The following is a 69,689-nucleotide window of genomic DNA, read 5'->3' on the forward strand; positions in this document are numbered from 1 at the left end:
CAGAGACAGGGAGGGTTGTAGGGGATGGAAGGGGTTACAGAGACAGGGAGGGGTGTAGGGGGTGGAGGGAGTTAGAGAGACAGGGAGGGGTGTAGGGGATGGAAGGGGTTACAGAGACAGGGAGGGGTGTAGGGGATGGAGGGGTTACAGAGACAGGGAGGGGTGTAGGGGATGGAGGGGGTTACAGAGACAGGGAGGGGTGTAGGGGCTGGCGGGAGTTACAGAGACAGTGAGGGGTGTAGGGCATGGAGGAGGTTACAGAAACAGGGAGGGGTGTAGGGAGTGGAGGGGGTTACAAAGACAGGGAGGGGTGTAGGGGATGGAGGGGGTTACAGAGACAGGGAGGGATAGAGGGGGTTACAGAGACAGGGAGGGATGGAGGGGTTACAGAGACAGGGAGGGATGGAGGGGTTACAGAGACAGGGAGGGGTGGAGCGACCGGAGGGGATTACAGAGACAAGGAGGGGTGTAGCGGCTGGAGGGGTTAAAGAGACGGGAGGGGAGTAGGGGACGGAGGGGGTTACAGAGACAGGGAGGGGTGTAGAGGCTGGAGGGGATTACAGAGACGAGGAGGAGTGTAGGGGATGGAGGGGGTTACAGAGACGGGGAGGGGTGTAGGGGATGGATGGGATTACAGAGATGGGTTTGGGTGTAGGGGATGGAGGGGGTTACAGAGACAGGGAGGGGTGTAGGGGCCAGCGTGAGTTACAGAGACAGGGAGGGGTGTAGTGGGTGGAGGGAGTTACAGAGACAGGGAGGGGTGTAGGGGATGGAAAAGGTTACAGAGACGGGGAGGGGTGTAGGGGATGGAGGGGTTACAGAGACAGGGAGGGGTGTAGGGGATGGAGGGGGTTACAGAGACGGGGAGGGGTGTAGGGCATGGAGGAGGTTACAGAGACAGGGAGGGGTGTAGGGAGTGGAGGGGGTTACAGAGACAGGGAGGGGTGTAGGGGATGGAGGGGGTTACAGAGACAAGGAGGGGTGTAGGGGATGGAGGGGTTACAGAGACAGGGAGGGGTGTAGGGGCCGGTGGGAGTTACAGAGACAGGGAGGGGTGTAGGGGATGGAGGGGTTACAGAGACAGGGAGGGGTGTAGGGGCCGGTGGGAGTTACAGAGACAGGGAGGGGTGTAGGGGATGGAGGGGTTTACAGAGACAGGGAGGGGTGTAGGGGATGGAGGGGGTTACAGAGACAGGGAGGGGTGTAGGGGATGGAGGGGTTACAGAGACAGGGAGGGGTGTAGGGGATGGAGGGGGTTACAGAGACAGGGAGGGGTGTAGGGCATGGAGGAGGTTACAGAGACAGGGAGGGGTGTAGGGAGTGGAGGGGGTTACAGAGACAGGGAGGGGTGTAGGGGATGGAGGGGGTTACAGAGACAAGGAGGGGTGTAGGGGATGGAGGGGTTACAGAGACAGGGAGGGGTGTAGGGGCCGGTGGGAGTTACAGAGACAGGGAGGGGTGTAGGGGATGGAGGGGTTACAGAGACAGGGAGGGGTGTAGGGGCCGGTGGGAGTTACAGAGACAGGGAGGGGTGTAGGGGATGGAGGGGTTTACAGAGACAGGGAGGGGTGTAGGGGATGGAGGGGGTTACAGAGACAGGGAGGGGTGTAGGGGATGGAGGGGGTTACAGAGACAGGGAGGGGTGTAGGGGTGGAGGGGGTTACAGAGACGGAGGGATGGAGGGGGTTACAGAGACAGGAAGGGATGGAGGGGGTTACAGAGACGGGGAGGGGTGTCGGTAAGGGAGGGATGTCAGATGGAGTGGGATGTAGAGGCCGGAGGGTTTTACAGAGACGGAGTTGTGCAGGGGTCATAGGAGGTGACAGAGACAGGAGGGGTCACAGAGAAGGGGATGGTGTCACACAGAGGGTGTGGAGTCTGTTCGTGAGGGAGGAGTGCTCAGTCACCTTCTGGGCCTGGCCGCCGGCGCTTCCTGCGTGACAGCTTGTCACTGGACATGGGAAACGGGAGGCGGAACTCCAGCAGCGACTGCGGATACGGAACGGCCCTTTCCCAAAATAAAACAGAGCAACAATGCATCAGTATAATCCCGGATAACGGCCCGACCCGATTGGATCAGAGTCGAAATTCCGGTTAACTCCATCACTGCCAGATGCGGTGAATGTGGCTGACGGATTTAGCCCGCACCAAGCCGTCTTTTTAGATCACACACTCCCGGGGTCAGACACGGAGAGAAACTCCCTCTGCACCGTCCCATCACAAACTCCCGGCGTCAGTATAGGAACTAGTTCTGTCGGCCAGCTGTTGGAGGACGTGAGCGCGTGGAGCGGCCGTGAACAGGGATTGGAATTCCTGGTGGAATGGTGTTTTTGTCCTCCGAGAGTTCCCTCAGCCTGAGACCAGCCCGGTCTGTGACCGGAAGCGCTGTCTATGCAGTGGGGTTTGTGTGGGGTCCTATTGTTCCACTGCACACAGCCCAACACACACTGAGCATAGCCGCAGGGCAGTGGGACGGGGTCTGATCTCTTACTCCCAGCCTCACTGCCCCACAAACTCCAAGCAGTCTCACCCGGGGGGAGAGTGGGTGGAAGAGAGCTCAACCCCTTCCACGAGCCCCCTCTTCCCTCAATCCCTCCCATTCCAAACCCTCCCTTTCTATCCCATCCCAAAAGCCTCCTCTCTCAAATCCTTCCTATCCCAAATCCCTCCAATCCCAAACCCCTCCCCTCTCAAACCTCCCTATCCCAAATCCCAAAAACCTCGCATCCAAATCCTTCCTATTCTAAACGCCTCCCATCCCAAACACCTCCATTCCAAATCCCTCCCATCCTAAACACTTCCCACCTCAAACTTCCCCATCTCAAACGTTGCCATCCCTAATCCCTCCCCTCCTAAACAATTTCCATCCCAAATCCCTCCTATCTCAAACACTTCCCACCCCAAACACCCCATTCCAAATCCATCCCATCCTAACTACTTCCCATCCCAAATCTCCCCATTCCAAACACCTCCCACTCCAACCCACCCTCCAATACCAATCCCTTCCCTTTCGAATCCCATACCTCAACATTACATCTCTCCCATTCCATCCCACCCTGATACCTAGCCCCAAACTTCAAACTTTCCATGACTCCATTTTTTCTGCCTCCTCTCCGGCCCTTCCCACATCCAATCTCCCCTCCCACACCCTCACTCTTCCTCTCACCTCATTCTAGCCCACCTTCACCATCCACCGCTGCCACAGCCTCAGTCCCTCTTTCCCCAACCGACTTCACCGCCCCCCCTACCCCCAGCAATGGGCTCAGAGCGGGGTGGGATGGCGAACAGGGAGCGGTCAGGCTGAGGGAGCAGGGAGATGGTGGAAGGGTATTGGGACAGTTGGCATGTGATAGAGTCTAAAAATGATGGGCGACCATCGACGTGGATGGGAGGACGGTCTTCCGATGTCACGGAATGGCGGAACGCACGGACCCAATCAATGCGGACATTTCTCGTTCTGCTCGTCGTTTCTATGACTGGAAAACACTTCTGTTCATAAAGCGCATGACTATTTACTCTATGTACACCCATTTTGAATGATATTTAATTTACCTATACGTATATGGCAATGTTTTTATGTGCTGTGTGCGATGTACGTTGTGTGGGTGCACCGTGGTATGGAGGAACGTTTCACTTGGTCGTAAATAAACTTCAACTTGAACCTCTGATTGAGGAGGTCGTCCAGAGTTTGGGGCGGGACATTACACTGTGATGTTCCACTACAAACTGTGGTCAGAGGTGGCATCCATCGGTAAGGGATCTTTCCACCCGTGACAAGCCCCCTTCCCCTGTCCATGAACCCTAATCTGACACCTAACCGCCCTCTCTGTCCCCGTCCCTACGAACTTAAACAACAAGGCCTGAGCCACGAACCCGATGTGGTTGAGACCTCTGTGTTTGTGCAAACATTCAGGTATGTGTGAGTATATGAGCATGTAGGCTTGTGTGTGTGAGTGCACACGCACAGCGTGTGAGTGTGAATAATTATATTTAAGTGTGTATGTAGTAGAAAGTGGGAGTGTTGCTGTGTGTACGTAGGTGTAAGTCCTCTGTTCCCAACGTCAACTTGAGTCGTGCAGATGTGTGTTTGTCAGTGAGCGTGGTTAGGTGAGCCCCGTGTGTGTGAGAGTCCCGTGGGTAAGTGTGAGGGTGTGTGTGTAGTTCGTGTGCCTAAGTGTGAAACCTGTGTGTTTGCCATTGTGAGTTTTCGAAGTCAGTGTGCATGCCCCGTGCGTCAAAGTCCTGTGTCCGTGTGTCAGTGCGAGTGCACTGCTAAGTGTGTGTGTGAGTGTGAGCGGCGCACTCAGCAGGAGCCGGTGAAGGGTTAATCCCGGGGCGGGACCACCCCGCTCCGAGCCACCGCGCCTGACACAGTGCGAGCGGAGCGGGCGGAGGCACCGGGTTACGGAGCGGAGCGGGCGGAGGCACCGGGTTACGGAGCGGATCGAGAAGAGGGCCGTAAAACATCGCGCGCTCTGCCGCCCACCTCCGCAAGCGACGAACACCGGGGGAACAGCGCTGGACGGGGCGATCGCTGGGTGAGTCCGTCCTAATCCCCCGCGGCAGCATCTCCACCCCGCACCCACCGACCTCCGTCACCCGGAATACGACTGCCCGTTGGATCTTACCGTGTCCAGGGAATGCGCTCTGAGGGGCATCCCCTCTTTCTGCGAGGGATCCACTCCCCACCTACCCCCTGTTCTCACCGACCATATACACCCCACACCTCCCCCTTCCCTGTACATCGCCATACACCCCCTCCCTCCCTATTCACCTCCAGCCTTGCGACATGCCTCTCCCTACCCCTTCTCACTCCTGCCTCCCCCCGACCCTACACCCTCATCTGTTCCCCCCTTTTCCCTGTATCCCGTGTTCTTCCCCCCCCCCCCCCCCATTTAGGCTACATCCTGACAACACCATCTGACAACATAGGCGCTGCTACAGCCCCAGATCTCTACCTTCGGTATCTTTCCGTCGGACGTCTGGCCTCGGGACTAAACTTTGGTACCCCACACTTCTTCTCCATCTTTCCCTCTCTCCCACCCGGCACCATTTCTATGTGTTCTACGTTTTCAATGTTAAGACGAGGTTGATAGGTCTCAAGTGCGTCAAATGTTACGGGGAGATGTCAGAAGAATCGGGTTTAGAGGGGCAATAAATCAGCCGTGATGGAATGGCAGAGCAGATTCGACGGGCCGAATGGCCCAATTTTGCTCCTAGGTCTTATGGTCATTAAAAACCCGGGCGCTGTAATCCCTGCGCTGTTCCTCCATTGGGTTTGGCGTTGCCTGAGGTGTTGGTCGCAGTGAGGGTGCGGATGGCATTTCCAGGACAGAGCGGAGACTCCAGGGTTAACGTGGGCAGAACACCCACTCACCGGGGCTGTGTTCCCTGGGGTTTAGGGGCCGTGAGGTGGATCTGAGGGGGAGAGACCGCCACAGCTGGTTGAGACTCCGACTTCCAGGTAAACTTGTTTTAGATTTAATTTAGTTTGAGTGAGTCGCTGTTATTGCCTCTGCTGTTCAGTCAGTCTATGCCTCTCATAATTTTGTACACTTCTAACACCTTCTAGTTTGTCATAAAAATTAGGAAGTCTGCAGATCCTGGAAATCCAGAGTAACGCATGGAACATGCAGGTGGAACCCGGCCGGGCCGGCAGCATCCATTGAATGGCCCGAAACGTCGACTCTCTATTCATTTCCACAGAGACTGCCTGACCGGCAGAGTTCCTCCAGCATGCTGTGTGCGTTGTAGCAATGATCCCCGCCGCGAAGTTTGTACGCGGATCTCCCAGCCACCTGTTACTTCTGCGGCCTGGAAGAGACCGTGCACCACATGTACAGTACGTGGAGTGAGCGAGGCTGCATCTCCTGTTCGCCAGTCTGCGGGGGCCCCTCCTCGCCTTCTGGTTGCATTTTAGCCCCAACGTCTTGGGGGAGGGGGCGCAAGGGGAGAGGAGGATGTCCTAGTAGACATGCTTCTGGAGCTATTGAAACTGGAAGTGGGCAGCGGAGGGTTCTGCCCAGGCCGGCTGCCTGCCGATGATCCAGGGATGTGGAGGTACCTCGAGGTGTTCCAGGGCTATTGGGTACCACAGGAGAAGAAAGAGACGGGAATATTTTAATTTAGATTGTGTTCGTCACTGTCATTGTTTCTGTATTTGGCGTAGTATTGTAGAATTGTAATTTGCAATAAGTGTGTTTTTGTAAAACAAAGGGAAATTATTTGGACTCGCCTCCACACTGAGGGAGATGAGGAGGCCCTCCCTCAGATTCTGAAGACAGGGGGTGGTGGTCAGTGGATCTTATTCTGTCTGGAGTCTGTGACTAGTGGAGTTCCACTACCAGGGCGTCTGCTGTTTCTGATGTGGGTAGCCAATCATGAGAGGTACAGATCAGGTGGATGATCACAGACTTTTCCCCAGGGTAGGGGAGTCAAAAGTTGAAAGGGGGGGATTTTTGGAGCAGGTGGGACACGGCTGGTGGCGTAGTGGCATCAGCATCGGACTTCGGGACGTAAGGTCGCGGGTTCGAATCCAGCCGGCTCCCCTGCACGCTTTCCATCCGTGCTGGGTTACGAGCTGGTGATCTCTTTGGAAACTCACCCGGCAGAAGGCAATGGCAAACCGCTGCTGTAAACTTGCCTCGTACGCCGTTGCCCACTAAGTGGAGGGAAAATCGTCCGTTAACCGGAGAGATTCCGGATGCGACGTACCTTTCCTTTTTTTCACATTGAGGGTGGCGAGTGTATGGAACGAGCTGCCGGGGCAAGTGGGAGGGGTGGGTAAGTGAAGTGGTAGAAATCGGCGTGTGCGGAGTTGAAGTGCATTGAGTGAGAGAAAACTGTAGGAAGGCAGAGTGAGTGCAGAGGGCGTCCCAGCTCGAGCAGGCAGCGACCATGGTGGTGTGACGGTCTGCGTAACACTGGTATAGTGGCTGTGACCCGGGTTCAGTTCCCGCCTGTAGTGGTAAGGAGTAGGTACGTCCCCCGCCCCTCTGTGAACACGCGGGTTTCCTCCGGGAGCTTCAGTTTCCTCCCACATACGGGTTAGGGTTAATAATTTGTGGGCATGCCGTGTTGACGCAGGGACCGTGGAAACACTTGGGTGCCGCCCCCCAGAACATCTTCGGGCTATGTTGCTTGTTTATCGGGATCATGATGCTGCCTTTAGCTCGGGGAAGCAAGCACTGCGCTTACAGGAAGGCGAAATTCTCAGAGAATATACAACCACTTCTGCGATACCAGAGACACGAGGCGCATGTGGCAGGGAATTCAGAGGATTACTGACTCCAAGTCTACCCTTTGCGTCAGTGACCAGGATGCCTGACTCCGCGACAGGTTGGATGTCTTTTACTCCCGGCTGAATGCGCGGAACGAAGTACCGGCAGGGAAAGCGCCCCTCCCCCAGGAGAGGAGACACTCTGTCAGGCTGAAACTGAGGTGAGGAAGACCCTGGCCAGAGTCAACCCACGCAAAGCTGCAGTGCCCGATAATATACCAGATTGGGTTCCGAAAGACCGCGCAGCCCAGCTGACAGATATATTCAACAACTCTGTGGAACTATCCATTATTCCCTTGGTTTTCAAAGCTGCAAACATCATTACAGTACCAAAGAATGCGACAGTATCCGGCCTAAATGACTATCGTCCTGTGAAATACGTTGAACGGCTGGTCATGGAGCTCTTTACTCCCGGATACATTGGACCCTTTGGAATTCGTTTATCGCTCGAATCGATCCACTGATGATGCAACAGCCTCGTCCCTTCCACTCCGTCCTGTCCCACCTGGAAAATGGGGTCTCATATGGCAGACTGCTGTTTATAGACTTCAGTTCAGCTTTCAACACTTGTCCCAGAGGGGGGTGAATCTCTGGAATTCTCTGCCCAGTGAAGCAGTGGCTTCACCTTTAAGACAAGGTTGGATAGAATTTTGCATCGTGGGGAAATTAAGGATTATGGGGAAAAGGCAAACATAGAAACATAGAAAATAGGTGCAGGAGTAGGCCATTCGGCCCTTCGAGCCTGCACCGCCATTTATTATGATCATGGCTGATCATCCAACTCAGAACCCCGCCCCAGCCTTCCCTCCATACCCCCTGACCCCCGAGGCCACAAGGGCCATATCTAACTCCCTCTTAAATATAGCCAATGAACTGGCCTCAACTGTTTCCTGTGGCAGAGAATTCCACAGATTCACCACTCTCTGTGTGAAGAAGTTTTTCCTAATCTCGGTCCTAAAAGGCTTCCCCTTTATCCTCAAACTGTGACCCCTTGTTCTTGACTTCCCCAACATCGGGAACAATCTTCCTGCATCTAGCCTGTCCAATCCCTTTAGGATTTTATACGTTTCAATCAGATCCCCCCTCAATCTTCTAAATTCCAATGAGTACAAGCCCAGTTCATCCAGTCTTTCTTCATATGAAAGTCCTGCCATCCTGGGAATCAATCTGATGAACCTTCTTTGTACTCCCTCTATGGCAAGGATGTCTTTCCTCAGATTAGGGGACCAAAACTGCACACAATACTCCAGGTGTTGTCTCACCAAGGCCTTGTACAACTGCAGTAGTACCTCCCTGCTCCTGTACTCGAATCCTCTCGCTATAAATGCCAGCATACCATTTGCCTTTTTCACCGCCTGCTGTACCTGCATGCCCACTTTCAATGACTGGTGTATAATGACACCCAGGTCTCGTTGCACCTCCCCTTTTCCTAATCGGCCACCATTCAGATAATAATCTGTTTTCCTATTTTTGCCACCAAAGTGGATAACTTCACATTTATCCACATTAAATTGCATCTGCCATGAATTTGCCCACTCACCCAACCTATCCAAGTCACCCTGCATCCTCTTAGCATCCTCCTCACAGCTAACACTGCCACCCAGCTTTGTGTCATCCGCAAACTTGGAGATGCTGCATTTAATTCCCTCATCCAAGTCATTAATATATATTGTAAACAACTGGGGTCCCAGCACTGAGCCTTGCGGTACCCCACTAGTCACCGCCTGCCATTCTGAAAACGTCCCATTTATTCCCACTCTTTGCTTCCTGTCTGCTAACCAATTCTCTATCCACATCAATACCTTACCCCCAATACCGTGTGCTTTAAGTTTGCACACTAATCTCCTGTGTGGGACCTTGTCAAAAGCCTTTTGAAAATCCAAATATACCACATCCACTGGTTCTCCCCTATCCACTCTACTAGTTACATCCTCAAAAAATTCTATGAGATTCATCAGACATGATTTTCCTTTCACAAATCCATACTGACTTTGTCCGATGATTTCACTGCTTTCCAAATGTGCTGTTATCACATCTTTGATAACTGACTCCAGCAGTTTCCCCACCACTGGCGTTAGGCTAACCGGTCTATAATTCCCCGGTTTCTCTCTCCCTCCTTTTTTTAAAAGCGGGGTTACATTAGCCACCCTCCAATCCTCAGGAACTAGTCCAGAATCTAACGAGTTTTGAAAAATTATCACTAATGCATCCACTATTTCTTGGGCTACTTCCTTAAGCACTCTAGGATGCAGACCATCTGGCCCTGGGGATTTATCTGCCTTCAATCCCTTCAATTTACCTAACACCACTTCCCTACTAACATGTATTTTGCTCAGTTCCTCCATCTCACTGGACCCTCTGTCCCCTACTATTTCTGGAAGATTATTTATGTCCTCCTTAGTGAAGACAGAACCAAAGTAATTATTCAATTGGTCTGCCATGTCCTTGCTCCCCATAATCAATTCACCTGTTTCTGTCTGCAGGGGACCTACATTTGTCTTTACCAGTCTTTTCCTTTTTACATATCTATAAAAGCTTTTACAGTCAGTTTTTATGTTCCCTGCCAGTTTTCTCTCATAATCTTTTTTCCCCTTCCTAATTAAGCCCTTTGTCCTCCTCTGCTGAACTCTGAATTTCTCCCAGTCCTCAGGTGAGCCACTTTCTCTGGCTAATTTATATGCTTCTTCTTTGGAATTGATACTATCCCTAATTTCTCTTGTCAGCCACGGGTGCACTACCTTCCTTGATTTACTCTTTTGCCAAACTGGGATGAACAATTGTTGTAGTTCATCCATGCAGCCTTTAAATGCTTGCCATTGCATATCCACCGTCAATCCTTTAAGTGTCATTTGCCAGTCTATCTTAGCTAATTCACGTCTCATACCTTCAAAGTTACCCCTCTTTAAGTTCAGAACCTTTGTTTCTGAATTAACTATGTCACTCTCCATCTTAATGAAGAATTCCACCATATTATGGTCACTCTTACCCAAGGGGCCTCTCACGACAAGATTGCTAATTAACCCTTCCTCATTGCTCAAAACCCAGTCCAGAATAGCCTGCTCTCTAGTCGGTTCCTCGACATGTTGGTTCAAAAAACCATCCCGCATACATTCCAAGAAATCCTCTTCCTCAGCACCTTTACCAATTTGGTTCACCCAATCTACATGTAGATTGAAGTCACCCATTATAACTGCTGTTCCTTTATTGCACACATTTCTAATTTCCTGTTTAATACCATCTCCGACCTCACTACTACTGTTAGGTGGCCTGTACACAACTCCCACCAGCGTCTTCTGCCCCTTAGTGTTACGCAGCTCTACCCATATCGATTCCACATCTTCCCGGCTTATGTCCTTCCTTTCTATTGCGTTAATCTCTTCTTTAACCAGCAACGCCACCCCACCTCCCCTTCCTTCATGTCTATCCCTCCTGAATATTGAATATCCCTGAACGTTGAGCTCCCATCCTTGGTCACCCTGGAGCCATGTCTCTGTGATCCCAACCATATCATAATCATTAATAACAATCTGCACTTTCAATTCATCCACTTTATTACGAATGCTCCTTGCATTAACACACAAAGCCTTCAGGCGCTCTTTTACAACTCTCTTAGCCCTTATACAATTATGTTGAAAAGTGGCCCTTTTTAATGCTTGCCCTGGATTTGTCGGCCTGCCACTTTTACTTTTCTCCTTAGTACTTTTTGCTTCTACCCTCACTTTACACCCCTCTGTCTCTCTGCACTGGTTCCCATCCCCCTGTTGTGAACTAACCTCCTCACGCCTAGCCTCCTTAATTTGATTCCCACCCCCCAACCATTCTAGTTTAAAGTCACCTCAGTAGCCCTCGCTAATCTCCCTGCCAGGATATTGGTCCCCCTAGGATTCAAGTGTAACCCGTCCTTTTTGTACAGGTCACGCCTGCGCCAAAAGAGGTCCCAATGATCCAAAAACTTGAATCCCTGCCCCCTGCTCCAATCCCTCAGCCACGCATTTATCCTCCATCTCATCGCATTCCTACTCTCACTGTCGCATGGCACAGGCAGTAATCCCGAGATTACTACCTTTGCGGTCCTTTTTCTCAACTCCCAAGTAGGTAGGGATGAATCCATGGTCAGATCAGCCATGATCTTATTAAATGGTGGAGCAGGTTCGACAGATCAGATGGTTGACTCCTGCTCTTATTTCTTGGTTCTTAAACCAAACTAATCATTCATCTTTATCCATGTGTGTCTGAGAGACAACGTCTGTGTGTGTGTGTGTGTGTGTGTGTGTGTGCGAGCGAGCGTGCGCGCGCGTGTGTGTGTGTGTGTGTATATGTGTGTGTATATCTGTGTGTGCATGTGTGTGTATATGTGTGTGTCTGTGTGTGTGTGTGCGCGCGCACACGCGCGTCTGTGTGTGTGAGAGAGAGACAGAAAGAACCTGTCTGTGTGAGGGAGAGAGATTGTGATTCATTCTCTCTGTCCACCTATCCCCGCCCCTACCACTTTCCCTACAAGTAACAGTGCCTATGTGATATAAACTCAGTGGCCTCTTTATTAGGTACACCTGTACACCTGCACATTTAATCAGCCAATCATGTGGCAATATAAAAGCATGCAGACATGGTCAAGAGGTTCAGTTGTCTGGACCAAACATCAGAATGGAGAAGAATGTAATCTAGGTGACTGGCCGTCGAATGTTTGTTGGTACTACACGGGGTTGTCTGAGTTTCTCAGATGCTGGCGATCTGCGATTTCCATGAAGAACAATCTCAAGAGTTTACAGAGAACAGTATAAAAAAATCCAGAGGGACAGTTCTGTGGGCAAAATCACCTTGTTAATGAGAGAAGTCAGAGGAGAATGGCCAGACTGGTTCAAGCTGACAGCAACTCAGATAACTTTACAAAAGCAGTGTGCAGAAGAGAATTTCTGAAAGCACTACACATCGAACTTTGAAATGGATGGGCTACAGCAGCAGAAAACTACGCCACATTCTGATCTAGTACCTAATAAAATGGCCACTGAGTATATTTCCTCACCAACAGTGCAGCCTACCCTCAGTACCGCCATCTCGGCTTGCCTTCGCTATGCAGAGCCCAGGAAAGTGACCTCAGGCTCGGTGTGTCCACCCAGGACATGGGGCTGGGCAGGGCAGTGTGGTGGGGGCTCCCGGCCAGCTCCCAGAATGACCAGTCCTCTGCTGTTTTCCAGGGATCGCCCAGGAGGAGTGCCGGAAGCTTATAACATGAACTCAACCATCGACACCCCCATCGCGAAGTGGGCTCCAGGTAAGACTGTCCCTTCCCACCCCAGCAGACCCTACCCCCTACCCCACCCCTTTCCCTCATCTCCAGACATGTAGCCTAGCCTTGATGGAGAACACTGAATGCTAATCTAGGGAGAGTATTTGATGTAGTATACCGGGGGTTGGACTACTCAATAAGCATTACAGCAGAGATTCCCCTCCAGTCCATGCCAGCCAGCTAGTCCCACTTTCCTGTGTTCAACCCGTGTCCTTCAAAGCCTCACCACTTCATGGACTTGTCCAACTGCTTCTTCAATTACACTATTGTTCTGGCCTCAACGACTTCCTCTGGCAGCTTATTCACCTACCCACCACCCTGTCTCTGTGAAAACGTTGTCCCTCAGGTCTCCTTTCAATCTTCCCCCTCTCATTTTAAACTTGTACTGTCTAGATTTATGCTCTCTAGCTTCTCCCCCTACTTTTGGGATAAGACTGCAACCGTCCCCTTTATCTCTGCCCGTCATGATTTTATAAACCCCTATCCGGTTACCCCTCAGCCTTCTTCACCCCAGGGAAAACAGTCCCAGACTGTCCAGCTTCTCCTTAGCACTCAAACCCTCCGGTCTCAGTAAAATCCTGGTGAATCTTTTCTGCCCCTTCTCCAGTTTAATGACAGCCTTCCTGTAGCCGGTGATCAGAACTACACACAGTACGCCAGGGACTCAGCAATGTCTTTTACTGTGTAATATTATGTCCCAGCTTCTGTACTCAGTGCCCTGATTTTTAGGTTTACAAAATTATGAGGGGTACAGACAGAGTAAATGCGAGTAGGCTCTTTCCACTTAGATTAGGAGAGATAAATATGAGAGGACATGGCTTTAGGGTGAAAGGGGAAAGGTTAGGGGGAACTTCTACACTCACAGAGTGGTGGAAGTGTGGAACGAGCTGCCATCTGACGTGGTAAATGCGGGCTCACTCTTAAGTTTTAAGTATAAATTGGATAGATTCATGAATGGGAGAGGTCTGGAGGGTTATGGACTGGGTGCAGGTCAATGGGACTAGCGGAATAAAGTTTCGGCACAGACTAGAAGGGCTGAATGGCCTGTTTTCTGTGCTGTAGTGTTCTATGGTTCTATGATGAAGACCAGCATGCAGCATAGCATCAGTCATGCACTTGGCCCCGACACAATGAGAAAACAAGAACACTTACGTCAGGCTGCTGTTTCTGGATATCACTTCGGCATTCAATGCTATTGTCCCACAGACCTTGATGGACAAACTCCTACTCCTCGGTCTAAACACACCCCTGTGCTGCAACAGGGTGTTGCACTTCCTAACCAACAGGCCTCAAATAGTCAGGATGCATGACCGCTCCTCCCTCCGCACCATTCTCAACACGAGTGACCCCAGGACTGTGTACCGAGCCCGTTGCTGTACACTCTGCTCACACGTGTCTGCATGGCCAAATCACATCATCAAGTTCGCCGATGACACAATAGCGATGAGACAGCCTACAGAGAGGAAGTGGAGTTTCAAACTTTGAGCAGTTTCAAACTCCTGGGAGTGCACATCTTGCAGTACCTGTCACGGTCCCAGAACACACCCTACACAACGTACACATAATGACATACTGGTGGGGATGAGAGCAGAGCAGAGATGGCTGAAATTTCTGGGAATAGTTCACAAGTCGCAGGATAGATATGTCCCACAGAGGAAGAAGTTCTCAAATGGTAGGGTTAGGGCAACCGTGGCTGACAAAGGGAGTTAAGGACTGCATAAAAGCCAAGGAAAAGGTAAATAAGGTAGCAAAAGTGAGTGGGAAGTTGGGTGATTGGGAAGCTTTTAAAATCCAACAAAAAGCAACTAAAAAAAGCTGTAAGAAGGGAAAAGATGAAATATGAGGGCAATCTAGCCAATAATATAAAGCAAGATACCAAAAGTGTTTTTTTCCAGTTATATAAAGAATAAAAGGGAGGTAACAGTTGATATTGGACCAGTGGAAAATGATGCTGGTGAGGTAGTAATGGGGGACAAAGAAATGGCAGATGAACTTAATGGGTACATAGAAACATAGAAACATAGAAAATAGGTGCAGGAGTAGGCCATTCGGCCCTTCGAACCTGCACCGCCATTTATTATGATCATGGCTGATCATCCAACTCAGAACCCCGACCCAGCCTTCCCTCCATACCCCCTGAACCCCATTGCCACAAGGGCCATATCTAACTCCCTCTTAAATATAGCCAATGAACTGGGCTCAACTGCTTCCCATGGCAGAGAATTCCACAGATTCACCACTCTCTGAGTGAAGAAGTTTTTCCTAATCTCGGTCCTAAAAGGCTTCCCCTTTATCCTCAAACTGTGACCCCTTGATCTGGACTTCCCCAACATCGGGAACAATCTTCCTGCATCTAGCCTGTCCAATCCCTTTAGAATTTTATACGTTTCAATCAGATCCCCCCTCAATCTTCTAAATTCCGAGTACAAGCCCAGTTCATCCATTCTTTCTTCATATGAAAGTCCTGCCATCCCAGGAATCAATCTGGTGAACCTTCTTTGTACTCCCTCTATGGCAAGGATGTCTTTCCTCAGATTAGGGGACCAAAACTGCACACAATACTCCAGGTGTGGTCTCACCAAGGCCTTGTACAACTGCAGTAGTACCTCCCTGCTCCTGTACTCGAATCCTCTCGCTATAAATGCCAGCATACCATTCGCCCTTTTCACCGCCTGCTGTACCTGCATGCCCACTTTCAATGACTGGTGTATAATGACACCCAGGTCTCGTTGCACCTCCCCTTTTCCTAATCGGCCACCATTCAGATAATAATCTGTTTTCCTATTTTTGCCACCAAAGTGGATAACTTCACATTTATCCACATGAAATTGCATCTGCCATGAATTTGCCCACTCACTCAACCTATCCAAGTCACTCTGCATCCTCTTAGCATCCTCCTCACAGTTAACACTGCCACCCAGCTTCGTGTCATCCGCAAACTTGGAGGTGCTGCATTTAATTCCCTCATCCAAGTCATTAATATATATTGTAAACAACTGGGGTCCCAGCACTGAGCCTTGCGGTACCCCACTAGTCACCGCCTGCCATTCTGAAAACGTCCCGTTTATTCCCACTCTTTGCTTCCTGTCTGCTAACCAATTCTCCATCCACATCAATACCTTACCCCCAATACCGTGTGCTTTCAGCTGGCACACTAATCTCCTGTGTGGGACCTTGTCAAAAGCCTTTTGAAAATCCAAATATACCACATCCACTGGTTCTCCCCTATCCACTCTACTAGTTACATCCTCAAAAAATTCTATGAGATTCGTCAGACATGATTTTCCTTTCACAAATCCATGCTGACTTTGTCCGATGATTTCACCGCTTTCCAAATGTGCTGTTATCACATCTTTGATAACTGACTCCAGCAGTTTCCCCACCACCGACGTTAGGCTAACCGGTCTATAATTCCCCGGTTTCTCTCTCCCTCCTTTTTTAAAAAGTGGGGTTACATTAGCCACCCTCCAATCCTCAGGAACTAGTCCAGAATCTAACAAGTTTTGAAAAATTATCACTAATGCATCCACTATTTCTTGGGCTACTTCCTTAAGCTCTCTAGGATGCAGACCATCTGGCCCTGGGGATTTATCTGCCTTCAATCCCTTCAATTTACCTAACACCACTTCCCTACTAACATGTATTTCGCTCAGTTCCTCCATCTCACTGGACCCTCTGTCCCCTACTATTTCTGGAAGATTATTTATGTCCTCCTTAGTGAAGACAGAACCAAAGTAATTATTCAATTGGTCTGCCATGTCCTTGCTCCCCATAATCAATTCACCTGTTTCTGTCTGTAGGGGACCTACATTTGTCTTTACCAGTCTTTTCCTTTTTACATATCTATAAAAGCTTTTACAGTCAGTTTTTATGTTCCCTGCCAGTTTCCTCTCATAATCTTTTTTCCCCTTCCTAATTAAGCCCTTTGTCCTCCTCTGCTGAACTCTGAATTTCTCCCAGTCCTCAGGTGAGCCACTTTCTCTGGCTAATTTATATGCTTCTTCTTTGGAATTGATACTATCCCTAATTTCTCTTGTCAGCCACGGGTGCACTACCTTCCTTGATTTACTCTTTTGCCAAACTGGGATGAACAATTGTTGTAGTTCATCCATGCAACCTTTAAATGCTTGCCATTGCATATCCACCGTCAATCCTTTAAGTGTCATTTGCCAGTCTATCTCAGCTAATTCACGTCTCATACCTTCAAAGTTACCCCTCTTTAAGTTCAGAACCTTTGTTTCTGAATTAACTATGTCACTCTCCATCTTAATGAAGAATTCCACCATATTATGGTCACTCTTACCCAAGGGGCCTCTCACGACAAGATTGCTAATTAACCCTTCCTCATTGCTCAAAACCCAGTCCAGAATAGCCTGCTCTCTAGTTGGTTCCTCGACATGTTGGTTCAAAAAACCATCCCGCATACATTCCAAGAAATCCTCTTCCTCAGCACCTTTACCAATTTGGTTCACCCAATCTACATGTAGATTGAAGTCACCCATTATAACTGCTGTTCCTTTATTGCACACATTTCTAATTTCCTGCTTAATACCATCTCCGACCTCACTACTACTGTTAGGTGGCCTGTACACGACTCCCACCAGCGTCTTCTGCCCCTTAGTGTTACGCAGTTCTACCCATATCGATTCCACATCTTCCCGGCTTATGTCCTTCCTTTCTATTGCGTTAATCTCTTCTTTAACCAGCAACGCCACCCCACCTCCCCTTCCTTCATGTCTATCCCTCCTGAATATTGAATATCCCTGAACATTGAGCTCCCATCCTTGGTCACCCTGGAGCCATGTCTCTGTGATCCCATCTATATCATAATCATTAATAACAATCTGCACTTTCAATTCATCCACCTTATTACGAATGCTCCTTGCATTGACACACAAAGCCTTCAGGCGCTCTTTTACAACTCTCTTAGCCCTTATACAATTATGTTGAAAAGTGGCCCTTTTTAATGCTTGCCCTGGATTTGTCGGCCTGCCACTTTTACTTTTCTCCTTAGTACTTTTTGCTTCTACCCTCACTTTACACCCCTCTGTCTCTCTGCACTGGTTCCCATCCCCCTGTTGTGAACTAACCTCCTCACGCCTTGTCTCTTTAATTTGATTCCCACCCCTCCCCCCATCCATTCTAGTTTAAAGTCACCTCAGTAGCCCCCGCTAATCTCCCTGCCAGGATATTGGTCCCCGTTGCATCAGTCTTCACTGTGGAAAACACTAGCAGTGTGCCAAAGGTCCATGAGTGTCAGGGAGCAGGAGTGAGTGCCATTGCTATTACAAAGGAAAAAGTGCTAGGTAAACTCAAAGGTCTTAAAGTGAATAATTCACCTGGACCTGATGGACTACATCCCAGAGTCCTGAGAGAGGTTGCTGAAGTGGTAACAGATGCATTGGTCATGAGCTTTCAAGAATCACTTGATTCTGGCATGGTTTCGGAGGACTGGAAGATTGCAAATGTCACTCTACTCCTTAAAGAGGAAGGCAAAAGAAAGGAAATTATAGGCCATTTAGCCTAACTTCATGGTTGGGAAAGTGTTGGAGTCTATTATTAATGATGAGGTATCGGGGTACTTGGAGACTAATGATAAAATAAGTCAAAGTCAGCATGGTTTCTGTAAAGGGAGAGGCAAATCTGTTAGAGTTCTATGAGGAAGTTAATACATAGGATGTACAAAGGAAAGGCAGTGGGTGTCATTTACTTGGATTTTCAGAGGGCTTTTGATAAGGTGCCACACATGAGGCTGTTAACAGGAAAGTCCTATGGCATTACAGAAAAGATACTGGCATGGATAGAGGAATGGTTGACAGATAGGAGGCAGTGAGTGGGAATAAAAGGGGTCTTTTCTGGTTGGCTGACAGAGACTAGTGGTGTTCCTGAGGGGTCAGTATTTTCACATCATTTGTCAATAATTTGGATAATGGAATTGATGGCTTTGTGGCAAATATTGCAGATGATACAAAGATAGGTGGAGGGTTAGGTAGTGCTGAGGAAGCAATGCGATTGCAGCAGGACTGGGACAGATTGGAAGAAGGAGCAAAAAGGTGTCAGATGGAATACAGTGTTGGGAAATATATGATAATACATTTTGGTAAAAGAAACAATAGTGCAGACTATTATCTAAATGGGGAGAATGCAAGACTCCCAGAAGATTAATTTACAGGTTGAATCTGTGGTAAAGAAGGCAAATGCAATGTTAGCATTTATTTCAAAGGGAAATAAAACATAAAAACAATGAGATAATGCTGAGCCTTTATAAGACACTAGTCAGGCCGCACTTGGAGTATTGCCAACAGTTTTGGGCCCCGTATCTCCGAAAGGATGCATCGTCATTGGAGAGAGTCCAGAGGAGGTTAATGAGGATGATTCCAGGAATTCCATGTGAGGAATGTTTGGCAGTTTTGAGCCTGTACTCACTGGAATTTAGAAGAATGTGGGGGACCTCATTGAAACCTACTGAATGTTGAAAGGACTCGATAGTGTGGATGTGGAGAGGATGTTTCCTATGGTGGGAGTATCCAAAACTGGAGGGTACAGCCTCAAAATTGAAGGGCAACCTGTTAGAACAGAAGTAAGGAGGAATTTTTATTTGGCCAGAGAATAGTAAATCTATGGAATGCTCTGCCACAGACTGCAGTGGAGGCCAAGCCCATGGGTATATTTAAGACGGAAGTTGATCATTTCCTGATCGGCCAGGGCATCAAAGGACATGGTGAGAAGACAGGAGTATGGGGTTGAGTGGGATCCAGGATCAGTCATGTTGGAATGGTGGAGCAGACTCGATGGGCTGAATGGCCTAATTCTGCTCCTATGTCTTATGGTCTTATGGTCTAATAGACATTAAACACTTCTGTAAATCTGTCAGGGTTGTCTATTGTATCTAGTGGTCCCAGTGCAGCCTCTATATTAGTGAGACCTGACATTAAGTTGTAAGACCCTTTGTTGAACACCTCTGCTCCATCCACCAAAAGCGGAAACTCCCAGTGGCCAAACATGTTAATTCCTATCCCCATTCCTGTTCCAACATGTCCATGGCCTCCTCTTTTGCCATCATGAGGCCACTGTCAGAGTGGAGGAGCAACACCTCATACTCCATCTGGGTGGTCTCCAACCTGATGACATAATCATCAATTTCTCCTTCTGGTAATTTTTCCCCTCTTCTTCTATTCCTCACTCTGGTCTCTTACCTCTTCTCCTCACCTGCCAATCACATCCCATTGAGAACCCACCTCCTTCCCTTTGTCCCATGGTCCACTCTCCTCTCCTATCAGATTCCTTCTTCTCCATCCTACCCCACTGGTTTCACCTCTCTATCCTCCTTCCTCTCCCCTACCCGACCTTTTTATTCTGGCATCTTCCCTCTTCATTTCCAGTCCTGATGAAGGGTCTCGGCCCGAAACGTCAGCTGTCTATTCATTTCCAGTGTTTTGCGTGTGTGTGTTACTTTAAACAATTTTGAATCTTAAAAAGCCTTTTTCACTGCCCTGTCTATTTGTGTTGCCAGTTTCAGGGAACCATTTATCTGTGCATCTAGGTGTCTCTGGTCTGCAACACTCCCCAGGGTCCTCTCGTTTACTGTGTGTCTTCTGCCACGTTTAACAACTCAACACTGAATGGGTCAGCACAGTAGTGTAGTGGGTAGCACAGCGATTTACAGTACCAGCGATCCAGGTTCAATTCCTGTTGCTGACTGTAAGCAGTTTGTACTTTCTCCCCGTGATCGTGTGGGTTTCCTCCGGGTGCTCCAGTTTCCTCCCACAGTCCAAAGACCTACCAGTTGATCATTGTAAATTGTCCCGTGGTTAGGCTAGCGTTAAATTGGGAGATTACTGGGCGATGCGGCTTGAAGGGCTGATTCCATGCTGTATCCCAATAAATAATAATAAAAATACTACCATCAGAGAGGAGGCACGGGAACAGCTTCTTCCGCTCGGCCATCAGATTTATAAACAGTCCTTGAACTCACGAACACTTCCTCACAGTTCCTCTTTTGCACTATTTTATTTTATTTTTTATCCTAATTTATATTGTATTACACTGTACAGCCCCTACAGAGAAAAACAAATTGGACAACATTTGTCAGTGATAACTGCACAAAGACAGCATCCAGCTTTGGGACTGAGACCTGTCGAGGGCTTCACCCGGTTCCACGCTGTGGTTTTGAATTCATGAAGACTACGTCACTGTTTTGCTGTCTTTTGCCCAACAATGTTTGTTTTTCGATATTCCTTATTGTACTGGTATACTTTTTTAAATGTTGCTGCAAAACAACAAATTCACGTCATAATGTCAGTGATATTAAACCCGATTCATTATCAGCATCCGACGGGTTTACAGAGATGTCAGTCTGGGTTCCAGTTCCCACCCCCGCGACACACACCATGGGTCCCCTCGGATAGACCAAAGGGGCTGAACAGCCTCCTGAGTAGGGCGCGGATTGCGGAGACGCGGGTCCTCGATCCCCGTGTATCCCGAGTGCGAGCCTGACGTCTCTTTCTGCTCCGCAGACCCCAGAGAGGAGAATCCGGCGAACAGAAGCCCGGGGAATGGATCTGCACTACAGCCGGAGACCTGTGCGATTGCCCCCCTCACACCCAGAGTCTCACCGGTAGGTGGATCACAACCCCACACCCACGCACACACACACCACTACCCATACACCTCTCCCACCTACACACACTGCCCACTCGTCAACTTAGCCAGACCTAGCCACCACACCACCACCCCCGCCCAACACACACACCCAGAGTCTCGCTGGTGGGTGGATCACTCCACTCCCCTAAATCCCCTCACTCTCCTCACTCCATATTCACATTCCCCCCCCCCCCCACACACACACACACACACATCCCTTACCGTCAGGCGGAGCACTTGCCTTCCCATGCCTTCTCCCCTCCCCACCTACACACACTATAAGACATAGGGGCAGAATTAGGCCATTCAGCCCATCGAGTCTGCTCCGCCATTCCATCAGGGCTGATTTATTATCCTTCTCAACCCCATTTTACTGCCTTCTCCCTGTACCCTTTGACGCCCTGACGAATCAAGAACCCATCCTCCGCTTCAGGTATACTCAACGACCTGGCCTCCACAGCCATGGGTGGCAATGAATTCCACAGATTCACAGCCCTGCCACCCTGTTCCACACTCTGGTGAGTGAGTCACACTCCCCACTGCGGTGCTGACCCATTCTTCGTTGTCCTCGGTATCCAACAAAAACAGGAAACCTGTGCGGGAGAGTTCTTAAAGTGGAAAAGCCGTTGCTCTGGGGCAGTTTCACTCTCTCCACGTCAGAAGTCTGGGTCCGGTGGTAGGAACAAGTGTCACAGACTGGGATCTTCCCTGGTTGCAGTGGACGGCCGTGATGTCTTCTATGCCTTGCCGAGCCCTTCGCTCTCCACGAAGCGTCGCAGTACAGTACGACCCTTTTGCCCGTGGATCTCACTGTTGATCTCATCTGCCCAGTCACACGCTGGGATAGGCTTGCCCCTATCTCGCTGGGTATGCGGCCGCCGGCTACAATCACCTGGTTTAGCCCCGCCTGTCGAAGTGGTGGAACGGCGTGCGACACAGGCAAATAGCTAGTCAGAGCCAGAGGTGAGAGCTGAGTGTCCAGTGGGCACCAAAGATGAGTGATCCGCCCTGGAATGGACACGACAAGCCCCTTCACCCAGAGGTGCTACCCCTCACTGGACACCCCAAACATCCCACTGACCCCATTACCTCCCAGCAAGCCCCCCCCCCCACATACACAACTCCGTGCACTCTCCTGATCTTCATGCACTCTAAACACCTCGTCTCCGCGCACTATCTCCCCTCACCCGGTCTTCATGTACTTCCCTTCCTCCCCCCACCCCCACCGTCTCAGGTCTGAGCGCGTTTGGCCTGACCACGTCTCCATTTCCTTCTCAGTGCTCCCCCCGTCGGGACGCCCCGCCCTCTCAGTCTTTCCTCGCGGTGGTCGCGATTGATTTCGGGACCACCGCCAGCGGGTACGCGTACTGCCTGGTCCGGGAGCCAGGAGCCATTCACATGATGAGGTATGTGGAAGAGGGAGTGCGGGCGAGGGGGGGGGAGTGGTGACAGGGAGGGGGCTCAGGAGATACATGCCGGGTGCGGAGCGTTGGGGAGAGGTGCTCCAGCGAGGGAAGTCAAGCACGGAGACAGAGTGTGTCAGTGACCCCACTCGGCCCCTCGGTGAGGGGCCCAATCTTTGCCTAGTCCGTGATCCCCCCACCGCTGGCATCCAGCCATTGTAGTTCCCATTCCCCACTCCCACACCGACCCGTCTCTCCTCAACCTCCTCCGCGGACAGGGTGAGGCTTGCTGTGACTGGCGAAGCCACAAGGAGCGATGCGGTAACTAGCGCTCGGCAGAACCAGGGTCAATTCCACTGCTGTCGGTATGGGGTTTGACGATCTTCCCGTGTCCAAATGGGTTTCTTCTGGGTGCCCCGGTTTCCTCCCACATCTCAAAGGCGTTAGTAAGCAGAGTTGATACCTGAACTATGGCAACACCCGACAGCCGCCCCCAGCACATCCTCACGGATTTGCTTGAACACAAAAGACACATTGTGCTTCAATGAACATGCGACAAGTAAAGCTATTTTTTCTTTAATCTTTATCATTAAAATTGAGCCACATAGATGAGAAACATAGAACATAGAAATCTACAGCACATTACAGGCCCTCCAGCCCACTATGTTGTGCCAACCATGTAACCTATTCTAGAAACCGCCTAGAATTTCCCTACAGCATAGCCCTCTATTTTTCTAAGCTCTATGTACCTATCTAAGAGGCTCTTAAAAGACTCTTTTGTATCTGCTTCTACCACCATCACTAGCAGTGCATTCCATGCATCGACCTCTCTCTGTGTGGAAAACTTACCTCTGACATCCCCCTTGTACCTATTTCCAAGCACCTTAAAACTGTGCCCCCTCATGTTGGTCATTTCAGCCCTGGGGAAAAGCCTCTGACTCCACACGATCAGTGCCTCTCATCATCTTATACACCTCTTTCAGGTCACCTCTCAACCTCCGTCGCTCCAAGGAGAAAAGGCCGAGTTCATTCAGCCTATTCTCATAAGGCATGCTCCCCAATCCAGGCAACATCCTTGAATATCTTCTCTGCACTCTCTCTATAGCATCCACAAATATAAATCTTTATTCACACAGAAAACCTCCAGAAGAAATATTCTAGGGGAATAAAGAGAATCACACTCTTATAGAGTCATAGAGTACAGCACAGAAACATCTCCTTTGAAATTATCCCCCCCCCCACCACCACCATAATGCATGCCCTCTGGTATTAGACATTTCAACCCCGGAAAAAAGTTACCGTCTGTCTATCTCTGCCTCTCATAATCTGATAAACTCTATCATATCTCCCCTCAGTCTTCGTCACTCCAGAGAAAATAACCCAAGTTTGTCCAATCTCTCGTTACAACAGCTGCCCTCTAATCCAGGCAGCACCCTGGTGAACCTCCCCTGCACTCCTACTCAACATTCTTCAGCACTTGGAATATAGTCAGGTCAATCTACTGAATTATGTGTTTCCAATGACTGCACATCTCAATCAGCAGAACCACTTTGAATATTTAATACTGATGTCTGTACAAACTCCAGTTACCCCCTTTTATAACAGTGTTAAAGAAATAAGCAACTAATCATAGAGAGAACATAGAACATAGAAAATCTCCAGCACAAGACACAATGCTGTGCCGAACATGTACTTACTTTAGAAATTACCGAGGGTTGCCAATAGCCCTCTATTTTTCTAAGCTCCGTGTACCTGTCCAGGAGTCTCCTAAAAGACCCTATTGTATCCACTTCCACCACCATCGCCGGCAGCCCATTCCACGCACTCACCACTCTCTGTGTAAAAACTTACCCCTGACATTTCTCTGTACCTACTTCCAAGCACTTTAAAACTGTGCCCTTTCATGTTAGCTATTTCAGCCCTGGAGAAAAGCCTCTGACTATCCACACGATCAATGCCTCTCATCATCTTATACATCTCTATCAGGTCACCTCTCATTCTCCTGTCGCTCCAAGGAGAAAAGGCCGAGTTCACTCAACCTATTCTCTTAAGGCATGCTCCCCAATACGGGCAACATCCTTGTAAATCTCCTCTGCACCCTTTCTATCGTTTTCACATCTTTCCTGTAGTGAGGTGACCAGAACTGAGCACAGTACTCCAAGTGGTTTGACCAGGGTTCTATATAGCTGCACCATTACCTCTCGGCTTCCAAACTCAATTCCATGATTGATGAAGGCCAATGCACCATATGCCTTCTTAACCACAGAGTCAACCTGCATAGTAGATTTGAGTGTCCTTTGGACTCGGACCCCAAGATCCCTCTGAACCTCCACACTGCCAAGAGTCTTACCATTAATACTATATTCTGTCATCATATTTGACCTACCAAAATGAACCTCCTCACACTTATCTGGGTTGAACTCCATCTGCCACTTCTCAGCCCAGTTTTGCATCCTATCAATGTCCCATTGTAACCTCTGACAGCCCTCCACACTATCCACAACACCCCCAACCTTTATGTCATCAGCAAATTTACTAACCCATCCCTCCATTTCCTCATCCAGGTCATTTTTAAAAAGCACAAAGAGTAGGGGTCCCAGAACAGATACCTGAGGCACTCCGCTGGTCATCAACCTCCATGCAGAATATGACCCATCTACAACCACTCTTTGCTTTCTGTGGACAAGCCAGGTCTGGATCCACAAAGCAATGTCCCCTTGGACCCCATGCCTCCTTACTTTCTCAATAAGCCTTGGATGGAGTACCTTGTCAAGTGCCTTGCTGAAATCCATATCTACTGCATCTATGGCTCTACCTTCATCAATGTGTTTAGTCACATCCTCAAAAAATTCAATCAGGCTCATAAAGCACGACCTGCCTTTGACAAAGCCATGCTGACTATTCCTAATCATATTATACCTCTCCAAATGTTCATAAGTCCTGCTTCTCAGGATCTTTTCCATCAACTTACCAACCACTGAAGTAAGACTCACTGGTCTATAATTTCCCGGGCTATCTCTATTCCCTTTTTTGAATAAAGGAACAATATCCGCAATCATTCAGTCCTCTGGAACCTCTCCCATCCCCATTGATGATGTAAAGATCATTGCCAGAGGCTCAGCAATTTTCTCCCTCACCTCCCACAGTAGCCTGGGGTAGATTCCCTCCAGTCCCCGTGACTTATCCAACTTGATGCTTTCCAAAAGCTCCAGCACATCCTCTTTCTTAATATCTACATGCTCAAGCTTTTCAGTCTGCTGTCAGTCATCCCTACAATTGCCAAGATCCTTTTCTTACCTAACCAGAAGGTAAAGTTCAAAGTAAACTTATTCTTATTAAAATATATATATGTCACCATATGCAACCCTGAGATTCATTTTCTTGCGGGCTTACACGATGATCAAGAAACACAGTAGAACCAATGAAAGACAATACCCCAAAGGGTGGACAAATAACCAATGTGCAAAAGACATCAAACTGTGCAAGTATAAAAGAAAAAAAATAGTAAATCTGAAATAAATATCAAGAACATGAGATAAAGAGTCCTTGAAAGCGAGTCCATAGATGTGGAAATAGTTCATTGACGGGGTGAGTGAAGTTATCCCCTCTGGTTCAAGAGCCTGATGGTTAAGGGGTAATAACTGTTCCTGAATCTGGTGCTGTAGGACCTAAGCCTCCTGTACCTTTCTCACGATGACGCTCTCAGCAGTCCTCACAATCCATTGTCGGGACTTGGGGTCAGATGCCTGGCAGTTCCCCTATCTGTCGGTGGTGCAGCTGGCCAGGACACATTCAATAGTGCTCCTGCAAAAATTGGTTAGAATGGAAGCTGGGGAGAGGGGGTATCCTCACTCACCTCAGTCTCCTCAGAAAGTGGAAATACTGCTGAGCTTTCTTGACCAAAGAAACTATTTCCAATAAATCATCACCTATTAATTCCACTTGGCCAGATAAGGACCATATCCCTCACTGGTTTTAATGTCAGTCTAAGTGCTTTTAATCAGGGTAATTCTGTCTGATTCCACCTCCTCCTCTGGCCTTGCGTTCCAGATATTACTCTCAGGGAGAATGGACTCGAGGGGTAAACTGCCTTCACCCCCTCCTCGCAGTTGAAAGCTCCTTTCTCTGAGGTGGCTCGGGGTCCATTGGGTCAGCAGGGAGAAAGGTGATGGACAGAGTGGAAGGAACCCCAGTCCCTAGGATATTGATTGATGTCTTGTCACTAGGCGATGGGAAGGTGGCGACCCAGGGGTGGCTAACCAGAAGAGCCCGACCTGCCTGCTGCTCACCCCTGAGGGCAGTTTCCACAGCGTGGGTTACACTGCCCGGGATTTCTACCACAGCCTGGACCCCGGGGAGGCCTCGGAGTGGCTTTACTTCGATAAGTTCAAGATGAAGATCCACACCTCATCGGTAAGTGGAAGAACCCGTCAAAGTCCCTGCACCACTCCCCCCCCCCACAGGTTCATTGACCTCACACCAGACAGCACTGGTCAATGGGAGGGAGGGACAGTGTGGAGGGATTTTCACTCTATGTCTGACCCCAGGAGGGTGTAACGGGACAGTGTAGCGGGAGCTTCACTCTGTGTCTGACCTCGGCAGTGTGTGATGGGACGGTGTGGTGGGAGCTTCACTCTGTGTCTGACCCTGGCAGTGTGTGACAGAACAGTGTAGAGGAAGCTTCATTCTATATCTGACCCCAGGAGGGTATAGTGGGACATTGTGGAGGGAGCTTCACTCTGTGTCTGACCCCGGCAGTGGGTAATGGGACATTGTAGAGGGAGCTTCATCTGTGTCTCACTCTGGAAGTGTGTAATGGGACAGTGTGGAGCGAGCTTCACTCTGTGTCTGACCCTGGGAGTGTGTGATGGGACGGTGTGGAGAATGTTTCACTCTGTGTCTGGCCCCAGGAGTGTGTGATGGGACAGTGTAGAGGGAGCTTCACTCTGTGTCTGACCCTGGGGGTGTGTGATGGGACAGTGTAGAGGGTGTTTCACTCTGTGTCTGACCCCGGGAGTGTGTGAAGGGACAGTGTAGAGGGAGCTTCACTCTGTGTCTGACCCCGGGAGTGTGTGATGGGACAGTGTGGAGGGAGCTTCACTCTGCGTGTGACCTCGGGGGTGTGTGAAGGGAGCTTCACTCTGTGTATGACCTCGGGAGTGTGTGATGGGACAGGACTGGCAAGGTTTTCAGTAACCCATGGTGCTGATTGTGTTCGGTGTCTCAGGACCTTACCTTGGAGACAGAGCTGGAGGCTGTAAACGGCAAGACGATGAAAGCTCTACACGTGTTTGCTCACGCACTGAGATTTTTCCGGACTCGGGCCCTGAAGGTAAGGCACCCGCTGGAGGAGCTCAGCAGGTCAGGAGGGAGATGAACAGTTGATGTATTGGGCCAAGATCAAGACTTGGCTTGAAATGCCGACTGGTTATTCCCCTCCATAGCTGCTGCCTGAGCTGCTGAGTTCCTCCAGCATTTTGTGTGTGTTACTCAGGAATTCCAGCATCTGCAGAATCTCTTGCATTTTTGAGTGTTCTGTCCGGTTTTGGTAAAGTGTGGTTAAGCTGGGCGTGGAAAGAGGGCGATAAACATTTACCAGAACATTGCCAGGACTCGAGTTCCAGGGAGTGGTTGGGACTTTTTTCTTTGGAGCGTAGAAGAGGGGTAACCTTACTGAGGTATTGAAACCATGAGGGGCATTGGTAGGGCAAGTGAACACATTCTTTTCCCCAGGGTTGAGGCCGAAAAGAAAGAGTGCAGAAGCCAGAACGAAAGGGAAGTGGTGAGAGGTATTCTCCAAAGGTCAGACATTCTTTAGGGTCGGGGGGACGATATCCCACCCTGGGGAGGGTCGTCTCACTGCTCCTGCTCCTGAGCAGTGTTTGTGGGGGTGGGGGGAGTAAACATAGTGCAGGACATGGGACAGTGCTGGAGCAAGAAACCTGGGTCTGCAAATGTGAGGGAAACACCGAGACCGTGGGTGTGGTGGACAGCAAGGAAGGTTATCAAAGCTTGCAGTGAGATCTGGAGTAGATGGAGTTTAAGACCACAAGACATGCTGTAGGAACGGTCTGGCCATTGAGTCTGCTCCAACATTCCATCGTGACTGATCATTATCCAGTTCAACCCCATTCTCCTCTCTCCCCATAACCTTTGAAGCCCTGACAAATCAAGAACCTATCAACCTATTTAAATATACCAAATGGCTTGGCCTCCACAGCCGCCTGTGGCCATGAGTTCCACAGATCCACTACCCTCTGATTAAAGAAATTCCTCCTCATAAATTTCATGCTGCCAAGTGTAAGGGGGGACACTTTGAGAGGACAAACCAGAGTGGGTCTTGATGAGCAATAGGACACTGAGGATTGTGGTAGAATAGAGGGATCTGGGAATACTGGTCCATAATTCCTTGAAAATAGCGTCACAGGTAGATAGGGTCGTAAAGAAAGCTTTTGGCAGATTGGCCTTCATAAATCAGAGAAAATTTACAAGGATGTTGTCGGGACTTGAGGACCTGAGTTACGAGGAGAGGTTTTAATTCCCTCGAGTGGATAAGATCGAGGGGAGATCTGATTGAGGTACACAAAATTCTGAGGGGAATAGATAGCTAAATGCAAGCAGGCTTTACCCACTGAGGTTGTGACTAAGCGAGAGATCATGGGTCAAGGGTGAAAGGTGAAATATTTAAGGGGAACGAGGAGGAATTTCTTCACTCAGAGCGTGGTGAGAGTGTGGAACAAGCTGCCAGTGGAAGTGGTGGATGTGGAGTCAATTACAATATTTATGAGAAGTTTGAGTAAATACATCAATGGGAGGATGTGATCCATGGTAAGGGAGTGTGGGAGAGGAGAGTCTGTGATCCAGGGTGTGGGAGAAGGGAGTCTGTGATCCAGGGTGTGGGAGGGGGGAGTCTGTGGTCCAGGGTGTGGGAGAGGAGAGTCTGTGGTCCAGGGTGTGGGAGAAGGGAGTCTGTAGTCCAGGGTGTGGGAGAGGAGAGTTTGTGGTCCAGGGTGTGGGAGGGGGGAGTCTGTAGTCCAGGGTGTGGGAGAGGAGAGTTTGTGGTCCAGGGTGTGGGAGGGGGGAGTCTGTAGTCCAGGGTGTGGGAGAGGAGAGTTTGTGGTCCAGGGTGTGGGAGAAGGGAGTCTGTGATCGAGGGTCGGGGAGAGGAGAGTCTGTGATCCAGGGTGTGGGAGGGGGGAGTCTGTGATCGAGGGTCGGGGAGAGGAGAGTCTGTGATCCAGGGTGTGGGAGGGGGGAGTCTGCGGTCCAGGGTTGGGTAGGGGTGAGGGAAAGGGATGTCTGTGGTTGAGTGTGGTGGTTTGGAGGGGTATCTGTGATCCAGAGTGATCTGGGGGTGAGGGAGAGGGGTGTCTGTAATCCAGGGTGTGGGAGAGGAGAGTCTGTGGTCCAGGGTGTGGGAGAAGGGAGTCTGTGATCGAGGGTCGGGGAGAGGAGAGTCTGTGATCCAGGGTGTGGGAGGGGGGAGTCTGTAGTCCAGGGTGTGGGAGAGGAGAGTTTGTGGTCCAGGGTGTGGGAGAAGGGAGTCTGTGATCGAGGGTCGGGGAGAGGAGAGTCTGTGATCCAGGGTGTGGGAGGGGGGAGTCTGCAGTCCAGGGTTGGGTAGGGGGGAGTCTGCGGTCCAGGGTGTGGGAGGGGGGAGTCTGCGGTCCAGGGTTGGGGAGGGGTGAGGGAAAGGGATGTCTGTGGTTGGGTGTGGTGGTTTGGAGGGGTATCTGTGATCCAGAGTGATCTGGGGGTGAGGGAGAGGGGTGTCTGTAATCCAGGGTGGGGGAGAGGGGAGTCTGTGGTCCAGGATGTGGGAGAGGGGTGACTGTAATCCAGGGTGGGGTGGGGGTGAGGGAGAGGGATATCTGTGGTCAAGGGTGGGGTTTTGGAAGGGTATCTGTGATCCAGGGTGATTTGGGGGTGAGGGAGAGGGGAGGCTGTGGTCAAGGTGGGAAGTTTGGGGAAGGGGGTGGTGTCTGTGGTCCAGGGTTGGGTGGGTTGAGGGAGAGGGGTGGCTTTGGTCGAATGTGGGGGCTTAGAGGGGTGTCTGTGGTCCGGTGTTGTGTCTGAGGCCACAGCCTGTGGCTCTGCTGATATGCCTGGTGTCTGTCCATTGCAGGAGCTGTCTGAGCACTTGTGCCGGGAGCCGGAGGAAGGAGAAGTCCGCTGGGTGGTCACTGTACCGGCCATCTGGAAGCAGCCGGCCAGACAGTTCATGAGGGAAGCTGCCTACTTGGTGAGCAGGCCCATCGGTGACTGGGACCCAGCCTCACCCCGTGACATGGGCACCGTGAGGCATCGCTAACTGGGACAGCAACACAGTACAGGCTCTACAGCCCACAATGTTCTGCCAACCCTCTAACCTACTCTGAGATCAACCTAACACTTCCCTCACACATAACCCTCCATTTTTCGATCATCCATGTGCCTATCTAAGAGTTTTTTTAAATATCCCTAATGTATCTGCCTCTACCACCACCCCTGACAGCACATTCCACACACCCAACACTCACTGTGTAAAGAAACTACCTCTGACATCCCTCCTATACTTTCCTCCAAACACACAAAAATTATGGCCCCTTGTATTATCCACTTCCGCCCTGGGACTATGTCTCTGACTGTCCACTCAATCTACGCCTCTTATCATCTTGTACACCTCTATCCAGTCACCTCTCATCCTCCTTCGCTCCAAAGAGAAAAGCCCTCGCTTGCTCCACCTTTCCTCATAATCCAGGCAGCATCCTGGTAAATCTCCTCTGCACCCTCTCCAAAGTTTCCTCATCCTTCCTATAGTGAGGCGACCAGAACTGAACGCTATACTCCAAGTGCGGTCTAACCAGCTTTTTCTAGAGCTACAACATTACTGTGCCTCATGGCTTTTGAACTCAATCCCTCACTAATGAAGGCCAACACTCCAAAACACCTTCTTAATCACCCTATCAACCTGAGGGAGGGGGATGGGAGAGGACGGATTCCTACTGCGGTGGAGGTTGAGGGGGGACGTGATAGATGTTGGAAGTTCAGTGTAAAGTTATCGAGTACATACATGTTACTATGTACAGCCTCGACTCTCACCTTTTGCAGGCATTTTCAGGAAAAAGGATAAACGATAAATTATATATAAAACTATACATAAGTAGTCAAACAACCAAATTGCAAAAGCAGTAAGATTATGAGAGCAAACAACAGGAATTCTGCAGATGCTGGAAATTCAAGCAACACACATGAAAGTTGCTGGTGAACGCAGCAGGCCAGGCAGCATCTGTAGGAAGAGGTGCAGTCGACGTTTCAGGCCGAGACCCTTCGTCAGGACTAACGAAGGGTCTCGGCCTGAAACGTCGACTGTACCTCTTCCTAGAGATGCTGCCTGGCCTGCTGCACTCACCAGCAACTTTTATGTAAGATTATGAGAGGCATAGATAGGGTAAATGGGTTTTTATTCCCAGGGTTGAAATGTTTAATACCAGAGGGCATGCATTTAAGGTGAGGGGGGGTAATTTCAAAGGAGGTGTGAGGGGCAAGTTTTTTACACAGAGAGTGGCGGGAGCCTGGAACGCTGGTGGAGGCAGACCGCATGCCAACGTTTAAAAGTCTGTTGGACAGATGCAGGGAACTGAGGGATATGTAAAATGTACAGGCTGATATCAGAATCAAAATCAAGTTTAATATCACCGGCATCTGTGGTGAAATTTGTTGTTTTGCCGCAGCAGTACAATGCAATACATAACAAAAACTATAAATAAGAAATATATATATAATTAAATTAAGTAAATAGAGCAAATAAAGCAGAAAAGAATGAAAATAGTGAAGTAGTTCTTTGGCCATTGTCTGTTGAAGAAATGTGATGGTGCTGGGGAAAAAGCTGTTCCTCGGTTGAAAGTAATATTGTGATCACTGAGGGCCTGTTCCTGTGCTGTACTGTTGGACTTCTCAATCCACAGAGATTCTCCGGCGCTCCCTGTGTGGAGTTTGCACACTCACCCCATGACCAGGGGGTGCTTCTCAGTGTGGTCTGGTTTCCTCTCACATTCCAGCCTCGGCCACTGTAAATTATCCCTCGTGTGTAGGAGCGGGATAGGATGTGAGACGGGTGGATGGGAACAGGGTATAGGATTGCTCCAAGACTAGATGGGCTGAATGGCCATCTGTGAGCTTGAGGTGGAAGCTGTCCTGGTATTCGTCACACATTCAGAAAATGAACAGGCAGCAATGGCAATGTTGTGGCCTAATTCAATGTGTCTCCTCGCTCACCCTCTCTCCCTCCTATCCTCCCACTTCCTCCTCACTCCCCTCATGAAAACCTTCCTTCTCCTTCCTACCTCCTTCTCACTCCCCTATGTTCCGCTTCTCTTTCCCTCCCTCCATCATCTCCCCCTCTCCCCATCACCCCCCGTCACTGCCTCTCCCTCCTCCCTTCCTACCCATGCTCACCTTTCCCTCTTCCCACTCTTCTCTTCCTCCATCCACCTGTATCTCCCCCTCCCCTCCAACTGTCTGTCTCGTCATGCATCTCTCCCTCCCCTCCATTCTCCTTCCCCCCTCCCTCCTCCACTCCTACTGCCCTCACTCTACCTCCTCTCACCCCCGCCCACCTCCCCTTTCCCCTTTAACCCTCTCCCCTCTCCCCCTCACCCACCTACCCTTACCCTCTCCCCTCTAACTCTCTCCGTCTGCACACTGCCCCTCCTCATCCACCCTCCCCCTCCCTCCTGTCCTCTCCCTCCCCACCCCCTCAACCACCTGGTTACAGGCCGACCTCACATCCCCCGACCACCCAGAGCGGCTGCTGCTGGTGTTGGAGCCCGAGGCCGCCTCCATCTACTGCCGGAGACTGCGGCCCAACCAGCTGACAAACCTGAGTGCCAGCCCACGGACGCCAGAGCCCAGCCTCAACTCCAGCTTCAGGCAAGGTCTGTTCCCCAAGCTGCACACAGTCCATCCCTGTGCAGGGACAGTGTGGGGGGATTTCTGACCCATCCCTGTGCAGGGACAGTGTGGGGGGATCCTCTCCCATCCCAGTGCAGGGACAGTGTGGGGGGATTTCTGACCCATCCCTGTGCAGGGACAGTGTGGGGGGATCCTCTCCCATCTCAGTGCAGGGACAGTGTGGGGGGATTTCTGACCCATCCCAGTGCAGGGACAGTGTGGGGGGATTTCTGACCCATCCCAGTGTAGAGACAGTGTGAGGAGAGTCCTGTCCCATCTGAGTGCAGGGACAGTGTGGAGGGATCCTGTCCCATCCCAGTGCAGGGACAGTGTGGGGGGGTGGGGAAGAGTCCTGTCCCATCCTAGTGCAGGGACAGTGTGGGGGGGAGCCTTGTCCCATCCCCGTGAAGGGACAGTGTGGGGGGATTCCTGACCCATCCCAGTGTACAGACAGTGTGGGGGGAGGAGTCCTGTCCCATCCCAGTGCAGGGACAGTGTGTGTGTGGGGGGAGTCCTGTCCTATCCCAGTGCAGGGACAGTGTGGTGCGGGGGGAGTCCTGTCCCATCCCAGTGCAGGGACAGTGTGGAGGGATCCTGCCCCATCCCAGTGTAGGGACAGTGTGGAGGGATCCTGCCCCGTCCCAGTGTAGAGACAGTGGGGGGGGGGGAGTCCTGTCCCATCCCAGTGTAGAGACAGTGTAGAGGGATCCTGTCCCATCCCAGTGCAGGGACAGTGTGTGGGGGGGGAGAGAGTCCTGTCCCATCCCAGTGCAGAGACAGTGTGGAGAGATCCTGCCCCATCCCAGTGTAGGGACAGTGTGGGGGAATCCTGTCCTATCCCAGTGCAGGGACAGTATGGGGGGGGGGAGTCCTGTCCCACCCCAGTGTAGGGACAGTGTGGGGGCGGGGGGGAAGAATCCTGTCCCATCCCGGTGTAGGGACAGTGTGGGGGAATCCTGTCCTATCCCAGTGCAGGGACAGTGTGGGGGGGGGAGTCCTGTCCCATCCCAGTGCAGGGACAGTGTGGAGCGATCCTGTCCCATCCCCGTGTAGAGACAGTGTGGAGTAGTTTATTTATCTCTCTGTTGGACCCAGTTCCTGGTACTTTGTGATCCGAGATTTATTTTTCCAGCTCGGGAGCAGCTGCGACGATTCCGGAACAGTCGGATCTTCCTGTTAGAGAGCGGCGTGGGAGAACTGTGGGCAGGAATGGAGTCAGGTATGCTGAGTGGCCCCTCTCATTCGGTGGAGACCCCGTTTCCCCTTGCCGATTGGTACCAACAACCGGGGTCGACTCCTTGTTAGGTCCCGGGCCCCCGCTCCTGGGGTGATCGTTCTTATTCCTTTTACGAAGAGGTGCAACACGGTAACAGGCCCTTCTGGCCCAACAAGCCTACACCTCCCAATTACACCCACGTGACCAATTAACCCGTACACCTTTGGACTGCAGGAGGAAACCCGAGCACCCAGAGGAAACCCACGCAGTGGTGGGGAGAGCATACACACAGCGACAGGAGTTGAACCCGGGCCGCTGGCGCTCTAGAGCACAACGCTAACCCATGCGTTACCATACGCTGTCGGCCGTGAAAGGGAGGGAGGCTGGGCTAACACAGGTTCCAAACTCTCAGGGACGCTGGGGGAGTGACAGCAGCAGGTCCTGTAGTCCCCTCCTCCTGTGCTCTGTCCTGCTTCCCCTGTCTCTCTCCCTCTTTATTTCTGGGACGTTTGCATCGCTGACAGGGCCAGCATTTATCGCACATCCCTAACTGCCCCTCAGGAAACCCTCAAACTGATAGGGTGCTGTTGGGGATGGAATCTCACTGATGCCGAAGGGACAGAGATATATTCCCCAAGTGTGGAAGAACAAGATATATATTCCCCAAGTGTGGAAGAACAAGATATATATTCCCCAAGTGTGGAAGTTAACGGTGTGGAAGAACAAAGAGCCTTTGGGGTCCACATCCATAGGTCCCTCAAACTTACCACACAAGTTGGTCGGATGGTTAAGAAGGCGTTTGATGTGTTGGCTTCATTGGTCATAGATTCGATGGGCTGAATGGTCTAATTCTGCTCCTATGTCTTATGGTCTTATGGGAAGGGTTAGATTGATCCTGGAGTAGGTTAAAGGGCTGGCACAATATTGTGGGCTGAGAGTCCTGTACTGTTCTATGTTCTATCCCAACGATATAGGTTAATTAGATGCTATAAATCAACCACAACAGCGTGGGACAGCCGAAGGGCGAATTGGTCCTGGGTTTCCTTCTGAGATATTGACATGGAAGTGGGTTAAAGGGCCAGCACAGTATCGTGGGCTGAAGGGCCTGTACTGTTCTGTGCATTAGGAGGGTAGGGTTGGTCCATCTTCCTGAGCTGCTGAGGTTGCTCCCATGGTGGTGTTGGGCAGTGGGCTCCAGGGTTTGGACCCAGTGACGGTGACGGGACGGAGATGTGGCTCCAAGACTGGGTGGTGATTGAGTGGAAGGGGAACCTGCAGGCGGTGGCGTTGCCCTGCACTTGTTGCCTTCGGTAGGAAAGGTCGTGGGTTTGGGTCCGGTCCTGGTGAAACGAGTGTGGAAATGCAGATCAGTACAGCCCTTTGGCCCATCTCGCCCGTCCTGACCGAGATACCAATCTAAACTAATCCCATCTGCCTGTACATGGTCGATATCTCTCCATTCCCTGCCTGTTCACGTGCCTAAGGTCTAAATACCACTTCATCTTGTTCTATCCGCCTCCACCACCACCCCGGGCACCCACCACTGTGTGGAAAGAAAAACTTGCCCCACACATCCCATTTCAACTTTCCCCTATCTTTGCACAGCTGTGTTAGTATCTGATATTTCCACCTGAGAAACAGACTCTTGTCTCTGCCTCTCGTAATCTTATAAACCTCTATCAGATCTCCTCTCAGCCTCTGTCACTCCAGAGAAAACAACCCAAGTTTATCCAGCCTTTCGTGACAACACCTGCCCTCTAACCCAGGCAGCATCCTGGTCAACCCCTTCTGCAGCCTCTCCAAAGCCTCGACACCCTTTCTGCAATGGGGCTACCAGAACTGCTCAGACTCCAAACGCGTCCTGACCTAAGTTTTATACAGCTGCAACAAGACTTCCAGCTTTTGTATGCGCTGCCCGGACAGACAAAGGCAGATGAGGACTCGGAACTCAAGGATCTCTCTGTACACCCGTGTTCCTCAGGGTCCTGCCATAAACACATACTTTCCTGTCCCAGGACGCAACCTCTCACTCAGATTAATAGTCTGCAAACGCTGGGGTCACAGTTTCGCCACACAAGCCCATACTGACCCCTTGAGTCCACACTTTCCCAAATGCAGGTAAATCACATCCCTGAGAATTTTCTCCAGCAATTTCCCTACTCATGGTGAAAGACCAACTTCCTGCCTTGTCCCTGCTAAACAAAGGAACAATGCTGGCTTCTCTCCAGTGCTCCAGGACCTCGCCTGTGGCTAGAGCGGACACAGTCAAGGCCATTGCAATCTCCTCCCTCGCCTCCTCAGCATCCTAGGATAGATCCAATCAGTAGCCCTCAGAGGCCTTCCGTTGGTCAGGGTCGACCATAGATGCTGTGACCCAGCTGTCCAAGCCAGGAGGGTATGATATGGAGATCAAGCTGGCTTCCCCTCTCCACGCAGCTGATGAATCCAAAGGAACGGCAGAGACCGACACAGTTTAGCACCAGTGACATCACAGGGGTTGCCAGTTAGTACCCAATGCAATATAGGACTCCAGCTCTGGACTTTTCCCTGGGGTTTTACTCTCGAAGCCTTCCCCATGAGTGGGTGTAGCTGCAAGGCAGCGGAGGTTTGAGATCAGAGTTTTCTTTCTCCTAGATGAGGTGCCAACCATGGCTGACAAGCCCCATCTGCCCAAACTGACCAGTAACCCACCTTTGCCCCTTCTCCTGTCAGTAGAAATGGGTCCACTGGGCTTAGTAGCTAAGCCACACGTGAAGGCCAGAAGTTGGACAGTTGTCAGAGTCTATTTGAGATGTACAGCATTGGGAGCATTTAATAGGTAGTGGGAGCTTATCACCACTAACTCTCCCCCCGCCTTGGCAATGACAACCGTAAGGAACTTTCAGTCCCCAAAGGCTTAAAGAATATAGAACTCTACACCACAGTACAGGCCCTTCAGCCCACGATGTTTAACCTATTCTGAGATCAATCTGACCCTTCTCTCCCATTTAGCCCTCCATCTTTCTATCACCCACTGTTCTACCACAGCAGTCTCTTTGTCTCCCTTCGCCCACACCTCAGCGAATTTCGCGTTCACCATGATGCGGAACTCTTCTTCCGCCGTCTCCGTCTCCAAGCCTACTTCTTTAGCAAGGGCTCTTCCACCCCTACCGATGACCCCTTCTCCCGTCTTCAACCCTCCTCTTCTTCATGGACACCCCGCTCTGGTCGTCTGCCTGCTCTGGATCTCGTTATTGCTAACTGCCAACGGGACATCAACCGTCTCGACTTCACCGCACCTTGTCCCCATTCCAACCTCAGTCCTTCCGAACGCTCTGCTCTCCACTCCCTCCGCACTAATCCTAACCTTACTATTAAACCTGCCAATAAGGGGGGTGCTGTTGTAGTCTGGCATATGACGAAGGGTCTCGGCCCGAAACGTTGACTGTATCTCTTTCTAGAGAGGCTGCCTGGCCTGCTGCGTTCACCAGCAACTTTAATGTGTGTTACTTGAATTTCCAGCATGTGCAGAATTCCTCGTGTTTAAGTCTCTTAAATATCCTTAAAGTGTCTGCCTCTATCACCACCCCTGGTAGTGTGTTCCAGGCACCCATCACTCGCTGTGTAAAAAAAACCCTCCCTCTGACATCCCCCTACTCTTTCAAGGTCCAGTTTATTGTCATCTGACTGTACAAATATAAAACCAAATGAAAGTACGTTACTCTGGACCACAGCGCTCCCACAAACCATATATTGCACACAGCACGTAAAACAAGATAATACCGAAACTGCTAATAAAATATCGTTTGAAATGCATGTGAAGTGTGGTAGAGGTAAACAGTTTTCAGTATACAGCTTGCTCTCCTAGCGACGAGACCTTGGCAGTGGCAGGTATTCATTAGTCTCACAGCCTGACAAAGGAACCCAGTACCCGGTCCGGCAGTCCTAGTCCTAATGCTCCTGTACCTCCTTCCTGATGGTGGTGAGTCAAAGAGATTGTGGGATGGGTGGTAGGGATCCTCAACAATGCTTCAGGCCTTTTGTATACAACGTTCTCTGTTATTGACACAAATGGGGGAGTTGGGGGTGGGAAGACCCCAGTGATCTGTCAGTGGTTTTTACTGTCCTCTGTATTGTCTTGTGGTCCAATGCCTTGTGACTCCTGTATCACACAATGATGCAGCCAAACGGGACGTCAAATCACCTCCTGGAAATAGATCTTCCAATCACCTTAAAATTATGCCCTTTCTTCATGTTTTCATGACACACACACATCTCCTCCTCCCTAATACCGACCTGCCGTGGAATATGAAGGTATTCTGTCTGAGCTCCTCAACATCCACTTTCTTGGTGACGTACTCAATCGGGACCTCTCTGGCTTTGAGCAGGAGTTGCCTCCTTTGTGCTCAAGTGCAGCTACCCCCTTCCCCTTCTCTCCTCTTGCTCCAAACGTCTGTGAAATATTCTCTGAAATTTTATTCATTGATGGTGACAACAGGATCCATTCCAGCACCTGTTGTTTGAGGGTCCTACTGACTGGGCACAGTTTGTGAACAAGACAGTGTCCCATGCCTGTGTGGTAATGGACTGGAATCGCTGGCTTTAGAGGCACAGCCTAGTTTGGTTCTCGGTTTCACAGCTGTGGTGTTCCACACAAATTTCTTCCTGTTCCTCTCTCCCTCTCTATTCCCCTCTCTCCATCTCTCCCCATCCTCTTCCCTCTCTCTCCCCCATCCTCTCCCTCCCTTCTCCTGCCTCCTCTCTTTCTCTCCCCTGCCCCCTCTCTCTCCATCCTCATGGAATCCTGTTTCTGTCTCCAGGAGACCGTTACATGGTGGCAGATTGTGGTGGCGGGACCGTTGACCTCACGGTCCATGAGATCGAGCAGCCGGCAGGGACGCTGAAGGAGCTCTACAAAGCCTCAGGTGAGGACGGAGGCCGTTCCCGTGTGCAATTTGAGTCCCGGGGTGAGCGGACAAATGGAAAAGGAGCCCGGTGCCAGGAGCCCGGCACTTGGTGTCCACACGGTGATGGGTGGCAGGAGCCTTGGCTTTGGGTTGGTGTGGAGTGGGAGGCCGGTGCTAGCCATTTATTGGTAGGTGTTATTGCTACTTTCTCACTGGTCTTCCCACCCGCTGTTCGGGCGAGCTGGATCCACAATCTCAGGTGTAATGGAGGGATTGCATCCAAGCTTTCCATTGGATAGAGTGGATGTTTCCGTAGTGGAAGAATCTAGGACCAGAAGACACAGCCACAGAATAAAGAAATGTCCACTTAGAACAGAGATGAGGAGGAATTTCTTTAGGCCGAGGGTAGTGAATCTGTGGTATTCATTGCCACAGACAGCTGTGGAGGCCAAGTCTTTGGGTATATTTGAAGTGGAGATTGATAGGTTCTTGATTAGTCAGGGTGTTACAGGTTACAGGGAGAAGGCAGGAGAATGGGGTTGAGAGGGATAAAAAAAAATCAGTCACAGTGGAATGGCGGAGAAGGGACGAATGGCCTAATTATGGTCTTATGGAAGGTGGATCCATGTAAGATACCCAGAGTAGTAGTACCAGAGGCTTTCAAAGTTCTGGCTGGAGGTACTTACACGGAGCGACCCCTCCTCCTTCAGCAGCCTGCGAGCATTCATGTCACTCAAAAAGACGTCAGGGTTAGGGGGAGACGATGGCGCAGCGGGAGGTACTGCTTTTCGTCGACTCCAGAGATCTAGGTTCAATCCCGACCCTCCCCCCAACCCGCCGTGTTGATTGTGTGGAGTTTGCACATTCTCCCAGTGACCATTTTATTTATTTATTATTGAGATACCGAGCAAAGGCGGTTTTTTACACACAGGGAGGTGGGTGGGTGGAACATGCTGCCATGAGTGGTGGTGGAAGTAGATACATTAGGGACATTTAAGAGACTCTCAGTTAGGCAGGTGGATGATAGGAAAATGGAGGGCCACGTGGGAGGGAAGGGCTAGATTGATCCTGGAGTAGGTTAAAGGGTCAGCACAACATTGTGGGCTGAAGGGCTGTACTGTTCTATGTTCTATCCCAACAATATAAATCAACCACTACAGTGCAGGAGAGCCGAAGGTTGAATCGTTTCTAGGTTTCCTTCCGAGATATTGGCAATTCCCACACACACTCACTCTACCGGCTCCACTGTACTCCTCCAGCTGATTGTTTGTGTGCGTGCGTGCGTGTGTGTGTGTGTGTGTGTGTGTGTGTGTCTGGTGTGTGTGTGTGTGTGTGTGTGTGTGTGTATGTGTGTGTGTGTAAAACACTCATGTAGACAACCCTGGTTGCCCATTGTCTCAGACTGACACCTTGCTCTGCCCAGTTCCTCTGTTGCCTCTGCATGGGCCAGAGTGGAGGCACAGCACCCTCAGCCCTGCGGGTTTCCACCCCCACCATCAGGACCATTCCTCTGGTCACTCTCACATGGCCCAGAGTGGCCAGTGGTCACCACCCCCACCATCGGGACCGTCCCTCTGGTCACTGTCACATGGCCCTGAGTGGGATCGCATTGTCAACTTACTCTTGTTTCAAGATGAGCAAGCATTTTTGGTGAGGTGGACGGGGGGTTAAGTTTAAATAGGATGTGCGGGTCAGATTCTTTCATACAGAAAGTGGTGGTTGCCTGGAATGTGCCGCTGGGGAGAGGTGGAGGAGGCTGTTAGATAGGTACATGATTATGCAGAGAGTGGAGGGACGTGGACCACGTGCGGGCAGAGGTTATTAGGAGTCATTCGCATAGTTCGGTGCATCCAGGGCCAAAGGTCCTGTTCCCCTGCTGTACTGGTTTACGTTCTATGGTCTGCACAGTGGCATGGTAGCATAGTGTTAGCACAATGCTTTACAGCACAGGCGACCCGGGTTCAAATCCAACCAATGCCCGTAAGGAGTTTGTACGTTCTCTCTGTGACCACGTGGGTTTCCTCCGGGTGCTCTGGTTTCCTCCCACAGTCCAAAGACCTACCGGTTGGCAGGTTAATGAGTCATTGTAAACTGGCCTGTGATTAGGCTCAGATTATGGGTACAGAACAAGCGGGGGGTTGGGGGGGGGAAGAGCCACGATAGATGTGTGGGCTGAATGAGCTTTGCATTGGCTCTGTGCCACTCATCCGGTGACCTGGAGAGTGCCAGTCCCTTCCGAGCTGGATGGGAATTGTCTGCGGGCATGCAGGCTGCCCTTTGAGTTTGATTTCTCTGCAATCAGATGAAATCCTGCCAAGTGTTTTGTTACTGTCTTATTGAGTACAGTCGCAACCGGAAGCCTCAGCCTCTTCCTGTCGGCTGCGTCGCCACCCTCTGGTTGGTACACAGAAAGAGGCCCTTCAGCCCAACTCGCCCACACCCACCCAGCCTATCCCATTGGTCGTGTCTGGCCCATACCTCTCTCAACCTCTCCTATCCCTGTACCTATCCATGTGTCCTCTGAATTTTGTTAATTCAACGTACCTGCCTCAACCACATCCTCGGGCAGCTTGTTCCCTATAACGACAACTGTCTGAAGTTGCTCCTCATAAATCTCAAAGTTCAAGATAAATTTATTCTCAATGTATACGTTATCATATACCACTCTGAGATTCATCTTCTTGTAGGCATTCACTAAAGAATGCAACAGAACTTCTGAAAAGGCTAGACATAAACAATGACTGATAACCAATAGTCAAAACCTCTTTCCTCTCACGAACTTTAGATTCAGGATTGTTTAATGTCATTTCCAGTTCACAAGTGTAAAGGAGAACAAAATCTTTGTTACTCCAGATCCAGCGCGTCACAAAAAAAAACACACACTGAGATAAAGAACACAACAATAAAAAAACCACAATAAATATAAATCCACAAGGTGCCTGATACAGTACACATAGATTGATTGTATGTCCGTAAAGTGATGCGAGGCACAGGGGTGTCTGTAAATAAAGTGATCGACAGGAAATGATAAAGTTGTGGTGGTCGGGGGTGTGGAGGATGGGTCAGTGGGTGGAGGTGTTGATCAGCCTCACTGCTTGGGGAAAGTCAGTTTTTGGGAGTGGTGGTCCTGGCGTGGATGCTACGTAGCCTCCTCCCTGGTGGGAATGGGACAAACAGTCCATGAGCAGGGTGGGTGCCATTCATGATGTTACAGGTTTTGCACTGACATCAACTTCTTACTCGCTGTCTCAGCAATACCAGCATTTATTGCCCACCCTGAACTGCCCCTTGAGGAGGTGGGGTGAAGCTCCTTGAACCAGTACAGACCTTCTGATGAAGGTGCTTAGGTGGTGCTGTGAGGGAGGGAGTTCCTGAGCTCAGACTCAGTGATGGTGAAGGAGTGGAGATCTATTTCCACCTGTGGAAATTAACAGTGTGGAGGAACAGGGGGATCTTGGGATCCACATCCAAAGGTCCCTCGAAGTTGCTGCACAAGTTGATAGGGTGGTTAAGAAGGCCTTCATTAGTGGAGGGGTTTGGTTCAAAAGCTATGAAGTTAGTGGGTGGCAGAGCCCAATGGAGTACCTGATAAGGCTCCGAAAACCTGCGCCAACAAACTAGTGGGGGTATTCGAAGACATTTTCATTCTCTTACTGCTCCAGTCGGAAGTTCCCACCTGCTTCAAAAGGGCAACAGTTATACCTGAAGATCAGTGTGAGCTGCCTCAACAACTATTGTCCAGTACACTCTCACCTATGCTGATGAAATGCTTTGAGAAGTTGGTCATGACTATTATCAACTCCTGCCTCAGCAAGGACCTGGACCCACTGCAGTTTGCCTATCATCACAATAGGTCTACAGCAGATATGATCTTAATGGTTTTCCGCTCAGCCTTGGATCATCTGGATAATACAAATACCTATGTCAGGATGCTGTTCATCAACTATAGCTCAGCATTTAACACCATCATTCCCACAGTCCCAATCAAAAAGCTACAGAAGCTGAGCTTCTACCTCCCTCTGCAATTGGATCCTCGACTTCCTCACTGGAAGACCACAATCTGTGCAGATTGGAAATAACATCTCCACCTCACTGACAATCACCACTGGCGCACCACAGGGGTGTGTGCTTAGCCCACTGCTCCACTCTCTCTACACCCATGACTGTGTGGCCGGGCACAGCTCAAATGCCATGATGCAACCATTGTTGGCAGAATTTCAGATGGTGACAAAAGGGCATACAGGAGTGAGATATACCAGTTAGCTGAGTGATATCACAGCTGCAACCTGGCACTCAAAGTCAGCAAGAACAAAGAGCTGATTCTGGACTTCAGGAAGGATAAGAGAAGGTAACATAAACCAGTCCTCATGGAGGGATCAGAAGTGGAGAGAGTGAGCAATTTCAAGTTCCAGGGTGTCAAGACCTAACAACCTACACAAAATGCTGGAGGAACTCAGCAGACCATGGAAAAGAGTACAGTTAACATTTCGGGCTGAAACCCTTCGGCAGGACTGGAGAAAAAAAGCTGAGGAGTAAATTTGAAAGATGGGGGGAGGGGAGAGAGAAACACCAGGCAATAGGTGAAACTTGGAGGGGTGGGATGGAGTAAAGAGCTGGGAAGTTGATTGGTGAAAGAGACAGAAGGCCTGGAAGAAAGAAAAATGGGTGGGGGGAGCACCAGAGGGAGGTGATCGGAGGGCAAGGAGATAACATGAGAGAGGGACAGGGGGATGGGAAATGGTGAAGGTGGGGGCGGGGAGTATTACTGGAAGTTTGAGAAATCAATGTTGTCTCTGAGGACCTAACCTGGATGCAAAATATTGATGCAGCTATAAAGAAGGAAAGATAGCAGCTATATTTCATTAGGAGTTTGAGGATATTTGGTTTGTCAGCTAAAACACTCGAAAACTTCTACAAGCGTACCATGGAGAACATTCTGACAGACTGCATCCCCGTTTAGTCTGGGGGAAGGCTACAGCAAAAGATCAAAATAGGTTGCAGAAACTTGTAAAACTAGTCAGCTCCATCATGAGTACCGACCTCCATAAGATCCAAGACGTCTTCAAGGAGCGAATGCATTAGGAAGGTGGCGTCCATCATTAAGGCTCCCCACCACCCAGGACGTGCCCTCTCCACACTGTTACCATGGAGACGGTACTTAGCAATTAGCAACTCAGGAACACCTTTTTCCCATCTGCCATCCAATTTCTAAATGGACACTGAACCCGTGAGCACTACCTCACTACTTTTTTATTTCTGTTTATTTTTGCACCACTTATTTTAGCATAAATATTTAATAGACATATATATGCTTAATGTAACTCAGTTTTCCCCTGTATTTACTTATCAGGTATTTCATGCTGCCATAAAGTTAATAAATTTCACAATATATGCTGGCAATATTAAACCTGATTTTGATTCTGATCTATGTTCTCTAGTTTTAAGTTCCCATTGCCGGGGGTGGGGGGGGAACTTACCCTCCCTGTGCCCCTCATGATTTTATACACCTCTATAAGATCAATCCTCATTCTCCTACACTCCAAAGTCATAACTCTCCCTATAATTCAGGCCCTCATGTCCAGAGAGCACTCAGAACCAGTCAGAATGCTCTCCAGCATTCCACTGTAGGAACCTGCTAGTCTTCTCTGACAGCATGCGTGAGGAGAAGGTGGGAGAACGGTGCTGCCACATTTGGAGTATTGTGAGCAGTTTTAGGCCCCATTTTCGAGAAAAGATATTCCGGCATAGAAGAGTCTGGAGGAGGTTCACGGGAATGAAAGGCTTTAACCTGTGAGGAGCATTTGATGGTCTGGGCCTGTGCTCACTGGATTTAGAAGAATAAGGGAGGATCTCATTGAGACCTAATGAAAGGCCTAGTTAGAATGGACGTGGAAAGGATGTATCCTATAGTGGCACAGAGGGCTGCGGAGGCCAAGTCATCGAGTATATTTAAAGAGGAGGTTGATAGGTTCTAGATTGGTAAGGACATCAAAGATAATGGGGAGAAAGCAGGAGAACAGGGTTGAGAGGAAAAATAAGTCAGCCATGATGGAAATGCAGAGCACACTTAATGCGCCAATTGGTATAATTCTGCTCCTGTCTTATGGACATGAATGGCAGGACAGACTTTGATGGACCAAATGGCCATGTTACACTGCTCTATCCTGGGGTAACGATGTGGGGCCTCTCTCACAGGTGGTCCATACGGAGCGGTGGGTGTGGACCTGGCCTTCCAGGAGATGCTGTGTCAGATCTTCGGCTGTGACTTGATGGAGGGATTCAGGCTGAAGCGCCCGGCAGCCTGGGTGGACCTGATGATGGCATTCGAGGCCCGGAAACAGTCCATCTCGCACAAGCTCACCACTCCGCTCAACATATCACTGCCCTTCTCCTTCACCGAGTTCTACAGGAAACACAGGGGCGAGTGTGTGGAGGCCGTGCTGAAAAAGTGCAGGTAACAAAGACCACCGCCCCTCCTCTCTGGTCACTATGGGGGTGGGGTCAATCTGGCCCAATGGGACCCCTGGAAGGGGGAGGAGGGTCCATCGGGGAGCCCAGTTTGAGAAGGAGGAGGAGGAAATTGGTGGTGGGACACTCTCTCTTGTAAATAGGAAAATATCTCCGTCAGAGACCCCCATGATGGGGACTTCCCTCTGTAGTTGGGGAATGTTACCGGAATCCCTGTAATTGGGGAGGTGTTACCATTAGGGTCCCCCTTAATAGGGGTTTGCCTGATCAGGGACCCCACAATGCAAGAAGCATCTCTGTTAAAGACTTGCAGAGGATCAACGAGAAGTTTTGAGAACGTGAACGGGACACCCGGGTTGTACGTTACCTCCCAGGTCCCAGGGTCAGGGACGTCTTGGGTCGCATCCACAGCATTTTGGAGGGGGAGGGGGAGCAAGCAGATGTCTTGGTATATATTGGTACCAATGACTTGGGAAGGAAAAGCAAAGAGGTCCTGAAGAGGGAATTCAGAGAACTAGGTAGACAGCTGAGAAGCAGGACCTCCAGAGAAGTAATTTCTGGATTGCTGCCTGTGCCATGCACCAGTGCGGGTAGAAACAGCGTGACTTGGGGGATAAATGCATGGCTGAGAAGCTGGTGCAGTGGGGAGGGCTTCTGGTTCTTGGATCATTGGAATTTCTTGGAGGGGTAGTTATGACCTGTACAAAAGGGATGGGCTGCAGCTGAACCCAAGGGGACCAATATTCTCACGGGCAGGTTTGTTAGAGCTGTTGGGGAGGGTTTAAACTAATTTGGCAGGGGGGTGGGAACCGAAGTGAAGGGACTCAGGATAGGATGGATGGTAAAAAAGCAAAGACAGTGTGCAGTCAGACTGTCTGGAAGGGCAGGCAGATGATAGGACAAAATTGCAACCAGCAGGGTGAGTATCAGTACATTAGGTTTGCAGAATCAAAAAGGGTAGCAAATACAGCACTCAAAGTGTTATATCTCAATGTATGGAGTATAGGAAATAAGGTGCATGATCTTGTTGCCCCTTTACATATTGTTGGGTATGATGTTGTGGCCATCACTGAATCATGACAGAAGGATAGTTGTGGTTGGGAGCTGAATGTCCAAGGTTACACTTTGTATCAGAGGAATAGGAAGGTAGGCAGAGGGGGTGTTCTGGCTCTGCTGGTAAAGAACGGCATCAACTCATTAGAAAGATGTGACATGGGATCAGAAGGTGTTGAATCTTTATGGATTGAATTAAGAAACTGCAAGGGTGAAAGGACCCTGATGGCACTTATATACAGGCCTCCAAACAGTAGCTAGGATATGGAATACAGATTACAGCAGGAAATAGAAAAGGTGTGTCAAAAGGGCAATGTTATGATAGTCATGGGAGATTTTAACATGCAGGTAGATTGGGAAAATCAGGTTGATAATGGATCTCAAGCAAGTGAATTTGTTGAATGCCTATCAGATGGCTTTTTAGAGCAGTTTGTCATTGAGTCTACTAAGGGATCAGCTATAATGGACAAGGTGTCATGTAATGAACTGGAGATGACTGGGGAGCCTAAGGTAAAGGAACCTTTAGGAGACAGTGATCACAATATGACTGAGTTCAACTTGAAATTTGATAGGGAGAAAGTAAAGTCTGACAGCAGTATTTCAGTGGAGTAAAGGAAAATACAGTGGTATGACAGAGGAATTGGCCAAAGTACATTGGAAGGAGATGCTGGCAGGGATGACTTGAGTTTCTGGGAAAAATGAGGAAGGTACAGGATAGAAAATCTTTCCAAAAAAATACACAAATGGCAAATTAGCACAACCGTGGCTGACAAGAAAAGTCAAAGCGAATGTAAAAGCAAAAGAGGGGGCATACAACAAAGCAAAAATTAGCGGAAAGATAAAGGATTGGGTCTTATGGTCTTAAAAAACTACAAAAATCAACTAATAGAATCGTTAGGAGGGAAAAGATGAAATATGAAAGCAAGCTAGCAAACAATATCAAGGTGGATAGAAAAAGCTTTTTCAAGTATGTAAAAAATAAAACAGAGATGTAAGTGGACATAGGACTGCTAGAAAATGAGGCCGGGGAAATAATAACAAGGGACAAGGAGATGGCAGGTGAAATAAATGAGTATTTTTGCACCAATCTTCACTCTGGAAGACACTAGCAGTGTGCCAGATGTTTAAGGGTGTGAGGGAAGAGAAGTGAGTGCAGTTACTATTAAAAGGGAGAAGGTGCTCAAAAAGCTGAAAAATCTATAGGTACACAAGTCACCCCAGTCAGATGAACTGCACCCTAGGGTTCTGAAAGAGGTAGTGGTGGAGATTGTGGAGGCATTAGTAATGATCTTTCAAGAATCATTGGAATCTGACATGGTTCTAGAGGTCCGGCAAATTGCAAATGTCACTCCACTCTTTAAGAGGGAGACAGCAGAAAGGAAATTATAGACCAGTTAGCCTGACCCCTGTGGTTGGGCAAATGTTGGAGTCAATTGTTAAAGATGAGGCTATAGAGTACTTGGACAAGACAAGATATGACAAAGTCAGCATGGTTTCCTCAAGGGAAAATCTTGCCTGGCAAACCTGTTGGAATTCCTTGAGGAGATTACAAGTAGGATAGATAAAGGGGATACAGTGGATTTGGTAATCTTGAATTTTCAGAAGGTATTTCCTAAGATGCTGTCTGGCCTGCTGAGTTCCTCCAGCATTTTTTGTGAGTTGCTATCATGGTTAGAGCAGTGACTGACTGGTAGGAGGCAGTGAGTGGGAATAAAAGGATCCTTTTTTGGTTGGCTGCCAGTGACTAGTGGTGTTACACAGGGGTCTGTGTTGGGCTGCTTCCTTTTAGCTGTATATAAATGATTTAGATGATGGAATCGATGGCTTTATTGCCAGGTTTGCAGATGATACAAAGATTGGCGGAGGGGCAGGTAGTGTTAAGGAAACAGGAAGGCTGCAGGACTTAGACAGATTAGGAGAATGGGCAAGAAAGTGGCAAATGAGATGCAATGTTGGAAAATGCATGGTCATGCACTTTGATAGTAGAAATAAATGTGTGAACTATTTTCTAAACGGGGTGAAAAAGGAAGTCCTTGGGCAGAACACCCAGAAGGTTAACTTGCAGGTAGAGTCGGTGGTGAGGAAGGCAAATGCCATGTTAGCATTCATTTCATGAGGTCTAGAATACAAGAACAAGGATGTGATGTGGAAGCCTTATAAGGCACTGGTGAGGCCTCACCTTGAGTATTGTGAACAGTTTTGGGCCCCTCATCTTAGAAAAGATGTGCTGGCATTGGAGAGGGTTCAGAGGAGGTTCACAAGGATGATTCCAGGAATGAAAGGGTTATCATATGAGGAATGTTTGATGGCTCTAGGTCTGTACTCACTGGAATTCAGAAGAATGGGGGGGGGATCTCATTGAAACCTTTTGAATATTGAAAGGCCTAGACAGAGTAGATGTGGAAAGGATGTTTCCCATGGTGGGGGAGTCTAGGAGAAGAGGGCACAGGATAGAGGGGTGTCCATTTAAAACAGAGATGTGGAGAAATTTCTTGAGCCAGAGGGTGGTGAATTTGTGGAATTTGTTGCCACATGTAGCTGTGGAGGTCAGGTCGTTGGGTGTACATAAGGCAGAGATTGATAGGTTCTTGATTGGACATGGCATCAAAGGTTATGGGGAAAAGGCCGGGAGTGAGGCTGAGAAGGGGATTAAAAATGATCAGCCATGATTGAATGGCAGAGCAGACTTGATGGGCTAAATGGCCTAATTCTGCTCCTGTGTCTAATGGTCTTAATTTGGGGGTATTTGGAGTATTGTGTGCAGTTCTGGTCCTCGAGCTACAGGAAAGAAATTAGTAAGATTGAAAGTCCCGATGTAGATCACATTTAGATACAGATTTATGAATCGCACATACATACAGTGAAATGTATCATTTGTGTTAACATTCAAAACACCCAAGGATGTGCCAGAGAAAATGTACAAGGAAATTGCCAAGCCCTGAGGACCTGAATAACAGTGAGAGGCTGAACAGGTTTGGACTTTATCCCCCAGAGCACAGGAGAACGTGGGGAGAGGTAGACAAAGTTATCAGGGGTATAGATAGGACAAATGTAAGGCAGCTTTTTCCACCGAGGTTCGGTGAGACTTGAACTATAGATCATAAGCGTGGAAAGGTGAAACGTTTAAGGGGAGCACGAGGGAGAACTTCTTCACTGAGGGTGATGAGAATGTGAAATGAGCTGCCAGAGCAAGTGGTTGATTTCAACATTTCAGAGAAGTTTGGATAGGTACATGGATGGGAATGGTCTGGATACAAGTAGGTAGCACGAGGCAGAAGATCTGGTTGGCACAGACTAGGTGGACCAAGGGGCTTGTTTCTGTGCTCTTTGACTCTGAGGTTGTGCCGGAGAGCACAGGGGAAAGTCATCAGGATGTTCCAAGATGTGGGAGGAACTCGGTAGCTCAAGCAGCATCCATGGAGGGAATTGATCAGTCGACAGCTCGTGCTGATGATTCAGTATTGTTACTCTCTCCTCCGGACCACCTCGATCCACCGTTGTGATGAATTGAGCACTATACAGGGCAGATTTCTCCCTGGACCTGCTGACGGTGAGGATAATCACTGGCTGCTGCTGATGCTGTCTCTGTGTCGCTCCCTCTGCCCACAGCAACAAACTGATAAAGTGGAGCTCACAGGGGATGCTGCAGATATCGCCCCAAGCTGCGGACGAGCTCTTCCAGCCAACCATCCGACTGGTGGTGCAGCACATTGGTGAGTGGGGTAGGACGGAGTGATGGGTGTCCTTGGCAGGCATTGAGAGTCCATATTGTTCCACCCACTTTGTCTTTCTCCACTCTGAGTAAGTCAATAGACAATAGGTGCAGGAGCAGGCCATTCGGCCCTTCGAGCCAGTGCTGCCATTCACTGTGATCATGGCTGATCATCCACAATCAATACCCTGTTCCTGCCTTCTCCACATATCCCTTGACTCCGCTATCTTTAAGAGCTCTATCTAACTCTTTCTTGAAAGAATCCAGAGAATTGGCCTCCACTGCCTTCTGAGGCAGAGCATTCCACAGATCCACAACCCTCTGTGTGAAAAGGTTTTTCCTCAACTCCGTTCTAAATGGCCTACCCCTTATTCTTAAACTGTGGCCTCTGGTTCTGGACTCCCTCAACATCGGGAACATGTTTCCTGCCTCTAGCGTGTCCAATCCTTTAATAATCTTCAAAGTTGCTGGTGAACGCAGCAGGCCAGGCAGCATCTGTAGGAAGAGGTGCAGTCGACGTTTCAGGCCGAGACCCTTCGTCAGGACTAACGAAGTCCTGACGAACGGTCTCGGCCTGAAACGTCGACTGCACCTCTTCCTACTGATGCTGCCTGGCCCGCTGCATTCACCAGCAACTTTGATGTGTGTTGCTTGAATTTCCAGCATCTGCAGAATTCCTGTTGTTTGCCCTTAATAATCTTATATGTTTCAATCAGATTCCCTCTCATCCTTCTGAATTCCAGTGTATACAAGCCCAGTCGCTCCAGTCTTTAAACATATGACATTCCCGCCATCCCTGGAATTAACCTTGCGAACCTACACTGCACTCCCTCCATAGCAAGAATGTCCTTCCTCAAATTTGGAAACCAAAACTGCACACAATACTCCAGGTGTGGACTCACCAGGGTCTTGTACAACTGCAGAAGGACCTCTTTGCACCTATACTCAGCTCCCCTTATTATGAAGGCTTTCTTCACTGCCTGCTGTGCCTGTATGCTTATTTTCAGTGACTGATGAACAAGAACATCTAGATCTCATTGTACAGTACTTCCCCTTTTCCCAACCTGACACCATTCAGATAGTAATTTGCCTTCCTGTTCTTGCCACCAAAGTAGATAACCTCACACTTATCCGCATTAAACTGCATCTGCCCACTCACCCAACCTGTCCAAGTCACTCATAACATCCTCGTCATCACAAATCGTGGTGAAGAGGCTTTGTGGTCAGTGGGAGGGGGGGGAAAGATGATGAGCAAATGAGGGAATTTAGAGGCAGCGGATGGGAATGCGTGTGGGGTTAATGGGAGGATTGGGAGGGGTTACTGGGAGGCATAAGGCTGAGTTATGTGGTGGTCCCAGTCTTGATATCCCAATCTAACTGTTCCTCCTTCTTCCACCTTTCCTCCCTTCCCTCCCCATCATCCCTCTCTCCTACCCCTCCCCATCCCCTCCCCATTCCATCCTTCCTCCCCATCTGCTCCCCCATCCACCCCACTCCTCCCTTCTCCCTCCTACCATCACCCTTCATATCCTTCCCTCACTTCTCTCCTCCTCCTTCCTCCCTCTCAACCTACCCCACTTTTCTCTCCCTCACCACCCTTCCCCTCTCCTCTCCACTCCCTCCTTTCACAGAGGCTGTGCTGCAGCGGCCCGAGGCGGCGGGCGTGCGCTCCCTCTTCCTGGTGGGGGGTTTCGCGGCGTCGGGGCGGCTGCAGCGGGAAGTGGAGCGGGTACTGCCCGAGGGCTGCCGGCTGTTGCTGCCGCAGGCCTCGGGGCTGAGCACGCTGCAGGGCGCCGTGCTGCTGGGTCTGGAGCCGGCCGTGGTGCGGCTGCGGCGTTCGCCCCTCACCTACGGTCTGGCCGTGCTGCGGCGCTTCGAGCCGGGCCGCCATCCGGCCCACAAGCTGCTGGAGCGGGACGGCGCCCGTTGGTGCGCCGACGTCTTCGACCGGCTGGTGCGGGCCGGCCAGCCGCTGGCCCCCGGCGAGCGACTGCAGCGACGCTACATGCCCGCCCGGCCCGGCCAGCGCTCCGCCCGTATTAGCCTCTACTGCGCCCCCGAGCCCGGGGTGCGCTTCGTCAGCGACCCCGGTGTCCGGCGCTGCGCCACCCTCAGCCTGGATCTGGGCGCCGGCCTGGGGGACGAGCCGGTGGACGGGACCGGCCCGGGGGACGAGCCGGTGGACGGGACCGGCCCGGAGGCTGATCCGGGGGACCGGACCGGCCCGGGGGCTGAGCCGGGGCACGGGAGCGGTCCGGGGGCTGAGCCGGGGTACGGGACCGGCCTGGCCCGCGAGATCCGAGTCAGCCTCCAGTTCGGCGACACTGAGATCAAGGTGACGGCCCTCGACATCCTCACCGGTGCCGAGGTCCGTGCCACCCTCGACTGGCTGTCGGAATGAGAGGGGAAAGGAAGTACTGGCCCCACCCTCTCCCCTGATACCCCCAGCCCCTCTCCCTCGCCTTTTATACATCCCGCTAAATCCCCTCCCTGCCCTCCCCACCCACTGAATCCTTATCTCCTGCATCCTGAAGAGGGTGACTCTCCACCACCCCGGCTGTCCTGAGCAGGTAGAGTCAGTGTCTGTCTCTGTGTGTCTGTCTGTCTGTCTGTCTCTCTCTCTCTCTCTCTCTCTCTCTCTCTCTCTCTCCATCTCTCTCTCCATCTCTCTCTCTCTCCATCTCTCTCTTCTCCCCCCCCCCCTCCCTCTTTCTCCCTCTCCCTCTGCTGGGATGGTCCTGAGGTAGCTGGGCACTCCCTAGGTACAGCCGGTCAGACATCATTGTACACATCCTAACCTTGTCATCAGTCAGTATCTCACTCCAGGAATTTTGCTTGTACACCCATCCATCCTGGTCTAAACCCATCAGACATAGGAGCAGAATTAGACCCATCGAGTCTGCTCTACCATTACATCATGGCTTATTTATTATCTCTCTCAACCCCATTCTCCTGCCATCTCCTGGTAACCATAGACACCCTGATTAATCAACCTCTACCTTAAACAGAACCCAAATCTGAACCAGAGCACCCAAGCTCCCACCTGCACAAACTGTCCTTCAGAAGGGTCTCAGTATTGATTTGGAGTCTACCCTTGCCCTGGTGAGCAGTTAGACCAACCCCTCTGAAACTGGAACCTCCCTGTCCCATCTGCTTGGGAAGGCCTCACTGCCTTGGACGTCCACAGTCGAAGATGATATGGGTTAGCCCTCGCCCATCGACATTCCCCATCAACAGATTGGGGGTTGAGGAGAGGGAGGGGGAGCGGGATGGGGGGAGCAAATTAACACGGGTCGTCAGTCTCCTGGTGACCACTGAATGCGTAGGAGGACATTGTAACGTGGTGCCACTGTTAACCTGACCTGTTATTTAAAATTTCTATATAATTTTCTGACATTAAAACATGAATAAACATTTTTATGTGATATTATGATTTGGTGTTATGAATATTTAAAATTGAAATTGCCATTTGTGTATTAAAATACATAGATGGGGGTTGACAGACAGTATCTTTCTCCCAGAGTTGAAATGTCTAATACCCGATGACGTTCATTTTAGGTGAGGGATGTAACTTGTAAGGAGGTATGCGGGGCACATTGTGAGTGCCTGGTGTTTGGGGTGTCAGTGGAGACAATAGAGGCATTTAACAGGCTGTTTAACATGGATGTACAGAAAATGGATTCAAGATAACACGCAGGCAGATGCTGGAAATCCAGAGCAACACCGACACAAAATGCTGGAGGAACTCAGCAGCTCAGGCAGCATCTATGGAAATGAAAAACAGTTGACGTTTCAGGCCGAGACCCTTCATCAGGATGGTAGGCAGATCAGAATCAGGTTTAATATCACCAGCAAATGTCGTGAAATCTGTTAACTTAGCGGCAGCAGTTCAATGAAATACATGATAAATATAGAAAAGAACTGAATTACAAAATAATTTTTTTGTAAATTAAAAATAATGAATTACAGTAATTATATATATATAACTGTTAAATTTAAAATAGTGCAAAAACAAATAATAAAAAAGTCAGGTTGTGTTCATGGGTTCAATGTCCATTTAGAAATCGGATGGCAGCGCGGAAGAAACTGTTCCTGAATTGCCAAGAGTGTGCCTTCAGGCTTCTGTACCTCCTTCCTGAAGGTAACAATGAGAAGGGGGCATAGGCCATGGATGAGAGTCCTTAATAATGGATGCTGCCTTTCTGAGGCACTGCTTGAAGATGTCTTGGATACTGTGGAGACTAATGATGGGGCAGACTAATTTTACAACTTTCTGTAGCTTCTTTTGATTAGTAGCAACCCCCCCCCCCCACCCACCACCACCTCACACCAGACAGTGATGCAGCCTGCCTGTCAGGATGCTCTCCACAGTATGTAGAAGTTTTTGAGTGCTTTAGGTGACAAACCAAATCTCAAACTCCTAATGAAATATGGCCGCTGTCTTATCTTCTCTGTAGCTGCATTGATATGTTGGGACCAGGTTAGATCCTTAGAGATATTGACACCCAGGAACTTAAAATTGCTCACCCTATGAGGATTGGTTTGTGTTCCATCATCTTACCCTTTCTGAAGTTCACAATCAACTCTTTGGTCTTGCTGATGTTGAGTGCAAGGTTATTGCTGTGACACCACTCAGCTTGGTGGTATATCTCGCTCTTGTACACCCTCCCATCTGAGGTTCTGTCAACAATGGTTGTATCATCAGCAAATTTATAGATGGCATTTGAGCTATGCGTAACCACAGAGTCATGGGTATAGAGAGAGTAGAGAGTAGAGTAGTAGTAGTGGACAAAGCACACATCCCTGAGGTGCACCAGTGTTGATCATCAGTGAGGAGGAAATGTTATTTCCAATCCACAAAGACTGTAGTCTTCCAGTTAGGAAATCAAGGATCCAATTGCAGAGAGAGATACAGAGGCCCAGGTTCTGTAGCTTTCTGATCAGGACTGTAGGAGTGATGGTGTTAAACACTGAGCTATCGTCAGTGAACAACATCCTGACAAAGTGTAGGTGTTTATATTGTCCAGGTGGCCTAACGCCAAGTGAAGAGCCATTGAGATTGTGTCTACTCTGGACCTATCGTGGCAATAAGCAAATTGCAGTGGGTCCAGGTCCTTGCTGAAACAGATGTTGATTCTAGCCATGACCAACCTCTCAAAAGCATTTCAGCACTGTAGATGTGAGTGCTACTGGACGATAGTCATTAAGGCAGCTCGCACTGCTCTTCTTGGGCAGATGAAGATGACAGAAGAGAAGAAATTGTTCCTGAAACATTGAATGTGTGTCTTCCGGCTCATGTAGCTCCTCCTTAATGGTAGGGATGAGAAGAGAGCATGTCCTAAGTGATGGGGGTCCTTAATGATGGATGCCATCTCTTTAAGGTATAAACATCACCAAGTGTCTCACATGGTCTATACATACCGGATATGTGGTGAAAAACTCACAACAGCACTTCTTTCACCTCAAACGGTTGAAGAAGTTTGGTATGGCCCCCCAAACTCTAAGAACTTTCTATTGGGGCACGATTGAGAGCATCCTGACTGGCTGCATCACTGCCTGGTGGGGACTATGCTCCTTCAATCGCAGGACTCCGCAGAGAGTGGTGCGGACAGCCCAGCGCATCTGTAGATGTGAACTTCCCACTATTCAGGACATTTACACAGACGGGTGTGTAAAAAGGGCCCGAAGGGTCACTGGGGACCTGAGTCACCCCAACCAACTATGGACTGTTCCAGGTGCTACCATCTGGGAAATGATACCACAGCATAAAAGCCAGGACCAATAGGCTCCGGGACAGTTTCTTCCACCAGGTCATCAGACTGCTTAACTCATGCTGAGACAACTATATTTCTATGTTATAGTGACTATCTTGTTGTACATAATATTTATTTTAAATTACTATAAGTTGCACATTTAGACAGATATAACAAAGATCTTTACTCATGTAGATGAAGGACTTAAGTGATAAGGTCAATTCATTCATTCAATTCATTTCAGGCATCACCTTTTGAACGTGTCATGGAAGCTGAGGAAATGAGTGCCCATGATGGAGCGGGCTGAGATTAAAACCGTCTGTAACTTTTCCGAACCAGTGCACATTCTGTGAATGAGTTTGGCATTTACTGGCAGCACTGTAGTGTAGTGGCTAGTATAACACTTTATAGCACCAGTGATGGGGGTTCGATAACTGCCGTAGTCTGTAAGAAGTTTGTACGTTCTCCCTGTGGCAGCGTGGGTTCCTTCTCGGTGGTCTGGTTTCCTCCCATATTCCAAAGATGTACGGGTTAGGGTTAGTAAGTTATGGGCATACAATGTTTGCACCAGAGGTTTGGCAACACCCATGGGCTTCCCCAGTACATCCTCGGACTGCATTAGGTAAAGGCTCATCACTGTAAGTTTCAATATACATGTGACTACAATGCAGAGTCCTGAGAGAGGTTGCTGAAGAGATAACGGATGCATTGGTCATGATCTTTCAAGAATCACTTGATTCTGGCCAGGTCCCGGAGGACTGGAAGATGGCAAGTGTCACTCCACTCTTTAAGAAGGGAAGAAGGCAAAAGAAAGGAAATTATAGGCCAGTTAGTCTAACCTCAGTGGTTGGGAAAGTATTGGAGTCTATTTGAGGATGAAGTTTCGAGGTACTTGGAGACAAATGATAAAATAAATCAAAGTCAGCATGGTTACTGTGAAGGGATATCTTGCCTGACAAATCTGTTAGAGTTCTTTGAGAAAGTCACAAGCAGGGTGGACAAAGAAGAGGCTGTGGATATCATTTACTTGGATTTTCAGAAGGCGTTTGATAAGGTGCCACACATGAGGATGATTAACAAGATAAAATCCTATGGTGTTACAGGAAAGATACTGGCATGGATAGTGAATGGCTGACAGGCAGGAGGCAGCGAATGGGAATAAAAGGGCAAACACGAGGAATTCTGCGGGTGCTGGAAATTCAAGCAACACACATCAAAGTTGCTGGTGAACGCAGCAGGCCAGGCAGCATCTCTAGGAAGAGGTACAGTCGACGTTTCGGGCCGAGACCCTTCGTCAGGACTAACTGAAGGAAGAGCTAGTAAGACTCAGCCAAGTTTCAGTAACGGCTTCAACATCATAGCTCCACGTACCGATCCATGCTCTAAGTTCATCACCCATTATACTCCTAGCATGAAAATAAACACACTTCAAACTATCTGACCATCATACCTGCTATTTCAACTTTGCCTTTCAATACTTTCCCTGACCTTTTGGTCTGATCCTTCCCTTACTGACCTGGGGCTCCGGTTCACAGCCCCCTGAAAAACTAGTTCTCACTCTCCTGAGTAACATCAGCAAACCTCGCGGCCAGGATATAGTTTCCCTCCAGTTCAGGTGCAACACCTCCCCCTTATACAGGTCAACCCTTTCCCCAGAAAAGGTTCCAATGATCCAAGATCTTGAAACCCTGCCCCTTGCACCATCTCCACCTACATTCATCTGTTCTATCACCCCATTCCTACCTAGACTAACCGGTGTCACTGGGAGTAATCCAGAGATTACTACCTTGTAGGCCCTTCTCTTCAGCCTCTTTCATAACTCTATATACTCACTACTTAGGCCCTCTTCCCCTTTTCTCCCTGTGTCACTGGTGCCAATATGCACCACGACCTCTGGCTGTTCCCCCTCCCTCGAGAGTATCAAGCAGTCACTCTGATACATCATAGTCCCAGCACCCGGGAGGCAACACACCTTCCTGGTGTCTCTTTTCTGGCCACAGAATCTCCTTTCGGTCCCCCTAACTACTGAGCCCCGTACACCTACTGCACGGCCTGACTTGGCCCTTCCCTGTCGTGTCTCAGAGCCAGCTGCAGTGCCAGCAGCATGCAGCAATCAACGTTTCAGGCTGAGACCCACCCACAGGGCTGGAAGGAAAGGGTGAAGATGCCAGAATAAGAACGTTGGGGGGAAGACGGAGGTCAAACCAGCGAGAAAGTGATAGATGAAGCCAAATGGGTGGGGTGAGCTGGGGGGTGGGGGACAAGTATTACCCTACGACTATCAGGCTCCTGAACCACCACCGACAACAGCACTCACCACGACTCTGAACTGGTTGGACAGCCGATGGACTCACTTTCAAGTGTGCTCAGTATTAATTATTTACCTACTTGCTTATTTGTTCCTTTTGTATTTGCAGTTTGTCTCCTTTTGCACGGCGGCTATTTGTCAGTCTTTGTGTGTAGTTTGTCATTGATTCTGTTGTATTTCTTTATTCTACTGCAAAGGCCTGTAAGAAAATGAATCTCAAGGTAGTACAGGGTGACACTGGTTTCTTAAGGTTGTTGTAGCCGCGGGGGTGTTAATGAGGGTTAAGCTCCCACTACCTATTAAATGCTCCCAATGGCGTGTGTCTCAACTAGCCCCTGATCACCAAGTTCAGCTCCTGATCTTCACGTGTTGCTTAGCTACCAAGCCCGGCATAACCATTTCTACTGACAGGAAACAACAGGAATTCTGCAGATGCTGGAAATTCAAGCAACACACATCAAAGTTGCTGGTGAACGCAGCAGGCCAGGCAGCATCTCTAGGAAGAGGAGCAGTCGACGTTTCAGGCCAAGACCCTTCGTCAGGACTAACTGAAGGAAGAGTGAGTAAGGGATTTGAAAGTTGGAGGGGGAGGGGGAGATCCAAAATGATAGGAGAAGACAGGAGGGGCAGGGATAGAGCCAAGAGCTGGACAGGTGATTGGCAAAAGGGGATACGAGAGGATCATGGGACAGGAGGTCTGGGAAGAAAGACAAGGGGGGGGGGACCCAGAGGATGGGCAAGAGGTATATTCAGAGGGACAGAGGGAGAAAAAGGAGAGTGAGAGAAAGAATGTGTGCATAAAAATAAGTAACAGATGGGATACGAGGGGGAGGTGGGGCCTAGCGGAAGTTAGAGAAGTCGATGTTCATGCCATCAGGTTGGAGGCTACCCAGACGGAATATAAGGTGTTGTTCCTCCAACCTGAGTGTGGCTTCATCTTTACAGTAGAGGAGGCCGTGGATAGACATGTCAGAATGGGAATGCGATGTGGAACTAAAATGTGTGGCCACTGGGAGATCCTGCTTTCTCTGGTGGACAGAGTGTAGATGTTCAGCAAAGCGGTCTTCCAGTCTGCGTCAGGTCTCGTCAATATATAAAAGGCCACATCGGGAGCACCGGACGCAGTATATTCCCCTCCCCCTCCAACTTTCAAATCCCTTACTCACTCTTCCTTCAGTTAGTCCTGACGAAGGGTCTCGGCCTGAAACGTCGACTGCACCTCTTCCTAGAGATGCTGCCTGGCCTGCTGCGTTCACCAGCAACTTTTATGTGTGTTGCTTGAATTTCCAGCATCTGCAGAATTCCTGTTGTTTGTGTTTTTAAATACGGTGCTCCCAATGTGATGGGGTGATATACTGCGTCCGGTGCTCCCGATGTGGCCTTTTATATATTGGCGAGACCCGACGCAGACTGGGAGACCGCTTTGCTGAACACCTACGCTCTGTTCGCCAGAGAAAGCAGGATCTCCCAGTGGCCACACATTTTAATTCCACATCCCATTCCCATTCTGTCTATCCACGGCCTCCTCTACTGTAAGGATGAAGCCACACTCAGGTTGGAGGAACAACACCTTATATTCCGTCTGGGTAGCCTCCAACCTGATGGCATGAACATCGACTTCTCTAACTTCCGCTAATGCCCCACCTCCCCCTCGTACCCCATCTGTTACTTATTTTTATACACACATTCTTTCTCTCACTCTCCTTTTTCTCCCTCTGTCCCTCTGAATATACCCCTTGCCCATCCTCTGGGTCCCACCCCCCACCTTGTCTTTCTTCCCGGACCTCCTGTCCCATGATCCTCTCGTATCCCCTTTTGCCTATCACCTGTCCAGCTCTTGGCTCCATCCCCCCCCCTCCTGTCTTCTCCTATCATTTTGGATCTCCCCCTCCCCCTCCAACTTTCAAATCCCTTACTCACTCTTCCTTCAGTTAGTCCTGACGAAGGGTCTCGGCCTGAAACGTTGACTGCACCTCTTCCTAGAGATGCTGCCTGGCCTGCTGTGTTCACCAGCAACTTTGATGTGTCTACTGACAGGAGAAGGGTGCAAAGGTGGGCTACTGGTGCCTTAAAACCCAATTGCTTCGAGCAGAGCGGGCTCATCAGCCAGGGTTGGCAGCTCATCAAGGAGAAGGAAAACTTTGATCTCAAACTTCCTCTGCCTTGCAGCTACACCCACTCCTGGGGAAGGCTTCAGGAGCAAACCCCAGGGGAAAAATCCGGAACTGGAGACCCTAAGGCAGTCCTACATTGAGTTCAATGCTGACTGGTAACTCCTGTGACACTGCTAGTACCAAACTAAGTCTCTGCCGTTCCTTTGTTTCATCAGATGCTCGGAGAGAGGGAGCTCACTACATGGGCAACAGCTTGCTCCCCATATTGTTCTGCCCAGACGAGGATGCAATTCTGACTGACGGAGGCCTCAGGCCAGCAGCGTAGAGTGACACATATGTACATTGAACGGTGCCCGTCCCGAACCTTGAGATAGCTTCTGCCTTCTCTTTTTAACTTACTGAGTGGGTGGGGGTTTCGTGTTGGCCTGAGTTTTGCGGGGAATTGTCAGTGTATCCCTGTGCAACTGTGGATAAAGAGTTACTGCAACTTGTGTTGGGATTTCTTAGTCGGATGAGGCTAAAGATGTGGAGTTATTCACCTTTTTAAGCCTTTTATTTTTCAAATGGTTCATAGCATGTTTAAAGTGCGAGGTGCACGTTTCTGTAAGGCAGTATAGTATTACTGACACTATTATAATAAAACAAGCAGTGGTATGAATATGTGTAATGCCCTGGCTCACATCTTCACTGTTACACTGTGGGTATTTCACTTAGCCGCTCTATAAGAGCTGTCTGTTCTGCTTTCAGCCTGTTTGGGTTATTGTTGAAGATACCAATGATGAGGAATGTGTGCCATCAGGATGCTGGAACTGGGGGAGGGACACTTAAGTTTGGTCTTGGGTCTTTTGGCGAGGGACACTTAAGTTTGGTCTTGGGTCTTTTGCTTGGCGGGAAATGAAGAGAGAAGACGCTGGGGAGAACCACTCGTAGGATTCAACGACTCATTTGCTCGAGATGGATTGCGCGCGACGTTCGGAAGATGGTGTGTGCTTTCACCCAGTCTGAGAGCCCAGTGCGTGAGTGATAGGGAAGTTCAAGATGAGCTCCAACTTGTGCATATTTGACTGTTGAATTATGATGGGCCTGTTTTGTTTTTCTTTCTTTTCTTTACTAACTCTTCAGTTAAGCAAGTGCACAAATGTAATTGCTTTAGTGGTATGCAGTATGCTGTCTGTTATTTCCTGGCACTGAGCTGTAACAGGGTAGCAAATGACACTGGGGTTTGGGGACGGGAGAGCCGGCTCAACCTCACGGGCTTGGTGGGACTGGAGTGTGTCTTCCCTAGACTTACGCAGCCAAGGAAACCAGCAGGGGGGGGTTTCATATGTGCAACAGCAGCAATGAAAGATACAACAGTGACCAGTACAGGATGAGAGTGTGAGTAAGATGGGGAGTTGGGGTTAGATGACAGTGCAGTCAAACAGGGTGTATATGTGTGTGCTGAGCGGCAGCAGGGCGTTAAGAAGTCTAACAGCCTGGCGAAGAAGCTGCACCCAGCCTGACGGTTCTGGGTCTTATGCTGCGGAGCCTACTGCCTCAAAGAAACTGTGGGATATATGGGAGGCTGGACAATGCTAGGGGCACTGTGTATGCAGCGTATCTGACATATGCCCTGAATGGTGGCTGTCATTCTCGTGATTCAAGCTGGGTATGAATTCTTAAACACCTCTTGTAACAAAAAACATGCCTTAGGGAGTACTCTGAAGTTATCTGAATATAGCAAATATTAATTCAAATAGTCTTCAATTCTTAAAATATTCCAAGCAGTACACTGAAGTTGAAAGCTCCCCTTTTCAGATAACCAATGCTGTCTCTGAGGGATATGGTCTGCAAAATGGTGATCATGAGATGCTTGTATATACAGTAGCCAAACGTTAAGACATTGACCTGCATCAATCCAAGCAACCATGGGTTTCGTCTGGCCCTCTTTCGTCAGAAGCTTTTAGAAAATCTGTGTTAATTATTTTCTCCCAACAAAGGTGTTTGAAACTTCAGAGGAGTCTTGTCAATTGCTCCGAGCTTCCACTATGTGCCTCACTTGTCAACCCAAAGTGACGAAGTAAACAATGTCATTGTAATATTCATACTGTGTTGAATTGCCTGTTGTTAATGTAGATATAAAGATGTGATGTACTTTTGGGTCTGTGAGCCTTTACGGAGAGTGTCACCAGAACGATGCCTGCTTGTTGTGCTGAATAAAAACTTCTATATCACCAGCTTCAGTGTCTCTCTGGCCTCCAATCACAGTCACAACATTTCTAGCAATAAGTGGTAAAGATAAAGACAGGAGGTAAAAGGTAGAACACAGGGGGTAAAGATAACAAGTGTAGGAACCTTGGTTTTCCAGAGACATCGAGGCCCTGGTTAAGAGAAGAAAAAGAAGATGCATATGTGGTTAGGCAGGTAGGAACAAATGAGGTACTTATGGAGTAGAAGAGATGCCAGAGAACACTTAAGAAAGAAATCAGGAGGGCTACTCTAGCTAGACAAGGTGAAGGAGAATCCTAAGGGATTCTTCAGGTATGTTGAGAGTGAAATGATTATGAGGGACAAAACTGGTCCTCTGGAAGACCAGAATGGTAACCAATGTGAAGGAGCCAACACAGATGGGGGAGATCTTAAATAATTTTTTTTGCTTCTGTATTTACTCAGGAGATGGACACAGAGACTATAGAAGCAAGGCAAAGTGGCATCGACTTCATGGACCCTATCCAGAGGAGGAGGTGTTTGCTGTCTTGAGGCAAATTAGAGTGGATAAATCCCCAGTGCCTGACAAGGGGTTTCACACAAGGGGAGGTAAGAGCAGTAATTGCAGGAGCCCTGCAAGAGATATTTAAAACATCCTTAGTGACAGGAGAGGTACCAGAGGATTGGAGGGTAGCCATTGTTGTTCCACTGCTTAAGCAATTCTCTAAACATAAACCAGGCAATTATGGTCGGTGAGTCCGACATCAGTTGTGGGAAAGTTATTGGAAGGTATTCTAAGGGACCAGATGCATAATTATTTGGACAGACATGGACTGATTAAGGATAGTCAGCATGGATTTGTGCTTGGTAGGTCATGTCTAACCAACTTTACAGACAATTTCAAGGAAGTTACCAGGAATTTTGATGAGGCCAAGGCAGTGGATGTTGTCTACATTAACTTTAGCGAGGCATTTTACAAGGTCCCACATGGGATGCTGGTCAAGAAGGTTCAGTTGCTTGGCATTCAAGATGAGGCAGTAAATTAGATGAGATATTGGCTTTGTGGAGAAGCCAGAGAGCAGTAGTAGATGGTTGCCTCTCTGACTGGAGGCCTGTGACTAGTGGTTTGCTGCAGGGATCGGTGCTGGGTTCATTGTTATTTGTCATCTATATCAATGATCTGGATGAGAATGTGGTTAACTGGCTCAGCAAATTTGCAGATGACACCAAGATTAGGGGTGTAGCGGAGGAGGGATATCCTGGCTTGCTGCAGGATCTGGACCAGTTGGAAAAAGGGTCTGAAAGATGGCAGGTGCAATTTAATGCAGACAAGTGCAAGGTGTTGTACTTCTGTAGGACCAGCCAGGGTAGTTCTTACACAGTGAACAGTGTGGCAGTGAGGAGTGTAGCAGAACAAAAGGATCTGGGAATACAGGTCCATAATTCATTGAAGGTGGCATCACCGGTAGACAGGGTCGTAAAGAAAGCTTTGTTACAACTGCCTTCATAAATCAAAGGATTGAGTACAGGAGATGGGATTTTATGTTGAAGTTATATAAGAAATTGATGAGGCCTAATGTGGAGGATGGTGTGCAGTTCTGGCCTACCTGCAGGAAAGATGTAACTAATGTTGAAAGAATGCAGAGAAAATTCACCAGGCTATTGTGAGTCTGGAGGACTTGAGTTATAAGGGAAGATTGAATAGGTTAGGACTTCATTCCTTGTGACATAGATGATTGAGAGGAGAATTGATAGCAGTATACAAAATTATGAGGGGTATAGATAGGGTAAATGCAAACAGTCTTTTCCCACTGAGGGTGGGTGAGACTATGACAGAGAAAATGGGTTAAGGATGAAAGGTGAAAAGTTTAAGGGAGCATGAGGCGAAACTTCTTCACTCAGAGGGTGGTGAAATTGTGGAATGAGCTGCCATTTAAGAGAAGTTTGGATAGGTACATGGCACAGAGGGCTATGGCCGCAGTGCAGGTCGTTGGGAGTAGGCAGTCCAAATGGTTTTGCATGGACTAGATGGGCCAAAACTGTGCTGTACAAGGCTGATACAGGCTTATCAATGCTCTGAATCATGTGTTGGCACTGATCGATACCGAGGCTGATACAAGTTTCTTGGTGTTCTGAATTCTGTGCTTCTCTGCTGCATTCTTTCCCCTCATCTAATAGTTATCTAAAGTCGTTCTTGTTAGAGTTTTCATCTTACAGCAGGAAGGAATGGGGAATATATACACACATTCTTTCTCTCTCTCTCCTTTTTCTCCCTCTGTCCCTCTGACTATACCCCTTGCCCATCCTCTGGGTTTTCCCTCCCTCCCCCTTTTCCTTCTCCCTGGGCCTCCTGTCCCATGATCCTCTCGTATCCCTTTTGCCAATCTCCTGTCCAGCTCTTGGCTCCATCCCTCCCCTTTCTGTCTTCTCCTATCATTTTGGATCTCCCTCTCCCCCTCCCACTTTCAAATCTCTTACTGACTCTTCTTTCAGTTAGTCCTGACGAAGGGTCTCGGCCTGAAACGTCGACTGTATCTCTTCCTGCTGTGTTCACCAGCAACTTTGATGTGTGTTGCTAGGAATGGGGAAGTGTTCCTGATATTATGACAGACTATGATGATGTGCACTAAACATGGTTAAAAAGAGGCGGGCTATGTTATAGGGAAGGGTTAAATTGATCTTGGAGTAGGTTAGCACAACACTGTGTGTTGAAGGGCCTGTACTATGCTGTAATGTTCTTTGAAATTGCTGTCTGTCCCCACAGAAGCCCCCAGCCTTGCCTTCTCTCTGTTTCTATCAGGCTGGTTAAGGCGGGGCTGGGCTGGAGTGCGGAAGAACTAATTAATGGCACACTGACACGAGGAAATCTGCAGATGCTGGAAATTCAAGCAACACACGCAAAAAAAATTGCTGGTGGAACGCAGCAGGCCAGGCAGCATCTATAGGAAGAGGTACAGTCGACGTTTCGGGCTGAGACCCTTCGTCAGGACTTTACCAGCACTGTGCGTGTTAATGGCACACTGTCCAACTTTTGAAGTTTGTTTTTAATCCAGTTCCAAGGAGCCACACCTTCGGATGAGGGTTTATTTTCTGAGACAGAGGTAGAGCTGCCAGACAAATACTGTACAGAATCAGTTCTCGCTAACACACAGGGAGCAACGTCAGCTCCTGTCAGTTCAACCAATGCATTCCGTTCTGCAGCAACACACATTCCCTCTGTGGAGGGGAATGGACACGACTATCCATATTCCCCTTCTTAGTCAGTGCCTCAGGACGGAGGGTGCCTTTTTTCCACAGAATGATGGAACGGTCGGAGATGGAAGCGTGTGATCTATTCAGTGTGAAACTGCAAGGTCTTGGTGCAAAGGCAGTCTCTCACACACACAAACTGACACCCATAGTCTCACAGACAGAAACACACACACACAGAAGGTGATGAGTATACGGAACAAAATGCCAGAGGTGTGCCTATGTTTACAACATTTCAGCTTGGACAGGTACATGGATCGGAAGGGTTTTGAGGGATATAGGACAAACACAGGCACGTGGGACTAGCTTGGTCAACATGGCCCAGTTGGGCTGAAGGGTCTGTTCCTGTACCGTGTGACTCTGTGACTCCAAGGTCTCACCACGAACACTGACAAACCGTAGTGCACACAATCTCTTCCCCAGCATCTGTCCTTCACCCCTTCCCCCATCCTTCCTCAAGCCTTTCATACCCCACCCCCTCCTATCCCCTCTACCTCCCATGTCCTCTTTGATCCTCACCAATTTTTACCGATGCACCATGGAAAGCATCCTATCTGGATGCATCTTGGCTTGGTACGGCAACTGCTCTGTCCATGACAGTAAGAAACTTCAGACACTTGTGGGCACAGCTCAGCACATCACGAAAACCAGCCTCTCGTCCATGGACTCTGACAACACTTCTTGCTGTTTCAATAAAGCAGCCAACACAACCAACATAAACCCCCGCTGACCCCAGACATTCTCTCTTCTCCCTTCTCCCACCTGAACAGCCTGAAAGCATGTCCCACCAGACTCAAGGACAGACAATATACTTTGCAAAATTTTCAATATGGGCAGTATCCAAGACAATGTTTTTACTGGGCAACACACACAAAATGCTGGAGGAACTCAGCAGGTCAGGCAGCATCTATTGAAAGGGATAAACAGTCAACATTTTGGGCCAAGACCCTTCATCAGAACTGGAAAAAAAGATGAGAAGTCAGAGGAAGAAGGTGGGGGGAGGGGAGGAAGTAGTACAGGGTGCTAGGTGATAGAGGAAACCGGGAGGAGGTGGGGGGAGACTGCATGAAATAAAGAGCTGGGAAGTCAATTGATCCAGGGCTGGAGGAAGGGGGAATCTGATAGTAGAGTTCAGAAGGCCATGGAAGGGAGGGAAGGATGAAGAGCACCAGAGGGATGTGATGGGCGGGTAAAGCGATAAGGTGAGAGAGGGAAATGGTGGAGGTGGGTGGTGGGCGAACAATGGAAGTTCATCGATGTTGTGGAGACTGAGGAATTGAGAGATGGGAATGGCTTTTTTACAAGTAACAGGGTGGGAGGAGGTATAGTCCAGGTGGCTGCGAGAGTCAGTGGGTTTATAATAGAAAAAGTTGTGGGACCACTTTGTTGAGCTCCATCTGCCAAAACTTTAAAGTCCCAGTGGCCAAACATTTTAATTCCTATCCCCATTCCTGTTCCAACATATCCATGGCCTCCTCTCTTGCCATGATAAGGCCACTCTCAGGAGTAAGACGTTTCGCTTTGGGAGAAGAAAACTGGGGAGGACTTGCACGGTGAGCGGAAGGGCACTGCGGAGTGCAGTAGAACAGAGGGATCTGGGAACACAGGTCCATCATTCCTTGAAAGTGGCATTACAGGTTGATGGGGTTCTAAAGAAAGCTTTTGGCACATTGGCCTTCATAAATCAAAGTAATGAGTGGAGGAGATAGGACGTTATGTTGAAATTGTACAATATGTTGGTGAGGCCAAACTTGGAGTATGTGCTGAAAAATGTAAATAACATTCAAAGAGCTCAGATATAATTTACAAGCATGTTGCTAGTTCTCAAGAACCTGAGTTATTGGGATCACATTATATGTCTGATTTGGGTGAAGGAATTGATGGCTTTGTTGCAAAGTTTGCAGATGATAGGTGGAGGGGCTGGTAGTTTTGAGGAAGTAGAGAGGTTACAGAAGGACTTAGACAGATTAGGAGAATGGACAAAGAAGTGGCAGATGGAATACAGTGTTGGAAAGTGTATGGTCATGCACTTTGGTAGAAGAAATGAAAAGGTTGACTATTTTCTAAATAGAGAGAAAATCCAAAATAACTGAGGCACAAAGGGACTTGGGAACCCTTGGGCAGCATCCATAAAGGTTAATTTGCAGGATGAGTCTGTGGTGAGGAAGGGAAATGCAATGTTAGCATTCATTTCGAGAGGACTAGAATATAAAAGCAAGAATGCAATGTTGAGACTTTATAAAGCACTGGTGAGGCCTCACTTGGAGTATTGTGAACAGTTTTGGGCCCCTTGGAAAGGATGTGCTGAAACTGGAGAGGGTTCAAAGGAAGTTCACAAAAATGATGCCAGGATTGAATGTCTTGTCATATGAAGAGAGTTTGATGGTTCTGGGCCTGTATTCACTAGAATTCAGAAGAGTGAGGGGTGACCTTATTGTAACCTATCAATAGTGAAAGGCCTTGATAGAGTGGGTGTGGAGAGGATGTTTCCTGTGGTGGGTGAGTCTAAAACCAGAGGACACAGCCTCAGAATAGAGGGGTGTCCTTTTAGAATGGAGATGAGGAGGAATTTCTTTAACCAGAGGGTGGTAAATCTGTACAATTCTTTGCCACAGGCAGCTGTGGAGGCCAAGTTTTTATGTATATTTAAGGCAGAGGTTGTTAGATTCTTGATTGGTCAGGGCATGAAGGGATATGGAGATTGGGGCCGAGAGGAAAATTGGATCAGCCATGATGAAATGGTGGAGCAGACTCGATGGGCCAAATGGCCTAATTCTGCTCCTATATCTTATGGTCTTATAGGGAGGTTGAACAGGTTAGGACATTACTCCCTGGAGCATAGGAGAATGAGGGGAGATTTGATAAATGAATACAAAATGATGAGAGGTATAAATTAGATAAATTCAAGCAGGCTTCTTGCATTGAGTTTGGGTGAGACTAGAACTAGAGGTCATGGGTTAAGAGTGAAAGGAGAAATGTCTGAGGGAAACATGAGAGAAAACTTCTTCACTCAGATGTTGATGAGAGTGTGGAACAAGGTGCCAGTGAAAGCAGTGGATACGGGTTTGATTTAAAGGAAATTTGGGTAGATATACGGATGGAAGGGGTATGGAGGGCTATCACCCAGGTGCAGGTCAATGCGTGGAGAGAGAATAGACAGACTGCATCTTTTTCTGGTCTGATACCAGAGGGCTTGCAT

The 69,689-nt window shown here is 49.2% G+C and overlaps 1 protein-coding gene across 2 annotated transcripts; it reads left to right on the top strand.

Moving 5' to 3' along the window:
* Positions 1 to 4,456: 4,456 nt before the first annotated feature.
* LOC140196892 (heat shock 70 kDa protein 12B-like) lies at positions 4,457 to 54,312 on the top strand. 2 transcript variants are annotated; one of them, XM_072256799.1, is made up of 13 exons: positions 4,457 to 4,538; positions 12,475 to 12,551; positions 21,083 to 21,183; positions 22,488 to 22,615; positions 26,839 to 27,025; positions 27,840 to 27,944; positions 30,738 to 30,854; positions 33,369 to 33,528; positions 34,677 to 34,763; positions 39,560 to 39,664; positions 45,842 to 46,100; positions 50,777 to 50,880; positions 52,511 to 54,312. In XM_072256799.1, the coding sequence occupies exons 2-13, from the start codon at positions 12,509 to 12,511 to the stop codon at positions 53,278 to 53,280; spliced, it is 2,166 nt and encodes a 721-aa protein (XP_072112900.1). In that variant the 5' UTR covers positions 4,457 to 4,538; positions 12,475 to 12,508; the 3' UTR covers positions 53,281 to 54,312. The 2 variants fall into 2 exon arrangements, with proteins under 2 accessions (XP_072112900.1, XP_072112901.1); XM_072256800.1 differs by lacking the exon at positions 27,840 to 27,944.
* Positions 54,313 to 69,689: the final 15,377 nt, after the last annotated feature.

Source organism: Mobula birostris, chromosome 4 (assembly GCF_030028105.1).
Source record: "Mobula birostris isolate sMobBir1 chromosome 4, sMobBir1.hap1, whole genome shotgun sequence".
NCBI lineage: Eukaryota > Metazoa > Chordata > Chondrichthyes > Myliobatiformes > Myliobatidae > Mobula > Mobula birostris.

Coding starts and splice junctions, on each gene's coding strand:
- LOC140196892 (XM_072256799.1), top strand. CDS start 12,509: ATGAACTCAACCATCGACACCCCCATCGCGAAGTGGGCTCCAG. Junction 27,026..27,839: donor TGAAGATCCACACCTCATCG/GTAAGTGGAAGA, acceptor TCGGTGTCTCAG/GACCTTACCTTGGAGACAGA. Junction 27,945..30,737: donor TCCGGACTCGGGCCCTGAAG/GTAAGGCACCCG, acceptor TGTCCATTGCAG/GAGCTGTCTGAGCACTTGTG.